Here is a 60,948-nt window from a genome sequence, read left to right on the forward strand (position 1 = left end):
TATAGAAAGAAGCAGTCAAACAAAACGAGGAGATAGAGAAATACGTTCCAAATGAAAAAAAAGATAAAATCTCAGAAAAAGGTGGACATAACACGGAGATAAGCCATCTACCTGATAACCAGTTCAAAGTAATGATCATCCACATGCTCACCAAACCCAAGAGAAGGGTAGATGAACACAGTGAGAACTTTAACAAAAAATGGAAAATTGAACCAAAGAAACAATCAGACCTGAAGAATACAATGATGAAAATTAAAGACTACATTAGAATGAATCAATAACAGATTAGGTGATGCAGAAGGATCATCTACTTGGAAGACAATGTAGTAGAAATCAAACCAGCAGAACAACAGCAAGAAATCATTTGTTTTATTTTATTTTATTGTTATTTATTTTTATCTTGGTGAGAGAGAGAGAGCATTTGAAAAGGGAGAGGGACAGGAGAGATTCAGAAAGAGGATCTCAAGCAGGTTCCACACTCAGTGCAGAGCCGGACGTGGGGCTCCTACCCTTGATCCTGGGATCATGACCTGAGCTGAAATCACGAGTTAGAGTCTCAACTGACAGAGCTACCCAGGTGTCCTAATTCTACAAAATTTTTCAAGGGAGTTGACACCTCTGCATCTTAAATTACTCTCAAACCTGAAGACAATGGAAAGTTTCAAAATTCATTCCATATGGACAGCGTTACCCGAAACCAAATCCAAACAAGGAAATCAAACACACCCAGGCTCGCACACACACACACACACACACACACACACCCCACAGTATACGCCAATATCCCTGATCACATGCAACAATCCTCACTCAAGTATTAGCAAACTGAATTCCACAATACAAGAAAAGGATCTTACACCATGATTACATCGGTTTATTCCACTTATGCAAGGATGCTTCAAGACCTGCAACTCCATCAACCTGTCACACCACATTAACTGACTGAAACATCAAAATCATGTGGTCGCCTCAATAGATGCAGAGAAAGCACTTGACACAATTAAAAATCCATTTATAGTAAAAACTTCCCAGAGTGTGTAGAGAAGGAATTTCCCTCCATATAATAAAGTTCATATACTGCAAGCCCACAACTAACGTCATTCACAACAGTGAAAAGCCAAAAGCATTCCTTTCAGATCAGGATCAAGACCAGGAAATCCACACTTACCACTTTATTCAACACAGTACTGGAGGTCCTAGACACAGAGATCTGAAAAGAAAAATCAATCAAAGACATCCATGCTGATAAAGAAAATGCAAAACAGTCACTATTGGCAGATGACTTAATTTTCTAGAAAAAAAATGAGACACTACACCAAAGTAACCTGTTAGAATTAATAGGTGACATCAGTCAAGTTGCAGGAAACAAAATTAATATATAGAAGTCTTTTGGACGTTATACAGTAGTATTAATCTGTGAGAAAGAGAAATCAAAAAAATCCCATTGATAATTGCAATTATAAGCATCAATTATCAAAGAATATTTTAAACAAGGAGGGGAAATTCTTACATGCTGAAAATTTAAGCTAATGTTAGAAGAAATATGAGGATGACACAAATAAATAAATAGGAAGATATATACTGTGCCTATGGAATGGAAGATATAATATTGTGATATATCCCAGTTATGCAAACTGACCTATATATTCAATATAATCCTTAAGAAAATACCGATAGCATTTTCACAGAACTAGAATAAATTACCTGAAAATTTGTATGGTACCACAAGAAACTCTGCATATCCAAAGCAGTCATTTGAAAGAGGAACAAAACTGGAAGAAACATGCTCTTACGTTTCAAAGTCTACTACAAAGCTTTAGCAATCCAAGCGGTATAGAACAGTAGACACATAGATCAAAGGAATGGAGGAAAAAGCCCAGAAATAAATGTGTGTCTGAGTGATCAATTAAATGTGACAAGAAGGCAAGATGGGACACAAGGGAACATAGAGTCTTCAGTAAATGGTGTTTATAAAACTGGAAAACTATGTGTTAAAGAATCAAACTGGACTACTTGTTTATCTTGTTTATATCAAACCCCAAAGAAACCTAAAATGAATTAAAGCAGTAGGGGTAAGGCCAGCAACAATAACTCCTAAAGAAAGTGTAGGCAATAAACTCATGGAGATCGTTCTCATCGGTATTCTTTTGGATCTGTTTTCATAGAGAATGGCAGCAAAATGAAAAATAAACAATATGACAAACCACAAGGCATTTCCCCAGCCAAGGAAACCGTCAACAAAAGAAACAGGCTACAGACTGAATGGGAGATGATATTTGCAAATGATATATCTGACAAGGGGTTAATATCCAAAATATACGAAAAATTCCTCCATCTTAACACAAAAGGAATGCAAACACATGATTCAAAAATGGAGCAAGGACCTGAATAGATATTTCCTGAACGAAGATATGCAGATCGCCAACAGACATGTGAAAAGATGCTCAGTACCACTAATCATCAGGAAAACTAAATCAAAACCACAATGAGATATCACCTCCCACATGTCTGAATCCAAAAAACATGAAATAACAAATATTGGTGTGCATGTGGAGAAAAGGAAATCTTATGCACCGTTGGTGACAATTTAAACTGGTGTTGTCACAATGGGCAACAGGATGGAGGTTTCTCCAAACATTTTCCTCATTTTTGACACAGTTGATGGATCTAGAGGGTTTTATGCTAAATGAAATGAGTCAGACAGAGGAAGGCAAATACCATATGTTTACCTTAAGATGTCAAAACAAAAAGAAACAAACAAATAAACAATAAACTCACATACAGAGAGACCAACTTTGTGATTTCTGTAGGGGAGTGGGGATGAGGGATGGCTGAAAGAAATGAAAGAAAGTAGGTGGAACAAACTTTCCGTTATAAATAATTCACAGGGATGTAAAATACAGCATGGAGAATAGAGTCCATATCATTTTTTAATTTTGTATGGTGATGGGTGATCACGATGATTTCTCATGATGATCATAGCATAATGTGTATAAATGATGAATCATTATGTCTACGCAGCTATACATCTGGGAAAATAAATACATGAAAATGAAAATAGTATTGTGAACCCATTTTGCCAAAACACAAAACGAAACAGAACTACAGACCAAAGGAAACATGCACGTGAATATGCCCAAAATTACCAATTCAAATCCAACAATGAAAACAAAGGAAAAGAATTCCATTGATGCAAAGTAGGTAATTTAGATATAAAGTTTTATTGGTTGGATGTTCATGTTATTTAATTGTCTTTTAAAAGTAGTTTCTCTGCCCTACACCAATATTCTGAGTTAAGTGAAATTGTTAAACACTCATTGATTTTCTCCTACAGAGTTAGACTTAGGCTTTTGGTTTGTTTGTTTGTTTGTTGATCACAAATATTCCTATTTAAATACAGACACCTAGTTACCATTGGAGAATGAATAAGTAAATGGCATGAATAATTATTTAACATTCAAATCTCTGCAATGGTGCTATTGCTCAATATTATTCAATGTTTTATCCTTCCCACAGGCATTTATTTTTTCCAGCAGAAACTTTAATAACCTATTTACAAATAATACAAATGGAATGTAGGTATGTTAAAAATGAAGGTAGAATTTGAGAAGATCCATTCAGAAATTGATGTCTTTATGGTAGTCGCAAAAAAATTGAAAACGTAGTCATTTTTCACTCTTAGTGTCAAATATAATTAAACACCCGTCTACGGGTTGATGATTTTAGAATATTTTCAGGAAATAGAAATGACATATCAAGGGCATAAGAAAAAGAAACACATAATATCTAGATGTAGCAAATTTGCCTAAAAGTAAAACATCAACTTCTAAGATATTTTACACAAGGCCTAAGTCCTCAGTGTTTGTCATTCAGATGGAAGCAAGTGACCAGCCTGGGTGGTTAAGTCTCTGACCCCAGCATCTCATGGAACATAAAATTTGTCAGAGGCATTTGCTGAGGCACAAACGAAATGCCACACTGCAAGCTCAAAGCCTCTACATTCTGGAGGTGTGTGAGGAGATAAAGTATCTTCAAAATAGCCCAAGGGCAAGAATTTCCTGTTCAAATTTGAAGTGACACAATGATGAGAAATCTACTTTTTCCACTATTGCATCACTCTCAGCGCTCACAGGGCCGGCAGGCTGTGAAGACCACAGATACTGTCTGGTTACGAGAGGAACCTGGTTCCCTCTGGACAATGCACGACTGTCTGGCCAACAGAAGGTATGTGTCACCACAGTCCTGCCTTTCTAGTAGTCACCCCAGTGAGTAGGAGATTATAAATGCTGGTGGGATGCACCTGAGGCACAGTTAATATACAATGAAATCACAGAGAACATTAGTATCTGTATTCCAACAATTCAGGGTAACAAGAATGACTATGAGATACATTAGAGATCTTAAAATATTCAAATTCTTGCCTGTGGAGGAGTCATTAAGAACATATGCATATACTTATGGGTTTGTAAATCAATATAATTTAAGGTGAGATCACAGAAGCATCAGGACAAAGGACACATGATTTGGATTTGTCATCAGTTGTCATCAAGAATATATTATATATATTCGACATTGGTCCAGTCTTTAAAAATAAATCCCTAAAATGAATCCATTATACCATAAAGGTGAAATGGAATTCCTGATACAGTTATTTCAATAAATGAAAGCACTTTGATTCTTCATAATGTGCAACATGAGGTACCTTGTGTAAAAATGGTAATTTAAACTTAACTATATATAATCCAAAGACTTTTTATAAAATTGAACAAAACTGGGCCAAGAAAGATATTCAATACTGAAAGACGCTCTTGTGTAATGAATTGTTACATGGTGAAAATGCTATGAATCAGTAATGATAAATGGTTACTGTGTTAAAAATAATTAAAATTGGGGCTCCTGGGTGGCTCAGTCGGTTGGGCGTCCAAAGTGTGCGGGGGTCATGATCTCACAGTCTGTGAGTTCGAGCCCTACCTCAGACTCCGTGCTGACAGCACGCAGCCTGGAGCCTGCTTCAGAATGTGTGTCTTACCCTCTCTAACCCTCCCCCACTCACAGTCTGTCTTCCTCTCTGTCTCTCTCTCTGAAAAAGAAACAAATTGTTTTAATAAAAATTATTAAAATCACTAACACATTATTGAGAACTTAGACCACTCAGATTGAGTTTAAGTGCTTTATATGCGTTATAGTGTACGTCTTTTAATTCCTATTTTAGATCACTAAACTAGATAGCGAGACATGAAATAAATCTTTTTAATTTTAAAATTTTTTAATTTTTCATGTTTATTTAATTTGGAGAGACAGAGAGAGACACAGAATGAGCAGGAGAGGGACAGAGTGAGGGAGACACAGAATCTGAAGCATGCTCCAGACTATGAGCTGTCAGCACAGAGCCCCGCGTGGGGCTCCAACCCACGAACCATGAGATCATGACGTGAGTGAAATTTGGTCGCTCGACCAACTGCTCAGTAGACTGAGCCACCCAGGTGCCCCACGAAATAATTTTTGAAGCTGATACTTTGTACTTGGAGAGACAGGAGTAATTCCAGAGTTCACTGACTGCACAGTTCCTTGACTGAGGTCTGAAATTACATTTATGTGAGTTTTAGTATAACTAAACAACTGGAGTTACCCTAACTGCCTTTGAAATCGTAGATCTTTCTAGACGTTTGTAACAACTGTGTTCTTCCATAAATGATCTGCCCTTTTATTTCTCATTTTATGCTTTCATATCTTTGCCATTAAATCAGTTGTCACTCTGATGTTAAGTCCTCTTGTAAAAAATGCTTTGTTTCTTTTTGTTTTCACTATTGTTCGTGCTCTGGGCAATTTTAGTGTGTCATGTAACATTTTGCAGCATACGAAATATTTCTTCTTAAATTTAACAATTCTCAGAACTCCGCAGATGTTCAAAATAAAATATCACTTTGATAGCACTGCATTACTTTTTAGAAACACAATTTCAAACCACGAATAAAAGTCGTTTGCAACAGGAAATTCCTATATGTGCTAAAAACAATATTCTTCAATCTTAGAGCACCTAATTTTTAACCAGTAATGGGTTTTAACATTGTCAAAATTGATACAACACTTTTTTTCTAATACAGCACTTTAATTAATCTGGTTATTCTAATAGTGTTGAAATATGTCTGTGGAATCTGACCTTACGTTAATGAGGACACTATTATTCATGCATTCCTTTCTTCTTCACTAATTTAGTGCTTTACATGTTTTGCAACCAATACTATTTTGCTATTATTGTAAAAATCCACTTATTCTATCATGAAACACTTATTTCAATCTCTACACAAGTTAGTAGTGACTTTATATTGTTCAACTGCAAATGAGGAGCCTCCCTCAGCCTGCACCCCACCCGGTGTCACTGTACTAGCAATGTCGTCAGCACATGACACACACTCTTGATCAAGACCTTCAGGGCAGTTTCATCCACATTGTAGCTGACACTACTCAGCTGCAGACATGAGCAACCAAGGCGTGACTTATGCGGAACTCCATCATGCTAAGGGCTCAAAAAGACAGCAAGTGCAACCTAAGGGCACGAAAAGTTCCATTTCAGTAACTGAGGAGGAGATAACCTATGCAGAATTGAATCTTCAAAATGCTTCTCGGGACCTTCAAGGGAATGGCAAGAACTCTCCCCGCAAAGGTAAAAAACATTTAATGCAGACAAGTATGTCTGTTTTAGGATTTGAAGTTGGGGTGTAGGGGTGTAGGGAAAGAGTAGGAAGTGATCTCACATAGTTTTCATTTGTGAGGACCAGAGCTGGAGGTTGGAATATGGTATTGTAATTGAATGCATTGGTATATTCTGAGAGAAGATTCCAGTGAGAGTGATGGGTTTGAGGTGCAGGTTATTGTATGTGATTCCCTGTGCATTGTGGGTTCTCTTGTTTGTAAATCTCCTAAATGATTGTTTGCGGGCATCCTTTCTCAGTGTTTGCCTTTCTCTTCCTACTACTCACCTTCATGTCCAGAGAAGCTCATTGCCGGTATCTTGGGAATCCTCTGCCTCGTCTTGATGTCCACTGTGGTAACAATAGCTGTTATCCCCTGTAAGTACATGTTTGAATGACTAAAAGGGAATTTTCACCTTACTGATCATTAGTTCCTCGACATAGTGTGTAACACTTTGAATTTATTGTCTCATTTTAATGCATGTGTGCTCTAAGTGTGGAATGATTATTTAGAGGTTATCTAAAGTAGAAATAACAGAATACATTTAGGGAGAATTAAACACATATTTGGATTTAATAACTCAAAGGCAAGTCATACAAGAGACTTTATGGTGAAATACACATTAATTCTTGAGATTGCTTAAAGGAAATATGGTAAGAGATGGTGAGGTTTGGTTCTTTAAGCTTTTGAAATGTTTACCCCCTCATGTTCATTACTTTATTAAATTTGTCTGGTAAAAGAGCACACTCAATTTTAAACTAGGAAACTCAAATTGTTATGATTTATTTCATTGAATATTATGTTTTTTGAGAATTGCTTTAATGTTCTAGCTACTGAAGGATCAGCGCGGAACAAAACGTCCCTGGAAACAAGGATCCGGAAAGGTACAACATCCCTTGCAAAATTCTGTTATTAGTTTCGTGTCTCTTTGAGCTCTATCTTCAAGTAGGCAAAGATGATAACAGATTCTTTGGGAAAAAGTGAATTCAGAAATCGCTTAATGAACTTTCAGCAATGATGGAGAAATACTCATTCAAAACCACCGTACCTGCTGTTAACAATTGCCTCACATTTCCTCCTTCTACAACATGATAAATGGTAAATCATTCCATAAAGATGGTTGTGTTCACTGTCTCTCAGGCCATGTATACATGGACATTTTTGTGGTTGCTTTATATGGGCACATAAATTAGGGGACGAAAGCCTGACTCTTCTCTGAGGGTGTGTGTGTGTGTTTGTGTGTATGTTTGTTTTGTTTTAATTTTACCAGCTTGTGAGGATCTACGAATGTTATGTACACATATTGCATCCATATACACTATGTAAAGTTTCATTTTGTAATATTCAAAGCGCTTTGGATAATATCTCATAATCTCTCTCCAGCGTGTCTCTGTTGTCATTGTCTGAAAGAGTGGTTTACGTATTCCAACAATTGCTATTACATTAGCACTGAGGGAAAATCATGGAACGAGAGTTTGACGTCCTGTGCTTCTAAGAACTCTAACCTGCTCTACTATGATGATGAAGAGGACAAGGTAAGTTTTCAGATGTTTCCAGATTCTATTAAAAGCTTGTCGTTAAATGGGGCTCCTGAGTGCCTCAGTGGATTAAGCCTCCGACTTTGGCTCAGGTCATGATCTCAAGTTTCATGAGTTTGAGCCCCACAGCGGGTACTGTGCTGACAGCCCAGAGCCTGGAGTCTGCTTCAGATTCTGTGTCTCCCTCTCTATCCGCTTCTCCCTTGCTCGTGTTCTCTCTCTGTGTCTCAAAAATAAATAAATGTTAAAAAAAGAAAAAGAAAAAGCTTGCAATTAATATTATGCTTGTAGAATTCATCCATAGTTTTATATTTATTTGTAGTTAATTTGTTTTAAAGTCTTTAATATTCCATGGTTTGACTCTATGACACATTATTTATAGTTTTATACCTTGAATGTACATTTGATAATTTCCAGTTTGCTTTTCATAGGATCCTGAGCTTCTAGAAATGCTTTTTTGTCTGAAATTAACTTTACTATTGAATTTTACAACACATCAAGGAAACTAGACATACGATCGTGCACATTGATTACAATAGACTTAGAATCACACAATTCTAAATTACATCATGAGACAGAAGTTTTGAGCCTTTATGAGGCCTGCCCATTTTCATTTTATGAAATATCTCTGCTCTTTTGGGGCCGTGTATCAATGGAATCATTCAGGGTGCATTTTTATGTGTCTCCCTTCTCTCCCAGGTGCTACTTATAATCCATCTATATTAACACACTTGTCTACAGTTTGTGAATATTCACTGCTCTCATATGAATATGACATTTTAAAATCCATTCTCAGAAATTTAGTTCCTTTTTCGTAAGTGGGTATTATGAATAATATGTTAGGAAGAGTCTTTTCTATGTCTTCCTCCACATGTCATATTTATAATCATTTATTACACATAGTGACATATAATATACTTATGTAAAATAAATGTATGGTTTTCATAATAAAATAATAATGTGTAAATGTAATATAATTGTATTCATGTATAATTATGCTACATTTCTCTGTAAGCATTGGTATGGAATTGCACAGTCATAGATATGTCTATATTTCAATATAAAAAGTTATGCCTACTTTTTTTATTTTATTGTGTTAAATACATTGTACCAAATAGTCCTTGTCTAAAACTTAGTAGTCTCAGAATAATTAATTAATAAGTTCTGATGGTTAGAAACAGTACCATTTTCCTGGGTTGTAAATTCTCTTTTGTGAGAATGAGAAGTGCTGGGTTGTGTCTCTTGCCCATTTCTCCCGGACTGTGTCTTCTTTTCACTTCTCAGAAGTCTTTGTCATATTATAGATCTGAGCTCTTTTTTGAGCTTTTAAGGTGCAAATACTCACATCTGCATTTTCACTCTCCTATTGGAGTCTTTTAATGATCAGAATTTTAATGTTACCATGGTCCTACTTAGCGTTTTGTACATTACAATGAGTATTATGGACCTATTTCAGAAGTTAGCTAAAATCATGAATAGAATTTCCTGTATTATTTTCCTGCATTTACCTTTTTCTTTATTTCTTTATGTTTTAACTTTCCATGATGATTTATGATCCAACTAGAATTCATCTTTTGTGATGCTTTATGTCTGAGGCTGTGAGATAAGAGTGAAAGTTGTATATTTCTACATCATTTCCTCGACAGAGCATCATTTATATCAAAGTAGGTCTTTTCTTCATCAGTAACTTTATATACATAAAGTTTTATATATATATATATATATATATATATGTGTATATATATATATATACACACATGTGTTCTAATCTCCTTGATATAAGTAATATAGATATTATATATGTTCATATAGATGATTGTATATTCATAGAGCATGGTCTACACAGTCTATCACAACCCACAGCAGTTCGAGTAAAATGTAGAGACTTACTTCCCTTTATGGTCCATTACCATGTCCCATTTATACTATAAGTGTCCTAAATATTTCTCTGCTTACATGGAGAATCACATGCATGTTATAACTTTGCTTCAACTGATACTTTTGCTTCAAATATCAAACAATTTCTAAAACACAGGAGGTGAAGGAAAGTCTATTAGACCTGGTAATAATTTTATTCTTACGTTTGTCCTCTCTTTCTTCCTTATGATCCAAAATGCCTTCTTTTACCATGTATTCTCTCTAGCAGTTCTTTCAGAATGGGTCTCGTGGTCATACATTTTCTTAGTGTTCCTTGATCGGAGAATGTCTTGATTTCTTTTGCATGCCTGTTGATTCTTTTGGTGGGTTCTCCGTGGTTTTTTATTAGAATCACCGAGTTAGCGTCTAAAACTTTTCTGTCTTCCTAGCATGCCTTTGGTTCCGTTTTTTTGACTGGAGAGAAGAAACAATGTGGAGACTTGGGTGTGTACCTGTTGATGTCTGTGGTTTGCTAGGCTCTCTGACACCAGTCTATGTGAGGTAGAGGGAAATTCTGGGGAGTTCACCACCATGCATTCCTCGGGTCTCCAGGGTTGGGATCTGTCAGCTTTCTCATTAGCTTTCTGAATCTTATGTCATCTTATGTACAATGTTCAGGGATAGTAGCTGTGTTGGTGGAAGGAGTAGGGAAAAGTCTATCCATTCTATCTTTCCAGAACAGAAAGTCTGGTGTGGGGTGGCTTTCATTGGAATGCTCCTAAAATTAACAGTGTTGGACCTATTTTTCTGTACTCACTTGCCATCTATATATGGTGTTTGGTGACGTATCTCTTGAAATATTTTGCTGATAGTTTTACTTTTTTTTTCATTGTATTTTGAGAATTCTTTATGTACCTAGTGGCAAGGTTTTTTTATTAGATGTTTGATCTATAAATGTTTCTTCACAAGTTTATGACTTTCTTTTCTTTTCAAAGAGCAGATATTATCTTGATGAACTACACTTCATCAATTTCTTTTTCTATGGATCGTGTTTTTGGTACTCTATCAAATCTCTAGCCAACTGGAGGTCATGCGTTTTTTAGAAAATATTTGAACTTTTTTATGTGTGATCAATTTTGAGCACTTTAATGTAGTATAAAGCATATAATCATTAATCATACTTGATAGTCCATTGTTTCCAGAACATTTGTTGGAAAGACTCTACTTTCTCCACCGAATGACTTTGCATTTTTGTGCAATTGCGCATTTCATATTGTGTGGGTACAGATTTTGCCCTTTCTCATCTGTTTAATTAATGTCCTTATGTATTTTTATGTCTGTTTTGTACTTGAAAGATCAGCTTTTTTATTTTAAGTGTTTATTAATTTATTTTGAGAGAGTGAGAATGCCAGCAGAGGGTGGGGCAGAGAGAGAGAGTGGCAGAGAATCCCAAGCAGGGTCCATGGTGTCAGCACAGAGCCTGACCTTGGGCTCCATGTCAGGAACCATGAGCAGTAATCAAGAGACAGAAGGATAAATGACTGATCTACCCTGGTGCCCACAAAATTGTCTTTTTTTAAACTGTGAATTTATTCAAGTTCATTTTCAGAGTTATGCTACCTATTCAGGATCTTTGCATGGATGTTTCTTATTCATTTCTATCTTTCTAAAGGTTTCATTCAATGTTTATTATTTATTTATTTATTTATTTATTTATTTATTTATTTATTTTGTGTGAGAGAGAAAGTGCATGGGAGAGGGACAGAGAGAGAAAGAGACAGAGAGATGTAGATAGAAAATCTTCCAAGCAGGTTCCTCCCTGTCAGGGCAGAACCCAATGCGGAGCTCAAACTCACAAACCCTGACATCATGACCTAAGCCCAAATCAAGGGTTGGCCACTCAACCAATGGAACCTCCCAGGCACCCCTTTATAAAGGTTTTTTAAAAATAAAAATAAATATTAGTTTTATCATTTACCTTCTGTGTCACGGAAATCACATCAATTGATCTTCTTTGCTAATGTGATAAATGTGATAATGTGAGAATGTGATAAATCCCTCAGTGGGTGGTTCACTTGCTACAATTGATAAACCTGCACTGACACCTCTTTATCACCCAAAGTCCATTGTTTACTCTCAGATTTACTCTTGATGTTGTGCATTGTAAAAGTTTGCAAAAATATATAAGGACACGTATGGAGTTATACAGAATAGTTTCCCGTCCTTCAAGATCCTCTGTCCTTCACCTATCCATGCTTCTTTCCCCCTAAACCCTGTCAACCACTGATCTATTTACTGTCTCCATAATTTTGTTTTTTCCAGATGGTCATATGGTGGGAATCATACAGTCTCACATCTTACATTGCATTTCGCTAGATCATGCATCTTGACCAACGTAAGCACACATGTCAGGAGTGTTAACTATCACATTGTTGCCCAAAAGATATCTAGAAATTTCACCTTGTAAAACGGGAACTCAACTCACTGAACAATAATTCCCGTTTTCCTCTTTCCCCTCAACCCTGAGCAATCACTCTTCTACTTGCTCTGTCTATCACTTGTACTACTTTGGATACTTCATATAAGTGGAATCATAGAGTTTTATTTTTTTATTTCCTATGTATGACTGGCTTATTTCACTTAGCATAATGTCCTGGAGCTTCATCCATATTGTACTAGGTGACAGGATTTCCTTCCTTTTTACAGCTGAACAATATTACCGTGTTATGTGTATATTACACTTTCTTTTCCATTCATCCATCAGTGGACATTTGGTCTGCTTCTATCATGTGGCTTTTATGAAAAATGTATATATATATTTTATGAAAAAATATATATATATCTTTGAGATCTTGCTTTCAATTCTTTTAGATAGTTTCCTACATGTGGGATTGCTGATTCATGTGGTAATTGTATTTTTAATTTCTTGAGGAAACTCCATACATGTCTTCATAATGGCTGACCGATTTACATTCCCAACAACCGTGTGTGGGTCTCCTCCTTTTCGACCTCCTCACTGACACATTTTTAAGAAATGTTTATTTACTTATTTTGAGAGAGAGAGAGAGAGAGAGCAAGCAGGGGAGGTGTCGAAGGAGGTAGAGAGAGAGCATCTGAAACCAGATCTACGCCATCAACACAAAACCCGATGCGGGGCTAAACCCACAAACTGTGACATCATGACCTGAACCAAAACCAAGATTCGGGTGTTAACCAACTGAGCCACCCAGGCGCCCGGACACATTTGTGTGTGTGTGTGTGGGGGGGGGGGGCACGCGCGTGTGTGTGTTGCATCCATCGTAATGAGTATAAGGTGATAACTCATAGTGAATTTGATTTGCATTTCTCTGCGCATTAGCGATATTGAGCATCTTTTCATATGATTTTTCACTATTTGTATATATTCTTTGCAATTTTGTGTATTTCATTTCTTTGCCTATTTTTTCGTTGTGATTTTTGGTGTTTGCTGTAGTCATTACTGATTGTAGATTCCTTGTGTATTTTAATAAGATTCCCTTGTTTGAGATATGATTTGCAAGTGTTTTTCTCCACTCTGTATTTTCATTGCTGATCATGCCGTTTAATGCACAGTAATGTTTCAGGTTGATATTGCCCAGTTGTCTACAATGGACCTTTCCTTTGGGTTCTGTGGTTTTGGTGGCCTAGCCAAGAAATCATTCCCAATTACAATGCTGTTTATTATCCCCCCCCTTTTTTCTCTTTGAGGAACTTTATAGTTTTACATCTTCCATTTATGTGTTTAGTTCATTTCAAGTTAATTTTAGTATACAGTGTAAATGTAAACATCCAACTTCATTCTTCTGCGTGTGGGAAGACAGTTTCCAAACACCCTTCAGAAAAGATCCATTGTTTCCCTATTGAATCATTCTGGCATCCTTATCAAACCTGATTAGACCGATTATATGTAGGTTTGTGTCTGGATATTTTTAAGGTATTGTTTCCATGGGGGATTTAGGGTCTGTGTCTTTCTGTTCCTTCATCTTGCTGCTTGTGTCCCGTTCCAGTCAGAACTAGTGTGCAGGGTAAGGATACGGATTCTGTCCTAGATAATGTGGCGTAAGGCTAATGGAGGTGGAAGACATGTCACCATCCCTGATTTTCACACTGACGTAAGTCACTTCACAATCCACTCTCTTCCCTCAAGTTTGTATTTCTTTCTATGTATTTGCCAGTGTTCTTTGGGCATTTCATTATGATGTCATGAGACGTGGATTTGTACGTGCTCATTCTGTTAGCAGTTTGCTAAGTCTCTGGTGCCGATAAATATTTTAAATGATATTAGTAAGCTGTTCATTCGTCATGCCTTAAGACATTCGTCATGCCTTAAGATTATTGTCCTGTTTTTTTTCTGCCTCTGTTGTTCTTCTCATATTCTACTTAGGCCGAAACTGGCTTTCCTGACAATGTTTTGAAAGTCTCTGAATTCTGTAAATTCTTCTCTTTTTTCTGTCTCATCTTAAAGTATAAATAAATTTTGTTACTCCTCCAAATTCATCAGTTCTTTCTACCACATCCCAAATTTCTGTAGAGAAAATTTAGTGAATTTTCCATTTCAGGTATGTATTTGTTCACTCAGATTCTCTGTGGTTTCTTCATATATTTTTATTTCTCTATTGATATTTCCTACTTGCTAAATTACTGCCATCACATGTTCATGTATTTATTTCAACTAAGTTTTCTGTAGAGTGTCCATATCTTTCTAAATAGGACTTTTCAATGCATTTTCTAATCTGTGCAACAATTACCCCATTAGAAGTTTCTATTGACCTATGCTTTCCCTTCATTGGAAGACATTTCCCAATTTCTCTTCACATCTTTTAATTTTTTATGTAGACACTTTTAAAAATACACTTTAGTAACTATGCATTGTTTCATTTTTCCTAGATTTAGTATATTGTTTTGTTGTAAAAACTTTATGGCAGCATCTTCTCCACTAAAGTCTGTTTGCTGATAGTTTTCTTCAATTTTCCCATGTTGTTATTGCTTTCGTTTATGACCTTGTGACTTTGAAGCCTTGATGTTAATTATTAGTTTTTTTGTTTTTGTTTTTGTTTTTAAGAAAGGATATGTTCAAACACTGCAGGTCACTACAGCGTCCACCTTCTGCAGTGTGACCTCAGTGCCTGTGTGTGAATGCGGGAGGGGACTGTTCAGACCTTTACTCTCAGTTCCCAAGTCTCCTTGTGCTCTTACTTTCTCCTGGGTTCCTCTTGGTCTCTTCTCCATGTGTGTCTATTTTGTCCATACACTAAGAGTATTAGAGAGCCAATGTCAACTCTTCCGTTATATACTCACATCCAGTGTCTTTCCATTATATTTACGGGGGTCACAGTGCTTGACACAAACCCCACAATCTCCAACCAAGACAAGTATGGGTTTTCTTCAGCATTACCAAGCGAAACCAGCACTTGGAGCTGAAACATGAATGGGTGCCCGTCCCCATCCCCAGTGCTGATCAGGTGTCCCCCTGTGGCGCCAGCACCATTGCTCTTTGCAGCTTCTCCCAGTTGTAACAGCTGCACTCTTCTTGATCACTGAGCCTGGGGTGGGCTGGAGGAGAAGCATCCTGGGTGAGAAAATGACAAATGTGCTTCTGACTGGAATCTCCACTGTACATATTTCATAACTTACTAACCTTTGATCCATTTTCTAAACTCTGAAATTGTTTTCACAGTCAGTTTGTCCTCTTCACTTAGTCCTACTAAGACAATTTTATAGTTTCGTGTCCAGTGCATAACATTATATTATAATTTGAAAGTTTCTATAAAGGAAGAAAGGATGAACTTTTATTTGTTATTATGGAATTCAAATTAGTATAAAAGCTTGTATTTGACTCCCAATAAAATGTATTTTCTCATAGTTTTTGTTGAATTTACTCCGTGCTACTACATGGATTAGAGGCTCCCAGAAAAGCAATCATAGATCATCTGTGCAACTAGAAGCCTTACCATTTTCTTCCGAAGTGTAAGTCTCCTGACAACTTTTTATTTTATGCCTCACAAGAATTGTTCTTAGAAACAAAAACAGCAATGTGTGAACAGTCGCATAAACACAGTAGTTGAAGTGTTTCCAGAGAAAAATGGTATGGGAAACCTTGAGATTGAGATATATAAGTGTGAGTCAAAATGGATGGTTCATTCCTCAAAATACTATGGTCCCTAGTCAGAGATATAAGCAATCTTATGGCAACATTAATGAGGTATAATTCTCTGTATTTCAGGTTGTCAGCATCTTCAGAGAGTGACAACGGTTGCCCATATTTCAATTTTGATACAAACAAAATTTATTTTGTACCCTGCTCAGTAATGAGACCATATGTGTGTAAGCACCAGGCATTTTAGTTACCTCATTTTGGTAGAATGCTCTTTCACCTTCTATAAGAAATCCATCACTCATTACTTCAACAGCCATACAATTGTTTTCATTGCACATTTTGAAGATAATGTTTTTAAGTGTAATTTTAGATTCACAATAAAACTAAGAGGAAGATCCAGAGAATCCTCTATTGCCCCTGTCTGCAAACATGCATGTCCCTCCCATTATCACCATCACTCCCTAGAATGTTTCATTTGTTATCAAGAATGAATCTGAATCAATGCATATATATCACCCAAAGTCCAACGTGTACCTGAGGCTTCATTCTTTGTGTTATAGAACTGTTTCTCAAATTTAATTATATTAATGTAAAAAAAATATATACTCAGGTATATATGATTTGTTTCTTAAGCTTTTGCTATTTAATCAAATTATATATATGTGTATATATATATATATATATTACAAATCATAATATTATTGTAAAAATTCTCAACAAAATGAATAATTCCATTTGTATTTCCAAATTAATTAATTTGTCTTAGCCCTTAAAGGACCTCAAATGAGGATTGAACCACCCAGGGTGACAAGGTTATTAGTCAGAATTGAGTCCGGAGACAGAAACAAGGGGACACTTGAAGTAAACATTTATCTACTTATAAGGGAAAGCTTACTAAGAGGAAAGGATACTGGTTAAAGAAAATTACAAAGATTATCCTAGAATTAAAGCACGGATCACTGAAGCCAGGTCTACTCCCTGATGATGGGATTCAGATGTCATTGCAGACGATGTGGCTACACACAGCTTCGCGGCTGATGCTCACTTAAATGGCATGGGACAGAGCAGCTCCACACTCCACGGGCTGAACTTGGTGAGGAAGGATCTCAGGCTGTGACTGGCAAACAGGAAGAGCTCCCTGTCACAGCGTCAGGAGGAAAGACCAGAAGACAGGAAACTGACACATTGCCTACAAGAACTTGCTGGAGGACGAAAACACGTGACTTCCTGCAAGACTGCAACTGGCAACCAAGCCATGGCCGCCAAAGGAGAGAAAACACCATGAAGCCAGGAAGAAGAGCCCTTTCTGCTGCAATGGCTCTCCATTGTCTTTTACTGACAAAAGTCAACTTCATGTGAGATGACCAGAGAGAAAATGGATAGGATCTTCCACTGTTATCTGAGAACAGGGCACTGAGGGTGGATTTGGAGCTGAGAGTACTAAATGAATGGACCCCCAGGATTATCAATGAACAACCACAGGGTTTCTGTGTAAGAGCCATTCAGATCGGCCCACTTCTTCTGAGAATGGAACCAAAGTGCACTCTCCGACTCTCTTGGTGCCACACTATCAAAGGTTACACTCATTTCGAGGTAGAGATTGGTTTCTAATTGGATACTAACCACTGTCTTATTTGCTGTTATCCTCATATGGATTCAGACATTTTGGAAAAGATTTATTTTTTTAATGTTTTTATGCACACACCTCTGTCAGTCTTTACAACCGTGCTAAAAAATACTTTGAGGCAAAAAACTAAAATGTTCAATGATAGAGAAAACAAAAAATTAAAATGTACAGAAATCAGTGTCAGTCAAGTGTTTAGTTGTTGCCAGAATTCAAGACAAACTTGAGTAATTTGATAATGATTCAGAGATATTTCTACCCTAATTTAAATATAAGAGGGAGAGAGAGTAAACTCGATTATTACTTGAAAACCAAATTCATATTTCACATATAGTTATATCTGTGATTATAGATATATTCTTTATTTCTTTATATTATATTTAAATTATGAAAGAAATAGTGTCTTATTCAAAGTTACTTGAAGAGTATTTGAACAGTACCTCTTGGCCCATGAGTGTTCACTAGATCTGAGTCGTTTTGGCTTAAGAGCTTGATGCTTTTGTGCCATCACCTGTGACATGATGACCTTAATTGTAACAACTTATGTAGGAATAAATAAAAATAAACAATATGATGCCTATTGATCCTTGAAATAAAACCTAAGTACATTAAGTTCTTCCTGTCTGTGATCTCTTTGTACTTTGCTTTTCCCAATATTCAATAAAGGCCATTTTCCAATAAAACTGATGCTCTGTCTTCTTCCTTCCACCCAGTGAAATACCAGGATATCAGAAATGTAATCTGACACCAATTTGACCATATACACCAAAGAAATCTGCACTCAAAAAGGTGAGAAATTCAATACACATCATGTATGGACACTAGAGTAATTTCTTCCCTATACGTGTTTCATAGTTTGAAATCAAGTCGCAATTACTGTTCTTTCCCTTATAGGCCAAGAACCCCAGTCTACTCACAAAGTCTGTTATTTGGACATATGTAAAGACTGTCTCTTTTGGATTTGAAGAATTTGAAGGGGATTTTCAAGCTGTGACACGATAGCCTGTTTGATTAGTAGATTTGGAGATCCTACAGGGTCCAAGGTGAAGAAGGGATTGAAATGTCCTTTCCCTTCCAATGTTGGAGTGTCCCATCCACACGTATGCATCTGTTACCATAAAGAATGGAGACAAATAAGAGACGCTGCTAAATACATTCTGATGTAGAACCCCTCCCAGTTTTCTCCCAAAGCATTTTTTACATTCCTACATACACGCATAAAACAGTGCATAAATTATTACCTATACCCATAAGAAGCCATGGAAATTATTTAGGAGCTTGGGTTAGGGGATCCATCAACACCACTGGAAATATATAAATATGGAACATTATTAGGGAGATGATCATTAAGCATAAATTGAGAATAGAAAGAATCACACAGAAGTCAGGGATATCAAGATCAAATTGGTTTTTTTCTCTGTGTCTACCTTGTGACAATATGCATAGGTATTGTACATATTGGGCTCATTACTTTCGCTCCCATAATGCAGAAAGGACTGAGCTGTGTATCCAGAATCTCTTGTCCCAAATTTACTAATATCAAAATTTTGTGTTCTGGTAACTAATGGGTGTAAAGTTGGAGATAAATCTCTAGGGGCACCTGGGTGGCTCAGTCGGTTTAGTGTCTGACTCCTGATTTTGGCTCAGTTCATTATCTCCTGGTTCATGACACTGAGCCCATATCACATCAGGCTCTGCACTGCCAGCATGGAGCCTGCTTGGGATTCTGTCTCTCCCTCTCTCTGCCTCTCCGTCTTTTCTCTCTCTCCCTCTCTCACCCTCAAAATAAATGAAGTTATTTTAAAAAGAGTCCTTGAAAACTAATTCACCTTGCCATCATATTCCAAAGATATTTTCATATCTAGATCATCCGTCTTACCTAGGTCACCTGGTTTGCCATTATTAGAAATAGATACTTGATATCATAAAAAGTAAACTCTAATTACCCAGATTATTTTGAGTAATTTTGAGTGTGGTGTTTTTTATACTGCTAGGCATAGATTTCATTAAAGTTAAACACCAAAAATGGGAACCCATGTGTCTACGTGTAACAAAGGACAGTATAAATTGTTTAATTTAAAACTTAAATTTGTATCAATACAGGAATAATAGATGTAAGTACCTCCAACTTCACAAGACATTAATGAATTTTACATGATTTGGCATCATTGCTGAATGCTTTGGATTAATCCTACCTATATATAGAAAGAAGCAGTCAAACAAAACGAGGAGATAGAGAAATATGTTCCAAATGAAAGAAAAGATAAAATCTCAGAAGAAGATGACATAACATGGGGATAAGCCATCTACCTGATAACCAGTTGAAAGTAATGGTCATCAACATGCTCACCAAACCCAAAAGAAGGGTAGATGAACACAGTGAGAACCTCAGCAAAGAAATGCAAAATTAAAAAAAAAAAAATCTGACCTGAAGAGTACAATGATGGAAATTTAAACGACATTAGAATGAACCAATAACAGATTGGGTGATGCAGAAGGATCAACTACCTACAAGACAAGGTAGTAGAAATCATGCAAGCAGAACAACAAGAAAGCTTTAGTTTTATTTTATTTCATTTTTATTCATTTTTACCTTGGGGAGAGAAAGCATTTGAAAAGGGAGAGGGACAGGAGACAGAGAGAAAGAGGATCTCAAGCAGGTTCCACACTCAGTGCAGAGCCGGACATGGGGCTCCTACCCTTGATCCTGGGATCATGACCTGAGCTGAAATCACGAGTTAGTGTCTCAACTGACTGAGCTACTCAGGCATCCCAATTCTACAAAACTTTTAAAGGGAGTTGACACCTCTTCATCTTAAATTAGTCTCAAAACTGAAGACATTGGAAAGTTTCCAAATTCATTCCATGTGGACAGTGTTACCCTGAAACCAAAACCAAACAAGGAAATCAAACACACCCAGACACACACACACACACACACACACACACACACACCCCACAGTATACGCCAATATCCCTGATCAACATGCAACAATCCTCACTCAAATATTAGCAAACTGAATTCCACAATACAAGAAAAGGTTCAAACACCATGATTGCATGGGTTTATTCCACTTATCAAGGATGCTTCAAGACCTGCAAATCCATCAACTTCTCACACCACATTAACTGACTGAAACATCAAAATCATGTGGTCGTCTCAATGGATGCACAGAAAGCACTTCACAGAATTAAACATCCATTTAAAGAAAAAAACTTCCCAGAGTGTGTAGAGAAGGAATTTCCCTCCATATAATAAAGTTCATATATTGCAAGCCCACAACTAACGTCATTCTCAACAGGGAAAAGCCAAAAGCTTTTCCTTTCAGATCAGGATCAAGACCAGGAAATTCACACTTACCACTTTATTCAACACAGTACTGGAGGTCCTAGACACAGAAATCTGAAAAGAAAAATCAGTCAAAAACATCCATGCTAATAAAGAAAATGCAAAACACTCACTATTGGCAGATGACTTAATTTCTAGGAAAAAAAAATGAGACACTACACCAAAGTAACATATTAGAACGAATACGTGAAATCAGTCAAGTTGCAGGAAACAAAATTAATATATAGAAATCTTTTGGGCTTTATACAGTAGTAATAGTCTGTGAGAAAAGAAATTAAACAATCCCATTTATAATTGCATTTATAAGAATCAATTACCAAAGAATATTTTCACCAAGGAGGTGAAATTCTTACACGCTGAAAATTTAAGCTATTGTTAGAAGAAATTTGAGGATGACACAAGTAAATACATAGGAAGATATATACTGTGCTTATGGAATGGAAGATATAATATTGTGAAAGTATCCCAATTATGCAAAATGACCTATAGATTCAATGTAATCATTATAAAATACTAATAGCATTTTCACAGAACTAGAATAAATTACCTGAAACTTTGTATGGAACTACAAGAAACTCTGAATACCCAAAGCAATCATTAGAAAGAGGAACAAAACTGGAAGAAACATTCTCTTGCATTTCAAAGTCTACTACAAAGGTTTAGCAATCCAAGCAGTATAGAACAATAGACACATAGATCAAAGGAATGGAGGAAAAAGCCCAGAAATAAATCTGTGTCTATGTGATCAACTAAATGTGACAAGAAGGCAAGAAGGGACACAAGGGAACAGAGAGTCTTCAGTAAATGGTGTTTATAAAACTGGAAAACTATGTGCTAAAGAATAATACTGGACTACATGTTTACGCCAAACCGAAAAGAAACCTAAAATGAATTAAAGAGGTAGAGGTAAGGCCAGAAACAATAACTCCTAAAGAAAGCATAGTCAATAAACTCATGGAGATAGTTCTTATCATTATTCTTTTGGATCTATTTTCATAGAGAATGGCACCAAAATGAAAGATAAACAATATGACAAACCACAAGGCATTTGCCCAGCCAAGGAAACCGTCAACAAAACAAAAAGGCTACCTACTGAATGGGAGATGATATTTGCAAATGATATATCCAGCAAGGGGTTACTATCCAAAATATATGAAGAATTCCTCCATCTTAACACAAAAAGAATGCAAACACATGATTAAAAAATGGACGTAAGACCTGAATAGGTATTTCCTGACACAAGATATGCAGATCGCCAACAGACATGTGAAAAGATGCTCAGTATCACTAATCATCAGGAAAACAAAAATCAAAAGCACAATGAGATAGCACCTTCCACATGTCTGAATCCAAAAAAACATGAAATAACAAATATTGGTGTGCATGTGGAGAAAAGGAAATCTTAGGCACCGTTGGTGAGAATTTCAATTGGTGTTGTCTCAATGGGCAACAGGATGGAGGTTTCTCCAAACATTTTTCTCATTTTTGACACAGTTGATGGATCTAGAGGGTTTGACGCTAAATGAGATGAGTCAGACAGAGAAAGGTAAATATCATATGATTTACCTAATGATGTCAAAACAAAAACAAACCAACAAGTGAACAAAACATAGACTAACATGCAGAGAGACCAACTTTGTGATTTCTGTAGGGGAGTGGGGACGAGGGATGGCTGAAAGAAGCGAAAGAAAGTAGGTGGTACAAACTTTCTGTTATAAAATAAATGATTCACAGGGATGTAAATTACAGCATGGAGAATAGAGTCCATACCATTGTATTAATTTTGTATGGTGATGGGTGATCACGATGATTTATCATGATGATCATAGGATAATGTGTATAAATGATGAATCATTATGTCTACACCTGAACTTAATGAGATGTCATATGGCAGCTATACATCTGGGAAAATAAATACATGAAAATGAAAATAGTATTGTCAACCCATTTTGCCAAACACAAAACAAAACAGAACTACATACCAAAGGAAACATGCACGTGAATATGCCCAAAATTATTACCAAATCAAATCCAACAATGAAAACAAATGAAAAGAATTCCATTGATGCAAAGTAGGTAATTTAGATATAAAGTTTTATTGGTTGGATGTTCGTGTTATTTAATTGTCTTTTAAAAGTAGTTTCTCTGCCCTACACCAATATTTTGAGTTAAGTGAAATTGTTAAACACTCATTAATATTCCCCTACAGAGTTAGACTTAGGCTTTTGGTTTGCTTGTTTGTTTATAACAAATATTCCTATTTAAACACAGACACCTAGTTACCATTGGAGAATGAATAAATAAATAGCATGAATAATTATTTAACATTCAAATCTCTGGAATGGTGCTATTGCTCAATATTATTCAATGTTTTATCCTTCCCACAGGCATTTATTTTTTCCAGCAGAAACTTTAATAACCTATTTACAAATAATACAAATGGATGTAGGTATATTAAAAATGAAGGTAGAATTTGAGAAGATCCATTCAGAAATTGATGTCTTTATGGCAGTCGCAAAAAAAATTGAAAACGTAGTCATTTTTCACTCTTAGTGTCAAAGATAATTAAACACCCATCTACGGGTTGATGATTTTAGAAAATTTTCAGTGAAATAGAAATGACGTATCAAGGGCATAAGAAAAAGAAATACATAATATGTAGATGTAGCAAATTTGCCTAAAAGTAAAACATAAACCTTTAAGATATTTTACACAAGGCCTAAGTCTTCAGTGTTTGTCATTCAGATGGAAGTAAGTGAACAGCCTGGGTGGTTAAGTCTCTGACCCCAGCATCTCGTGGAACATAAAATTTGTCAGAGGCATTTGCTGAGGCACAAACTAAATGTCACACTGCAAGCTCAAAGCCTCTACATTCTGGAGGTGTGTGAGGAGATAAAGTGTCTTCAAAATAGCCCAAGGGCAAGAATTTCCCGTTCAAATTTGAAGTGACACAATGATGAGAAATCTACTTTTTCCACTATTGCTTCACTCTCAGCGCTCACAGGGCCGGCAGGCTGTGAAGACCACAGATACTATCTGGTTACGAGAGGAACCTGGTTCCCTCTGGACGATGCATGACTGTCTGGTCAACAGACGATGCATGACTGTCTGGATGATGCATGACTGTCTAGTAGTCACCCCAGTGAGTGGGAGATTATCAATGCTGGTGGGATGCACCCGAGGCACAGTTACTATACAATGAAATGACAGAGAACATTGGTATCTGCATTCCAACAATTTAGGGTAACAAACAAGAATGAGTATGAGATACATTAGAGATCTTACAATATTCAAATTCTTGCCTGTGGAGAAGTCATTAAGAACATATGCATATACCTATTGGTTTGCAAATCAATATAATTTAAGGTGAGATCACAGAAGCATCAGGACAAAGAACACATGATTTGGATTTGTCATCAGTTGTCATCAAGAATATATTATATATATTCGACATTGGTCCAGTCTTTAAAAATAAATCCCGAAAATGAGTCCATTATAGCATAAAGGTCAAATGGAATTCCTCATATATTCATTTCAATAAATGAAAGCAGTTTGATTCTTCATAATGTGCAACATGAGGTACCTTGTGTAAAAATGTTAATTTAAACTTAACTATAAACAATCCAAAGACTTTTTATAAAATTGAACAAAACTTGGCCAAGAAAGATATTCAATACTGAAAGATGCTCTTGTGCAATGAATTGTTACATGGTCTCAATGATATGAATCAGTAGTGATAAATGGGTACTGTGTTACAAATAATTAAAATCGGGGCTCCTGGGTGGCTCAGTCGGTTGGGCGTCCAAATTCGGTGGGGGTCATGATCTCACAGTCTGTGAGTTCGAGCCCTACATCTGACTCTGTGTTGACAGCACAGAGCCTGGAGCCTGCTTCAGATTCTGTGTCTTACTCTCTCTAACCCTCCCCCACTCACAGCCTGTCTTAATCTGTCCCTCTCTCTCAAAAGGAAACAAAAAAATTGTTTTAATAAAAATAATTAAAATCACTAATACATTATTGAGAACTTAGACCACTCAGATTGAGTTTAAGTGCTTTATATGCGTTATATAAGCTTTATATGCTTTATATGCTTTATATGCGTTATAGTGTACGTCTTTTAATTCCTATTTTAGATTACTCAACTAGATAGTTAGACACGAAATAATTCTTTCTAATTTTTCTTTTTAGTTTTGTAATGTTTACTTATTTTTGAGAGACAGAGAAAGACACAGAATGAGCAGAGAGGGACAGAGAGATGGAGACACAGAATCTGAAGCAGGCTCCAGACTATGAGCTGTCAGCACAGAGCCCCGTGTGCGGTTCGAACCCACGAACCATGAGATAATGACCTGAGCGAAAGTTGGTTGCTCAACCAAATGCTCAGTTGACTGAGCCACCCAGGTGCCCCACGAAATAATTTTTGAAGCTGATACTTCGTACTTGGAGAGCCGGGTGTAATTCCAGAGTTCACTGACTGCACAGCTCCTTGACTGAAGTCTGAAATTACATTTATGTGATTTTTAGTATAACTATACAACTAGAGTTACCCTAACTGCCTTTGAAATCATAGATCTTTCTAGAAGTTTGTAACAACTATGATCTTCCATAAATGATCTACCCTTTTATTTATCATTCTATGGTTTCATATCTTTGCCATTAAATCAGTTGTCATTTTCTGATGTTAAGTCCTCTTTTAAAAAATACTTTGTTTCTTTCTGTTTTCACTATTGTTCCTGCTTTGGATAATTTAGTGTGTCTTGTAACATTTTGCAACATACGAAATATTTCCTCTTAAATTTAACAATTCTCAGAACTCCGGGATGTTCAAAATAAAATATCACTGTGATAGCACTGCATTACTTTTTAGAAACACAATTTCAAACCACAGATAAAAGTCATTTTCAACAGGAAATTCCTACATGTGCTAAAAATTATATTCTCCCATCTTAGAGGACTTAATTTTTAACCAAGAATGGGTTTTAACATTGTCAAAATTGATACAACACTTTTTTTCTAATAAAATATTTTAATTAATCTGGTTATTCTAATATGTTGAAATATGTCTGTTGAATCTGACCTTACATTAATGAGGACACTATTATTCATGAATTCCTTTCTTCTTCACTAATTTAGTGCTTTACATGTTTTCCAATCAGTATTATTATGCTATTATTGTAAATAAAAAACATTTATTCTATCATGAAACACTTATTTCAAGCTCTGTGGAAGTTAGTACCAGATTTTACATTATTCAACTGCAAATGAGGAGTCTCCCTCACCCTGCACCCCACACGGTGTCACTGTACTAGCAATGTCGTCAGCACATGACACACACTCTTGATCAAGACCTTCAGGGCAGTTTCATCCACATTGTAGCTGACACTACTCAGCTGCAGACATGAACAACCAAGGCGTGACTTATGCGGAACTCCATCATGCTAAGGGCTCAAAAAGACAGCAAGTGCAACCTAAGGGCACGAAAAGTTCCATTTCAGTAACTGAGGAGGAGATAACCTATGCAGAATTGAATCTTCAAAATGCTTCTCGGGACCTTCAAGGGAATGGCAAGAACTCTCCCCGCAAAGGTAAAAAACATTTAATGCAGACAAGTATGTCTGTTTTAGGATTTGAAGTTGGGGTGTAGGGGTGTAGGGAAAGAGTAGGAAGTGATCTCACAGAGTTTTCATTTGTGAGGACCAGAGCTGGAGGTTGGAATATGGTATTGTAATTGAACGCATTGGTATATTCTGAGAGAAGATTCCAATGAGAGTGATGGGTTTGAGGTGCAGGTTATTGTATGTGATTCCCTGTGCATTGTCAGTTCTCTTGCTTGTATATCTCGTAAATGATTGTTTCCAGGCATCCTTTCTCAGTGTTTGCATTTCTCTTCCTACTACTCACCGTCATGTCCAGTGAAGCTCATTGCCGGTTTCTTGGGAATCCTCTGCCTCATCTTGATGTCCACTGTGGTAACAATAGCTGTTATTCCCTGTAAGTACGTGTTTGAATGACTAAAAGGGAATTTTCACCTTACTGATCATTAGTTCCTCGACATAGTGTGTAACACTTTGAATGCATTATCTCATTTTAATGCATGTGTGCTCTAAGTGTGGAATGATCATTTAGAGGTTATCTAAAGTAGAAATAACAGAATAAATTTAGGGAGAATTAAACATATATTTGGATTTAATAACTCAAAGACAAGTCATAGAAGAAACTTTATGGTGAAATACACATTAATATTTGAGATTGCTTAAACCAAATATTGTAAGAGATGGTGAGGTTTGGTTTTGCAAGCTTTTGAATTAGTTTCTCTCTCATGTTCCTTACTGTATTAATTTTTCTGGTAAAATAGCACACCCAATTTTAAACTAAGAAAGTCAACTTATTATGATTCATTTCATTTAATATTATGTTTTTTGAGATTTGCTTTAATGTTCTAGCTACTGAAGGACCAGAGCGGAACAAAACATCCCTGGAAACGACAATCCTGAAAGGTACAACATCCCTTGCAAAATTCTGTTATTAGTTTAGTGTCTATTTTAGCTCTGTCTTCAAGTAGGTAAAGATGATAACAGATTCTTTTGGAAAAAGTGAATTCAAAAACCTCTTAATGAACTTTCAGAACTGATGGGGAAATACTCATTCAAATCATCATACCTGCTGTTAACAATTGCCTCACATTTCCTCCTTCCATAACATGATAAAAGATAAATCATTGCATGAAGATAGTTTTGTTCACTGGCTCTCAGGACATGTAAATGTGGACATTTTTGTGCTCATTTTATTTGGGCACATAAATTAGGTGATGAAAGGCTAACTCTTCTCTGAGTGTGTGTGTGTTTTGTTTTAACTTTATCAGCTTGTGAGGGTATATGAATACGGTAGGTACACATATGTGTATCCATATACAGTATGTAAATTTTCATTTTGTAATATTCAAAGCTTTTTGGATAATATCTCATATTATCTCTCTCCAGCATGTCTCTGTTGTCATTGTCTGAAAGAGTGGTTTACGTATTCCAACAATTGCTATTACATTAGCACTGAGAGAAAATCATGGCTGGAGAGTTTGACGTCCTGTACTTCTAAGAACTCTAACCTGCTCTACTATGATGATGAAGAGGACAAGGTAAGTTTTCAAATGTTTCCTGATTCTATTGAAAGCTTGTCATTAAATGGGGCTCCTGAGTGGCTCAGTGGATTAAGCCTCCGACTTTGGCTCAGGTCATGATCTCAAGGTTCCTGTGTATGCGCCCCACATCGGGCTCTAGGCTGATAGCACAGAGCCTGGAGTCTGCTTCAGGTTCTGTGTCTCCCTCTCTCTCTAATTCTCCCCTGCTCATGCTCTCTCTCTGTGTCTCAAAAATAAATAAATGTTAAAAAAATTAAAAAGGAAAGCTTGCAATTAATATTATGCTTGTAGGGTTTATCCATGGTTTTATATGTATTTTTAGTTTATTTCTTTTAGTCTTTAATATTCCAAGTTTGACTCTCTGACACATTATTTATAGTTTTATACCTCGAATGTACATTTGATAATTTCCAGTTCTTGCTTTTCATAGAATCCTGTGCTTCTAGAAATGCTCTTTTGTCTGAAATTAACTTTACTATTGAATTTTACAACACATCAAGGAAACTAGGCATACGATTGTGCACATTGATTACAATAGACTTAGAATCAAACAATTCTAAATTACATCATGAGACTGAAGTTTTGAGCCTTTATGAGGCCTGCCCATTTTCATTTTATGAAATATCTCTGCTTCTTTTGGGGCCGTGTATCAATGGAATCATTCAGGGTGCACTTTTATGTGGGTCTCCCTTCTCTCCCAGGTGCTACTTGCAATCCATCTATATTAACACACTTGTCTACAGTTTGTGAATATTCACTGCTCTCATATGAATATGAGATTTTAAAAACCATTCTCAGAAATTTTGTTCCTTTTTCGTACGTAGGTATTATGCATAATTCTGTTAGGAAAAGTCTTCTCTATGTCTTCCTCCACATATCATATTGATAATCATTTATTGCACATAGCGACCTATTGTATATTTATGTAAAATAAATGTATGGTTTTTGTAATAAAATAATAATGTGTAAGTGTAACATAATCATATTCATGTATAATTATACTACACTCCCCTGTAAGCATTAGTAGGAAATTGCACAGACATAGATATGTGTATATTTCACTATACTAAATTATCCCTACATTTTTCTATTTTGTTGTGTAAAGTACATTGTACCAAATAGGCCTTTGATCCGAAACTCAGCAGTCTCAGGAAAATTAATTAAAGGGTCTGATGGTTAGAAACCGTAGCTTTTTCCTGGGTTGTAAATCTCAAGACTCTTCTCTTTTGTGAGAATGTGAAGTGCTGGGTTGTGTCTCTTGCCCATTTCTCCAGGACGGTGTCTTCTTTTCACTTCTCAGAAGTCTTTGTCATATTTTAGACCTGAACTCTTTTTTGAACTTTTAGGATGCAAATACCTGCATCTGCATTTTCACTCTCCTATTGGAGTCTTTTAATGATCAGAATTTTAATGTTACCATGGCCCTACTTAGCGTTTTGTACATTACAATGAGTATTATTGGACCTATTTCAGAAGTTAGCCAAAGTTCATGAATAGAATTTCCTGTATTATTTTCCTGCATTTACCTTTTTCTTTATTTCTTTATGTTTTAACTTTCCATGATGATTTATGATCCAACTAGAATTTATTTTTTGTGATGCTTTATGTCTGAGGCTGTGAGATAAGAGTGAAAGTGGTATTTTTCTACATCATTACCTCATTGACAGAGCATCATTTATAGCAAAGTAGGTCTTTTCTTCATCAGTAACTTTATAGACATAGAGTTATATATATATGTACACATGTGCTCTAATCTCCTTGATATAAGTAATATAGATATTATATATCTTTATATAGATGATTGTATAATCATAGACACAGTCTACACAGTCTATCACAACCCACAGCAGTTCGAGTAAAATGTAGAGACTTACTTGCCTTTATGGTCCATTACCGTGTCCCATTTATACACTAAGTGTCTTAAATATTTCTCTGCTTACATGGAGAATCACATGCATGTTATAACTTTGCTTCAACTGATACTTTTGCTTCAAATATCAAACAATTTCAAAAACACGGGAGGTGAAGGAAAGTCCATTATACCTTATAAGAATTTTATTCTTACGTTTGTCCTCTTTCCTCCTTATGATCCAAAATGTCTTCTTTTACCATGTATTCTCCATAGCAATCCTTTCATTGTGTTCAGGGCTAGGTTTACTGTTAGAGAAGCATTCACAGCCCGAGGAGCAAGACTGTTCCTGTCAAGTTCATTTCTCAAAAAACAATACACTCTGTATATCAGTATCAGGCGTAGGTTTGAACTGTATTTTTGAGTGTCTGTGCTTCATCTCAATTTATTTTCTGTACCTCTCCATTTACAAGGCTTGTCTTGAGGTATCAGAAAAGCCTAAGGGAGGTTATTTTTTGTGTTTTGTGTTTTGGGGGTGGTGGTGAATGTTTGGAACAGGGATGCTCAGCAATTTTTCCGTGTAAATTAATGCTATTTGCTTCCTCAATTTACACTATTTCAGCTTAGGAAAGTTTTCATAGGAACAACCTACCGTCAGAGAGAGGGGAAATCTGTACTTCTGACAGTGCTGTACTGAAGCCAGCTCGCACTGGTTTCTGAACACAAACTATGCATCTCTTTACCTTCTCTGCTTTCGTGCTTTCACGTTGGAAACCTGAAGGGAAGCATTCGTGGAGACTTTGTACCACACACATTAACAAATGCTAAAAGTATAAGGTTTGTAGTATAGATCCCACCATACGGTGTTATAATTATGGCTGCAAATATCTTATCCTTTCAAGAAATTCAGAGAGGAAAATTCATACGCAGATCTAAACATTTACCAACCTATTTATCATTTCTGGTGATCTCTAATCCTTCTTGCGGATATGCGTTACCATCTAGTGTCACTTTACTTGTAGCTTGAAGAACATTGTTGAAAGGCAGGTGTAGTAAGAAAAAATTGTTTGTTTTTGTGTCTGATGTGGGGTTTTTATGCATCTTGTTTTCTGAAAAACTATTTTCTGAATGTATAATTCCTGTTTGACGGTATTTTTGCTTTGTTTTGGTTGTTTGTGTGTGTGTGTGTGTGTGTGTGTGTGTGTGTGTGTGTGAGCGTGCACAGGTAGTGGGTTTCTTTCTTTCTTTTTTTTTCCCACTATTTTTCTGGTGAGAACTCATCTTTTAATCATACTGTTATTTAGCTAAAGATACTGAGTTGTTTTTCTCCTGCCCTTGTCAAGATCACCTCTTTTTGTGGGTTTGACTTTGATTTTATTTTTTAAGCTGTTGCAGAAAATACCATGACCCCATAACATAGAATTTAACACATTACCCATGTTAAAAAAATAGCCTAGTGTCTTAGAGCAGTTTTAGGTTCGTAGCAAAACTCAGACATAGCACCGGTATATGCTGTATTCCCCTCCTATGTGTCAATGCAGGAGCAGTTCATGGACTTTCTCATTTTCAAAGCCCTCAGTGGGGTGACCCACTTGCCACAACTGATACACCTGTAGTGACACATCATTATCAGCCAAAGACCATAGTTTACTTCAAAGCTTACTCCTGAGGTTGGGTATTTTATGCGTTTGGAAAAGTATATAGTGACATGTATCAAACATTATGGAGTTCTACAGAACAGTTTCCCGTCCTTCAAAATCCCCTGTGCTCCCCCTTCCTTCCCCATCCTTCTTTCCCCCTAAACCCTGTCAACCACTGATCAATTTACTGTCTCCAGAATTTTGTTTTTTCCAGAGTGTCATATAGCGGGAATCCTATACTCTCACACATCTTACGTTGCGTTTCACTAGATCATCCATCGTAACCAGTTGAAGCACCCAGTTTAAGTTAGGAGTGCTATCACATTGTTGCAAAGGATATCTAGAGCTCTCCCCTTGTAAAGCTGGAACTCAACTCACTGCACAATAATTCGCCTTCAACACTTTCCCCTCAACCTGAGCATCCACTATTCCACTTGTTTCTATCACTTTTAGTACTTTGGATACTTTCTATAAGTGGAATCAAACAGGTTTTTTTTTTTTTTTTTTTTCATCTGTATGACTGGCTTATTTCACTTAGCATAATGTCCTGGAATTTCATGCATATTGTGGCAGGTGATAGGATTTCCTTCCATTTACAACTGAATAATATTACAGTGTTAAGTGTATACCACGCTTTCTTTCTCCATTCATCCATCAGTGGACATTTGGGTGGCTTTTGCCCCGTGGCTCCAATGAATAATGGTGCATGGGTGTATATAGATCTTTGAGATCTTGCTTTCAATACTTTTAGATAGTTTCTTACATGTGGGATTGCTGACTCATGTGGTAATTGTATTTTCAATTTCTTGAAGAAGCTCCATTCCCTTCTTCATAACGGTGACCGATTTACATGCCCAACAACAGTGTGTAGTCTCCTCCTGGTCGACCTCCTCACTGACCCTTTTTTAAAAAATGTTATTTATTTTTTGAGAGAGAGAGAAAGAGAGAGAGCAAGCAGGGGAGGTGGAGAGGGAGGGAAAGGGAGAGCGTCTGAAGCTGGCTCTGCATTGTCAACACAGAGTCTGATGCGGGGCTCAAACCCACAAATGTGGAACATGACCTGAGTCAACACCAAGAGTTGGAAACTTAACCAACTAAGCCACCCAGGCACCTGAGCTTTTTTTTTTATACCGTCCATCCTAATGAGTATGAGATGATAACTCATCGTGATTTTAATTTGAATTTCTCTGATCATTAGCATCTTTCCATATGATATTTCACAATTTATATTGTCTTTGGAAATATGCCTTTTTAATTTCTTTGCCCTATTTTTTAATTGTATTTTGGTGTTTGTTGTTGTTAGTACTAACTTGTAGATTAATTTTATATTTTAGATGTGATTCCCTGTTTGATGTATGATTTGCAAGTGTTTTTTCCACTCTGTCTTTTCATCGTTCATCATGCCCTTTGTTGCACAGAAATGTTTAGGTTGATATCACACATTTGTCTACAATGGACTTTTCTTTGTGGTCTGGTTTTGGTGGCAGAACCAAGAAATCATTGCCAAATACAGTGTTGTTTATTTTCCCCCCAATTTTTCTCTGAGGAACTTCTACACCTTACATTTATGTCTTTAGTCCACTTTGAGTTAATTTTAGTATACGGTGTAAATGGAAACATCCATCTTCAATCTTCTGCATGTGGGAGGGAAGTCAGTTTCCCAACACCCTTTGTGAAAGATGCTCTCTTTCCCTACTGAATGGTCCTGGCACCTTTATCAAAGCTGGTTAGACCAATTATACCTCGGTTTGTGTCTGGATATTTTTAAGGTATTGTTTCCATGGGGGATTTAGAGTCTGTGTCTTTCTGTTCCTTCAATTTGCTGCTTGTATCCCGTTCCATTCGGAACTAGTGTGCAGGGCAGGGATATGGATTCTGTCCTAGATAATGTGGCGTAAGGCTGATGGAGGTGGAAGACGTGTCACCCATCCCTGATTTTCACACTGACTTAAGTCACTTCACAATCCACTGTGTTCCCTCAAGACTATTTCTTTGTCTGTATTTGCCAGTGTTCTTTGGTCATTTCATTATGATGTCATGAGACGTGGATTTGTACGTGCTCATTGTGTTAGCAGTTTACTAAGTCTCTGGTGTCTATAAATATTTTAGATGATATTAGTAAGCTGTTCCTTCATTGTGCCTTAAGATTGTTGTCCTCTTTTTTTTTTTTTTTTTTTTTCTGCCTCTGTTGTTCTTCTCATATTCTACTTAGAACTAAGCTGGCTTTCCTGATACTCTTTTGAAAGTCTCTGAATTCTATAAATTGTTCTCTTTCTTCTCTCTCATCCTAAGGTATAAATAAATTTTGTTACTCCTTCAAAATCATCAGTTTTTTTCTACTTGAGTGGATTTTCCATTTCCGGTATGGATTTATGCACTGAGATTCTCTGTGGTTTCTTCATATAGTTTTATTTCTCTATTGATATTTCCTACTTGCTAAATTGCTGCCATCACATGTTCATGCAATTATTTCAACTAAGTTTTCTTTATAGTTTTCATATATTTATAAATATGACTTCTAAATACTTTTGTTCTAATATGTGCATCAACTTATCCCTGCACACGTTTCTATTGACCTATGCTTTCTTTTCGTTGGAAGACATTTTTAAATTTCTCTTCATATTTTTTTACTTTTTAGGTAGACACTTTTTGAAAATATAATTCAGAAACATGCATTGTATGTCATTTTTTCCTAGATTTACTATGTTTTTTGGCCAAACATTTATGGCAGAATCTTCTCCACTAAATCTGCCTGCTGATAGTTTTGTTCAATTGTTTCCAAATTCTTATTGTTTATTTTTATGACCTTGTGACTTTTACCTTTGATGTTAATTACTATTTTTTTTTAGAAAGAATATGTTCAAATATTGCAAGTCAGTATGGACTCCATTTCTGCAGTGTGACATCTGTGCCTGTGTCTGTGATTGTGAGAGGGACTGTTCATAATGTTGCTAAGAGTTCTCAGGTCTCCTGTATTCTCACTTTCTCCTGGGTTCCTCTTGGTCTCCTCTCCATGTGTGTCTATTTTTCCATAAGCTAAGAGTGTTGAGAGCTAATGTCAATTCTTCCGTTATCTTCTCACATCCAGTATCTTTCCATTATATTTATGGGGGTCACAGTGCTTGACACAAACACCACAAGCTCTGACCAGATCAGGTATGGGTTTTCTTCATCATTACTGAGCAAAATCAGCACTTGGAGCTGAAACATCAATGGGTACCCATCCCTATCCCCAGTGCTGATCAGGTCTTCCCCTGTAGCGCCAACACCGTTGCTCTTTGCAGCTTCTCCCAAATGTAAAAGCTACAATCTTCTGGATCACTGAGCCAGTGGTGGGCAGGTGGGGAGGCACAGGAACATCTAAGGTGATAAGATTACACATGTGTTTCTGACTTGAACTTCCACGGACCATATTTCATAAGTTATTAAGCTTTGATCCACTTTGTAAACTCTGAAATTGTTTTTGCGTTCAGTTTGTCCTTTTCACTTAGTCCTACTAAGATAACTTTATATTTATGTGTCCAGTGTGTAACATTATATTATAATTTGAAAGTTTCTATAAAGTTAGAAGGAAAGAACTCTGATTTGTTACTACAGAATTCAAAGGAGTGTAAGAGCTTGTATTTGACTTCCAATAAAATTTATTTTCTCGTAGTTTTTGTTGAATTTACTCTCTGATACTACATGGATTAGAGGCTCCAATAGAAGCCATCATAGTTCATCTGTGCAGCCAAAAGCCTTACCATTTTCTTCCGAAGTGTAAGTTTCCTGCCAACTTTTTATTTTATGTCTCACAAGAATTGTTCTTAGAAACAAAACAGCAATGTGTGAACAATCGGATAAACATAATAGTTGAAGTTTTTCGAGAGAAAAACGGTATGGGAAATCTTGGGATTGAGATATATAAGTATGAGTCAAACTGGATGGTTTATTCATCAAAATACTATGGTACATAGTAAGAGATGTAAGTAATCTTAAGGTAAGATTAATGAGGTATAATTCTCTGTATTTCAGGTTGTCGGCATCTTCAGAGAGTGACAAGAAGTGTCCATATTTCAATTTTCAAGTAGAAAAAACTTATCTTGCACCCTGCTCAGTAAGAAGACCACATATTTGTAAGCACCAGGCATTGTAGTTATCTCATTTTGGTATAATGTTATTTCACCCTTTATAAAGAACACATCTCTCATTATTTCAAAACCCCTATGATTATTTATTCTGCATATTTTTAAGATAAAATATTATTACATTTTTTACTGTAATTTTAGTTCCCAACAAAAGTAAGAAGCTCCTGAGATTTCCTGTATTGTTCCTGTCTGCACATGTGCATGGCCTCTCCCATTATCAACATCACTCACTAGAATGTTTCATTTCTTACCAAGGATGAATCCACATCAACGCATATATATCACCCAAAGTCCAAAGAGTACTTGAGGCTTCATTCTTGGTGATATGGAACTGTTCTCAAATTTAATTATATTAGTGTAAAAAAATATGCCCAGTATATATTATTTATTTCTTATATTGTGCTATTTAGTAAAATAATTATATATAAATTTCAAATCATAATATGTGTGTAATATTTTCAATACAGTGAATAATTCCATTTCGATTTCCAAATTAGCTGATTTGTTCTAGTACTTTAAGGGCCTCAGATGAGGATTGAACACCCCAGGGTGACAAGGGTATGAGTCAGAATTGAGTCAGGAGACAGAACAAGGAAGGAGGTTGAAGTAAACAGTATCTACTTGTAAGGGAAAGCTTACTAAGAGGGAGGCTACTAAGTTAAATAAAATTACAAAGAATATCTCAGAATTAAAGGAGGGATCACTGGGAAGCCAGGTCTGCTCTCTGAAGATGGGATTTAGATGTCATCGAGGACGATGTGGGTGCACACAGCTTCATGGCAGACATGCTCACTGGATTGGCCTGGGGCAGGGCAGCTCCACACTCCATGGGCTGAACGTGGTGAGGAAGGATCTCAGGCTTTGCCTGGCACACAGGAACAACTCCCTGTCAGAGCATCAGGAGGAAAGACCAGAAGACACGAAACTGACAGATTGCCTACAGCAACTTGCCGGAGGACGAATACACGTGACTTCCTGCAAGACTGCAACTGGCAACCAAGCCATGGCGGCCACAGGAGAGAAAACACCATGAAGCCAGGAAGAAGAGCCCTTTCTGCTGCAATGGCTCTCCGTTGTCTTTTACTGACAAAAGTCAACTTCATGGGAGATGACCAGAGGGAAAATGGATAGGATCTTCCACTGTTATCTGAGAACAGGGCACTGAGGTTGGATTTGGAGCTGAGAGTACTAAATGAACGGCCCCTCGGGGTTATCATGGAACAACCACAGGGTCGCTGTATAAAGCCATTCAGATCGGCCCCACTTCCTCCGAAAATGGAACCAGTGTACTCTCTGAATCTGTCTTAGTGCAGCACTATCAAAGATTAGATTTATTTCAAGGTAGAGATTGGTTTCTAATTGCTAATAACCAGTGTCCTTTGATACCTTTACTTATATGTTGTTTTCCTCAACTGGGTTCATATATTTTGGATGACATTTAGTTTTTTTTCAATTTTTTATGTACCTTCTTCTGTCAGTCTTTACACCATGCTAAAAAACACTGTGTTGTCTTTCCCTGTGTGACTTATTTCACCTAGCTTCCCATTTGACAATAAATTTCATATTAAAATAATAAAAATAAATTAAAATAAAAAAAACACTTTGATGCAAAAGATACAATGTTACATAAGAAAACCAAAAATTAAAATGTACAGAAATTTGTGGAGGTCAAATGGCTACTTATTGCCAGAATTCAAGACAAACGTGAGTAATCAGATAATGATTCACAGATATTCCTACCCTAATTCAATGATAAGAGGGAAAGAAATTAAACTCGGTTATTACTTGCAAAATAAATTCATATTTCATATGCATTTATATCTGTGAAGATAGACATATTCTTTGTATTCTCTCTACATATTCCCTACACTCTTCTAGAAAAATTATGTGAATATTCAGAAGGAATTGAATATAATTGTTTATGGTAGCTGTGGGTAATCGCTAAAGTTGTGTTTCATACAACCCAAGATTGCAATGACATTGAAAATTAAGCATCTAATTTTCATTCACTTGTTTGTGGTTAGGCTCTGTTAGGGTTGATCAATTCTGGGCCTTTATGGACTTGACTCCAGACTACATACAGATGCAGCTCAGATCCTGGTATATGATCTTGCATAGCAGAGATAGCAATTGGCAGAAATGTGTTTCTTAGTGCCTGGTGTCTGACTCATAACCTATCACATTCCCACACATGTGATAGTGTGAAAACAAGTCACGTGGGCAAACTTATCATTTGTTCTCTGTAGACTATACCCTTTTCACAGTGGTCAGAGGGAAGAAACGTAGATTCACTGAAAATAACTTAATCTACCATTATAGCCATAGGAATTTTTTTCTAATAATACTTTATGAGATAGATAAGTTTGTAAAGGAAACTGTTTGGAAATAGATTAAAAATTTTGTACTCTCTTAACTTCCCATGTGGTTTTTTTTGTCTTCTGTGCCAAATATCCTTGTAAATCAATTTTATACAGTGACAGACATGATAGTATATATGTTTTCAACATGGTCTTTGATGAAATAAGTTTTAAGCAGAAAATTATAAAGTGAAAGGACATTGGCCTTGAAAGTGGTCACTTCATGTAATTTCTAAGTGTACACTCCTAGCCCTGGGACTCAGTTACATACATGCTCTGGCTGTTTTCTCTGCTGGAATATATGATAAAAATAGTATCTTATTCATATTTACTTGAAGAGTATTTGAACAGTACCTCTCCACACAAGTAGTCACAAATTTCAGTGCTTTTGGCTTGAGAAAATGATGCTTTTGTGTCATCACCTGTGACATGATGGTCTTAATTGTAGCAACTTCATAGGGCTGTTCTGAGGAATAAATAATATTAAATGATATAATGCCTACAGATCCTTAAAATAAAGCCCAAGCACAGGAAGTTCTTGCTCTCTGTGATCTCTTCATATTTTGCTTTTCCCAATGTCCAATAAAGGCCATTTTCCATAAAACCAAAGCCCTATAACTGTCTTCTTCCTTTCACCCAGTGAAACAGCCAGGCATCAGAATCAGAAATGCTATCTGGCAACCATTTTGATCATATACATCAAAGAAATTTGCATTTAAAAAAGGGGAGAAATTCAACGTGCATCATGTGTGGACACTAGAGTAATTTATTCTGTGTCTGTGTTTCGTGTTTTGAATTCAAGGTGCAATTATTGTGCCTCCCCTTAATACTCAAGAAACCCAGTCTCCTCACAAAGTGTGTTATTTGGGCATCTGTATAGGTTCTGTCTTTTGGAATTGAAGAATACACAGGGGATTGTCGAGCTGTGACCAGATAGCCTGTTTGAATTCTAGATTTGGGGATCCTACAGGGTCCAGGGTGAAGAAGGGACTGAAATGCCCTATCCCTTCCAACGTTGGAATATCCCATCTACACATATGCGTCTGTTACCATAAAGAATGGAGAAAAATGAGAGATGCTGCTCAATGCATTCTGATGTAGAACACCTACCATTTTCTCCCCAAGTATATTTTTCGTTTCTAAATACATACAAAAACAGTGCAAAAATCATTACCTATACCCATAAGAAGGCATGTGTCACCACTGTCCTGTCTCTCTAGTGAGTGGGAGATTACAAATGCTGGTGGGATGCACCTGAGGCACAACTAATCAGCAATCCCATCACAGAGACATTGGTATCTTTATTCCAACAACTCAAGGTAACAAAGCAGAATGAATATGCAATATAGTAGAGATCCATTGATTTGATATCCTGCCACTTTGCTGAATTCATGTAGGAGTTCTAGCAGTTTTTGGGTGGGATGTTTTGGATTTCTCACAGAAAGTATCATGTCAGCTGAGAAGAGTGAAAGTCTAACTTCCTCTTTGCCTAGTTTGATGATTTTGCTTCTTTTTGCTGTCTGATTGCTGAAGCTAGGACTTCCAACACTATATTGAATGACAGTGGTGACCGTGGACATCGTTGTCGTCTCCCTGACCTTAGGGGAAAAGCTCTCAGTTTTTCCCACATTGACAACAATATTAGCTGTGGGTCTTTCGAATATGGCCTTTACAATTTTCAGGTATGTTCCTTCTATCCCTATATTTTTGAGGGCTTATATCAAGAATGGGAGCTGCATTTTGTGAAAGGTTTTTTTCTGCATCTATGGGAGGATCTTGCAGTTCTTATCCTTTCTTTATTAATGTGATGTAAAATATCGATTGACTTGCGGTATTGATCTAGACCTGCATCCAGGAATCAATCCCAGCTGATCAGGGTGAATAATTCCTTTAATGTATTGTTGGATCCAATTTGCTAGCATTTCGTTGAGAGCTTTTGCATCCATGTTCACAAAGGAAATTGGTTGGGATTTCTTCATTTTAGAGGGGTCTTTGGTTTTGGAATCAAAGTAATGTTGGCCTTGTAGAGTGAGTTTGGAAGTTTCCCTTCCATTTCTACTTTTTGGAACAGATTCAAAAGAATAAGGGTTAACTCTTCTTTAATGTGTTGCAGAATTCCCCTGGACAAGCAGCCAGTCCTGGGAATCTTGTTTGTGGGAGATTATTGATTACTGAATCAATTTCTTTCCTGCTAATGGGTCTGTTTAAAATTTTCATTTCTTCCTCTTTCAGTTTTGGTAGCTTAAATATTTCTAGGTGTTTGTCCATTTCTTCTAGATTGTCCAATTTATTTGCATATAATTGCTCATAATATTCTCTTATTATTGTTTGTATTTCTGTGGTGTTGGTGGTGATATCTCCTCTTCCATTTGTGATTTTATTTGGGTTCTTTCCGTGTTTCTTTTTGACCAGTCTGGCTACGGGGTTATCAATTTTGTTAATCCTTCAAAGAACAATTTCCTGCTTTCCTTGATCTGTTCTTTTTTTTTTTTTTTTTATGTCAATATCACGGATTTCTGCTCTAATCTTTTTTATTTCCCCTCTCCCACTGGTTTTGGAGTTTATTTGCTGCTCTTTATCCAGCCTTTTTAGGTATAACTTTAGGTTGTATATTTAAGATCTTTCTTCCTCCTTCAGGAAGGCCTGGGTTGTTATGTACTTCTTTCTTATAACCATTGCTGCCTCGTAGAGGTTTTGGAATATCTTCTTTTCATTTTCATTGTCTTCCATGTACTTTTTAGTTTTCTCTTTAATTTTGTATAACCCATCCATATTTTAGTAGGATGTTCTTTAATCTCCAAGTATGTATGGTCTTGTCAAAGTTTTTCTTATGATCACTTTCAAGTTTCCTAGTGTTGTGGTCTGAAAATATGCACAGTATGGTCTCAATGTTTTTGTACATGTTGAGGGCTGACTTGTGACCCGGGCTCAGATGTATTCTGGAGAATGTTCCATGTGTACTCGAGAAGAATGTGTGTTCTGCTACTTTAGGATGAAATGTTCTGAATGTATCTGTTAAGTCCATCCGGTCCAGCATGTCATTCAAAGCCAGTGTTTCCTTGTTGATTTTCTGCTTACGTGATTTGTTTATCACTGGAAGATGTGGGTGTTGAAGTCCCCTACTCTTGTGGTATTATCGCCAATGAAATTTATGTTTGTAATTAATTGATTTCTATATTTGGGTGCTCCCACATTATGGGAATATGCATTCACAATTGTTCGATCTTCTTGGTGGATGGACCCCTTAATAACGGTTTAATGCCCTTCAACTCTTGTTACAGTCTTTATTTTTGAATCTAGTTTGTCTGATGTAAGTCGGCTACTCCAGGCTTCTTTTGATGACCATTAATTAGCATGATAGATGGTTCTCCATCCCTTTATTTTAATCTGTAGATGACTTTAGGTCTAAAATAAGTCTCTTGTAAGAAGCATATTCCTTGTTTTCTTATCCATTCTGATACCCTATGTCTTGTGATTGGAGCATTTAGTCCTTATCCACTTAGAATGAGTACTGAAAGATATGAATTTAGTACCATTGTGTTACTTCTAGAGTTGATGGTGCTGGTGATGTTCTCTGGTCCTTTCTAGGCTTTGTTGCTTTTGGTCTTTATTGTTTTGTTTTGTCTTTTCTCCACTCAAAGAGTCCCGCTTAAAATTTCATGCAGGGCTGGTTTAGTTGTCATGAGCTCTTATTTTTTGTGTCTCTGGGAAACTCTTTATCACTCCTTCTATTTTGAATGACAGTCCTGCTGGATAAAGAAGTCTTGACTGCATATTTTTCTGATGCACCACATTAAATACATCCCATCAGTCCTTCTGGGTCTGCAGACTTTATGTGGATACGTCAGCTGCAAACTTGATGTGTCTTCCCTGATAGGGTAAGGACTTTTTTCCCTTGCTGCTTTCACAATTCTTTCCTTGTCAGTGTATTACGTGAATTTTACTAAGATATGCTTTGGTGATGGTCAGTTTTTGTGGAATCTAATGGGAGGTCTCTGTGCTTCCTGGATTTTGACATCTGTGTCCTTCCCAGATTAGCAAAGTGTTCTGGTACTTTGCTCATCTAAACTTTCTGCCCCTTTCTCTCTCTCTTTATGTTTTGGGACTCTTCTGTTTTGGATGTTGTTACTTTCTACTAAGTCACTGAGCTCTCCAAGTCTTGTATCCTGCTCATTGCCTTGGTTCTCTCTTTCTTCTGCTTCATTATCCTCCACAATTCTAACATCTATGTCACTGATTCGCTTCACTGCCTTACGCAGCCTTGCCATCGTGCATGCATTCATTTTGAATCGCGGTTGTAGCATTTTTACTATCAGCCTGACTAGGATTTATTTCTATCCCTGCAGAAAGGATTCTCAGATGTCTTCTATGCTTTTTCAACCCCAGCTAGTATTCACATTATCGTGGTTCTTAATTCTAGTACAGACATCTTACTTTTGTGTGTGTTGGCTAAGTCTGTGGCTGCCATATCTTCCTGTTCTCTCTTTTGGGGTTAAGTCCTTTGTTTTGTCACGTTGAAGGAAGAAAAAAATTAAGAAAATAAAAAATTAAAGTTAAAATTTGAAAAGAAAACAAAAAGCCAAAAAAGGAAGCTAGATCCTAGGTGTGTTTTGATCTGCGTGTTGAAAAAAATCTCGGTAGAATAGAGAAGAAAGGGAAAGGAAAGGAGAAAAAGTAAGAAAAAAAATTAGAAATTAAAAAAATATATCATAAAGTAGAAAAAAATAAAATACAAAAACGATATAAAATAGGAACTTAAAAAATAAAAAAGAAACAAATTAAAAATAGAAGTGTTTTTTTTCTGTATCCAAGAAAAAGAAAAAAATAAAGGGGAAACAAATTTAAGCTATAACAGAAGCAACGAAAATGAGCAAGTAAGTGAACCAGCAAACAGAATGAAACCCGAATGAAGTGACATCCAGTGTCCCCTAGAACTGAAACATGAAGCCTCCTCTATTTCATGCACTAAGCAGGTGGAGTGACTTGTGCTGGTCTTCTGGGGGGTGTGCTTGGAGGGCACAGTTGGGCAGGGCTTGGTGTAATGGCTCCATTCTCCACTAGGTGGCAGTGCTTAGGTTACGGTGGTGGATCAAGGTAGCACATATGTGCATGTGTGGGAGAGGTGGAAATGGGTTCACCCAGTGTCTTAGTCTTTGGCACAGGGACTTTTCTCTCACTGCCCCACTAGCAAGCACCCGTCCTTGGCTGCAGACCTCTGCCCACTCTACACCCCTACCCTGTCCATGTCTAAGCTGTCCACCTTCCAGGTGAAACCTCTCCCCAGAGTTTTATCCCAGACAGGGTTGTGTGTCAGAACCCCACGTTTCAGAGACCCCTTGCTTCGATCTGCACTGAGTCTCTGGAAGAGTGTGTTGCTGAGCAATGGCCGGGTGCCGGCTTGCCTCAGAAAATGTTCATGTGATTGCACAGCGGCAGAGGTTCAAAGATTATGGGAAATCATAAGACACAGCTAGCACCAGATTTTTGTTGCACTCTGGCATCTTTGTCCCATTACTAGCAAATGTAGCTCTTCTCTGAGGTCCACTGGGACCTTTGCCCACTGTGAAGCGATATGGCCACTACCAACTACACCCCAAGCAGGGGAACAGCTTCTCTCTCTACAGCACATAGACCGTTCAGACAGCACTGCCTGCTCCTGGGGATTCGCCCCACTTCCTCACCAGAGCACCACCAGGCTCTGAGCTCTGAAAGGACAGACTACGCTCTACTGTTTATAGAAACCTGGCAGTACTGACTACCTCTCCTTTCCCCGTCACTGGCTTTGGGGGACAGATTTCTTGTTCAGTCCCCTACGAGTATCGTCACTCTTTCTGTCTCTTTTTTCCAGCTACTTTCGGGGGGCAGTGCTTTTCTTGCAGGATCCCAATGCACCACATTCTCCCCCTTTCTTTCTGTCTGTCTTCTCTCCATGAAAATGGCTCCCTACTCTCTTCATCTTTTCTCCCCTCAGTTCACCTCTCTGCCCTGCATAACCGCCGATTCTGTGTCTCAGGTTATGCAGATTGTTGCATTAAGATCCATTTCCTAGGTGTTCTAAAAGGTCTGGTGCTTCTCTAGCTGCATTTCAGGGATGAGACAAACTCAGAGTCTCCATGCCATTCCAACACCTCAACTCCTCCCACCCATGAAGTAACTTTTAAAAGGTGATACTTTGTAAGTTTGAGAGCCAGGAGTAATTACAGAGTTGATGGACTGCAGACCTCATTGACTGAAGTATGAAAATACATTTATGTGATTCGTTACCATTCCTCTAGAACTAAAGCTACTCTCGCTGCCTTTGATATCATAGATCTTTCTAGAAGTTTGCACCAAGTGTGTTCTTCCATAAATGATTTACACTTTTTTTTTATCATTTTATACTTTCATATTTTTGCCATGAAATCAACATCCTTTTTCACATGTTAAATAAGTGCTTTTTAAAAATACCGGTTTTGTTCTTGTTGTTGTTGTTGTTGTTTTGTTTGTTTGTTTTCACCATTGTTCATGCTTTGGATAAGTTAATGTGTCACATTATGTTTTGCAACATATGAAATAGTCCTTTTACAATTCAACAAATCTCAGAATTCCACAATTTTCAACATAAAATATCACTTGATAGCATTATATTACCCTTTAGTAAAGAAAATTAAATCCCCAAAGAAAAGTCACTTGTTACAGGAAATTCCTATATGTGCTAAAACTCGTATTTCCTAGTCTTACAGCACTCTAGTATTAACCAATAATGGATTTTCAATGGTCACAAAAAGTGGTGCAACAGTATTTCTCTAATACAGCCTTTAATTTTAATTTGGCTATTCTAATAGTGTTGCACGGTGTCCCTGGAATCTGACCTTACAGTAATGAGGTCAGTATTATTCTTGAATTCTTTTCTTCTTCACTTATGTATTGTTTACACTTTCCCAACCATCACTACAGTGTCAAACATTGTGTCACTGTAAAACCCTGTTATTCTGTCACGAAATACTTATTTAAGCTCTAAGGGAAGTGGAGAGAGATTTTACATTGTTCCACTTCAAATGAGCAGTATCCCTCACCCTGCACCCCACACGGTGTCACTGTACTAGCAATGTCATCAGCACGTGACACACACTCTTGATCAAGTCCTTCAGGGCAGTTCCATTCAGCACTGTGCCTCACACTACTCAGCTGCAGAGAGGAACAACCCAAGACTAACCTGGGCAGAACTCAGTCAGGTTAAGGATTCACAAAGACGGCGAGTGAAACCTGAGAGCTTTAATACATCCATTTCAGTAACTGAGCAGGAAATGGCCCATGCGGAATTCAGTCTTCAAGTTGCTTCTCAGGAGCTTCAAGGGACTGACAAGAACTACCGCTGCAAAGGTAAAACATTAAATGCAGACAGGTATATCTGTTCCGGGATGTGAAGTTGGGGTGCAGGGGTGTAGGGAAACAGTAGGAAATGATCTCACGTAGTTTTCATTTTTGAGGATCAGAACTGGAAGTTGGAATATGGTAGTGTCCTTGAAGTCTGGGGACTCACTTTGTTCCGGTGTTACAATCCATAGTGTTTGCCAACCTGTCATGGAGTAGTATGTTGTCTGCCAATGCAGTGGTATATTCTAAGAGAAGATTACAATGGTAGATATGGGTTTGGGGGTCCAAGGGTTTACATTTGATTCCCTGCAGGTTGTTGCTTCTCTTGTTTGTAAATTTCCTAAATGATTATTTCCATGCATCTTTTGTCAGTGTTTTCATTTCTCTTGTGTCCAGGGAGGTACATTGCTGAGATTCTGGGAATCATCTGCCTTGTCTTGATGTCCACTGTGGTAAAAATAAACGTTATTCCCTGTAAGTCAGTGTTTGAATGACTAATAGGGAGTTTTTCACGTTAATATCATCAGTTCTTTGAAATATTATATAACATATGGAATTGTATTGTCCAGTTTCAATGGACGCATGCTCTAAATGTGGAATAGTTATTCTGAATTTATCTAAAGTAAAAATACCACATGATGTTTAAGGGAGTATTAAACACTTTTCAGAATTTTTGTAACTTAACGGCAAGTTATTTGAGAGACTTTATTGATAGGTACAAATGAATTCTTGAGATTGGTTACACCAAATACTGTAAGAGATGGTGAAGTTGGGTTCATTGAGCTTTTGAATTATTTTCCCCCCTCATGTTCATTATTTTATTAATTTTTTACTGGTAAAATCAATTTTATTGCAGCGTTTTCCAATTCTAAATAATATACCAAAGTTCAAACTAAGAAACTCAACTTCTTGTGATCACTTAATTTAATGTTATGTTTCTTGAAGATTACTTTAATATTCAAGCTACTGAAGGACCAGAGCAGAACAAAACCTCCCTGGAAACAAAGATCCAGAAAGGTACAACATCCCTTGAAAATTCTGCTCTTCGTTTAATGTCTATTCTAGCTCTATCTCCAAGTAGGCAAAGATGATAACAGATTCTTTTGGAAAAAGTGAATTAGAAAATCGCTTAATGAACTTTCAGAATTAAGGATTCTAGGAGAGTATAACTTCTTAGGCAACAATGTGAAGAAATACTCATTTAAAATCACCGCACCCGTTGTTAACAATTGCCTCACATGTTCTCCTCCTATAACATGATAAAAGATAAATCATTCCATAAAGATGTTTGTGTTCAGTGATTCTCAGGACTTGTAAAGTTGGACATTGTTGTGGTTCCTTTATATGGGCATATAAATTAGGGGATGAAAGCCTGACTCTTCTCTCAGTGTGTGTGTGTGTGTGTGTGTGTGTGTGTGTGTGTGTGTGTTTTGCTTTAATTTTACCAGCTTGTGAGGGTTATGTACACATATGTGTATCCATATACAGTACGTAAATTTTCATTTTGTAATAGTCAAAGCTTTTTGGATAATATCTCATAATCTGTCTCCAGCGTGTCTCTGTTGTCATTGTCTGAAAGAGTGGTTTACGTATTCCAACAATTGCTATTACATTAGCACTGAGGAAAAATCGTGGAATGAGAGTTTGACGTCCTGTGCTTCTAAGAACTCTAACCTGCTCTACTATGATGATGAAGAGGACAAGGTAAGTTTTCAGATGTTTCCAGATTCTATTAAAAGCTTGTGTGTGACTATTATGCTTGGAGAGTTCATCCATAGTGACATATGTATTTGTAGTTTATTTATTTTAAAGTCTTTAATATTCCACATGTTGACTGTATGACACATTATTTATATTCTTATACCTTGAATGTACATTTGATAATTTCCAGTTCTGACTTTTCAAAGAACCCTGTGTCTCTAGAAATGCTCTTTTTCCTGAAACAAACTTTACATTTAATTTGACAACATATCAAGGAAATCAGGCATTTGTGCAAATTAATTACAAAATATGTAGAATTACACAAATACCAATCACATCATGGGACAGAAGTTTACAGCCTTTACCAGGCCTGCCCATTTTCATTTTATGAGATATTTCTGCCTATTTGGGAGCTTTATATCAATGGAATCATTCAGTGTGCATTTTTACATGTGTCTCCTTTCTCTGTCAGAGGGTATTTGTAATCCATGTATATTAACACATTTGTCTATAGTTTGTGAAATTTCACTATCCTCTTATATGAATATGACATTTTCAAAACCACTCTCAGTAATTTAGTTCCTTTTTATTATGTGGGTATTATGAATAATTGTGTTATGAAAAGTCTTTCCTGTATCTTCCTCTACATATCATATTTATAATCCTTTATTATATATAACTACATCTTACAGAGCATATTTATGTAATATAAATGCTATGGTTTTCATATTAAAATAATAACCTATAAATACAGCAAAATTATATTTATGTATAATTGTAATACACTTCCCTGTAAGCATTAGTCTGAAATTGCACAGCCATTGACATGTGGAAATTTCAATATATTAAATTTTCCCTACATGTTTTATTGTATATGTAAATATCCGTTGTACCAACTAGTCTTTTGATCCAAATCTCAGTAGTCTCAGTAAAATTAATTAATAGTTTCGGATGGTTATACACAGTACCATTTTTCTGGGTTGTAAATCTTAAGGCAATTCTCTTTTGTGAGAAAGAGAAGTACTGGGCTGTGTCTCTTGCCCGTTTCTCCAGGATGGTGCCTTTTTTTCACCTCTTAAAAGCCTTTGTCATATTTTAGATACGAGCTCTTTCTTGAGTTTTTAAGATGAAAATATTTGTGACATGCATTTTTTACTCTCATAATGGAGTCTTTTAATGATCAGGATTGTATTTATTTATTTTTTGATATAATTTATTGTCAAGTTGGCTAACATACATTGTATGGAGTGTGCCCTTGGTTTTGGGGGTAGATTCCCGTGATTGATTGCTTACATACAACCCCCCAGTGCTCATCCCAGCAAGTGACTTCCTCAATGCCCATCACCCATTTTCCTCTCTCCCCCACCCCACTACCCACCCCTAGTTTGATCTCTGGATTTAAGAGTCTCTTGTGGGTCGCCTCCCTCCCTCTCTGTTTGTAACTATTTTTTGCCCCTTCCCTTCCACCTTGGTCTTCTATTAAGTTTCTCAATATCCAAGTATGGGTGGAAACATATGATATCTGTCCTTCTCTGACTATTTCACTCAGCATAATACCTTAACCCGCATAGTTTCTTTGTCTGGTCAATCTTCTTTTCTTTTCTTTTTCCCCACCTCCTTCTTTATCTCCCTTTCTCTCCCTCTGGAATGATCAGAATTTTAATGTTACCACAGTCCTACTTAGCACTTGGTGTGTTACAATCATTACTATGGACCTATTTCAGAAGTTAGTGATAGTTCATGAGTATTATTTCCTATATTATTTTCCTGGACTCACCTTTTTCTTTATTTCTTTATCTTTTAACTTTTCATTATGTTTATGATCCAGTTAGGATTTATTTTTTGTGATGCTCTATTTCTGATGCTGTGAGATAAAAGTGAAGGTTATATTTTTCTACATCATTACCTCTGTGACGGAGCATCATTTAGAGCAGAGTAGGTCTCATCTTCATAAATAACTTTATATACATGAAGTTCTATATGTACACATATGCTCTAATCTCTTTTATATAAAAATATGGATATTATATATCTTCATATAGATAATTACATATTCACCGGTCACTGTGTATACAGTCTGTCACAACCCACAGCAGTTGGAGCAAAATGTAGAGCATTACTTGCCTTTATGGCCCCTTACCGCGTCCCAATTATACTGTGTCCTAATGTTTCTCTACATACTTTGAGAATCACATGGAATTTATAATTTTGCTCCAACTGATAATTTTGCTTCAAATATCAACCAATTTAGAGAACACAGTGAAGGAAAGTCCATTATACCTATGAGAGTTTTATTCTTTCTTTTGTTCTCTCTTTCTTCCTGATGATTCTAGATGCCTTCTTTTGCCGTTTCTTCTCTTTAGGAGTTCCTTCAGAGTGGGTCTGGTGGTGATACCTTTTCTCAGTTTTTCTTTATCAAGGAATGTCTTGATTTCCTCTCCATGCCTGTTGATTTTTTTGGTGGATAGTCAATGGGTTTTATTATTTTTTATCAAAAAACAATGTTTTGTTTTTTTGTTTTTGTTTTTGTTTTGTTTTGTTTTGTTTTGTTTTTAGAATCATGCAGTTAGTGTCTATCACTTTTCTGTCTTCCTAGCAGCCATTTTTGTGTTATTTTGACTGGAGAGAAAAAACATTGTGGAGACTTGAGTGTGTACCTGTTGGTGTCTGTGGTTTGCTAGGCTCTCTGACACCAGTCTATGTGAGGTAGAGGGAAATTCCGGGGAGCTCACCTCCATGTCATTCCTTGGGTCTCCAGGGCTCGGATCTGTCAGCTTTCTCATTATCTTTCTGAATCTTGTTTCATCTTCTGTATAATGGCCAGGGACTGTTGCTGCGTTGGTGGGAGGAATAGGGAAAAGTCTATCCACTCTTTCTTTCCAGAACAGGAATCTTGTCTGTGGTGGTTTTCTTTTGAATGCTCCTAAAGTTAGTAGTGTTCAGCATCGTTTCCTGTACTCACTTGCCATATATACATGGTGTTTGGTGAAGTATCTACTGAACATTTATGCTAATAATTTCACTTTTTTTCATTGTATTTTGAGCATTCTTTATGTACCCTGACGGCAAGTCTTTTATTAGATGTTTGCTTTGTAAATGTTTCTTCACAAGTTTATGACTTTCTTATCTCTTCAAAGAGCAGATATTATCTTGATGAACTACATTTCATCAATTCTTCTTTTCTGGATTATGCTTTTGACATTCTGTCTAAAAAATCGCTCACCAACTGTAGGTCATGCGTTTTTTATAAAACATTTGAACTTTTTTATGTGTGATCAATTTTGAGCACTTTAATGTAGTATAAAGCATAGAATCATTAATCATCTTTGATAGTCCATTGTTTCCAGAACATTTGTTGAAAAGACTCTACTTTCTCCACTGAATGACTTTGCATTTTGGTGGAATTGTGCATTTCGTATTGTGTGGGTCCAAATGTTGCCATTCTCATCTGTTTAATTAATGTCCTTATGTATTTGTATGTCTGTTTTCTACTTGAAAGATCATCTTTTTTACTTTAAATGTTTATTAATTTATTTTGAGAGAGTGAGAATGCAAGCAGAGGGAGGGGCAGAGAGAGAGAGAGAGAGAGAGAGAGAGAGGCAGAGAATCCCAGTAGGGTCCATGGTGTCAGCACAGAGCCTGACTTAGGGCTCCATCTCAGGAACCATGAGCAGTAATCAAGACTCAGAGGCATAAACGACTGATCTACCCAGGTGCCTGCAAAATTGTCCTTTTTAAACGGTGAATTTATTCGAGTTCATTTTCAGAGTCATGCTACCTATTCAGGATCATTGCATGGATGTTTCCTATTCATGTCTATCTTTCTAAACGTTTTATTTAATGTTTTTTATTTATTTATTTATTTTGTGTGAGAGAGAAAGTGCATGGGAGAGGGTCAGAGAGAGAGAGACAGAGAGAGAGAGAGAGATGGAGACAGAATAACTTCCCAGCAGGTTCTCCTCTGTCAGTGCAGAACCCAATGCGGAGCTCACACTCACAAACCCTGAATCATGACCTGAGCCCAAATCAAGAGTTGGACACTCAACCAATGAATTGCCCAGGCACCCCGTTAGAAAGGTTTTTCAAAAATAAAAATAAATATTACTTTTATCATTTGCCTTCTGTATCACGGAAATCACATGAATTGATCTTCTTTGCTAATGTGATAAATGAAGATTATTTATGGCATTTCAAATGTAATTACAAATGGCACTACTTCAATAAATCTACTTATCATTGTCCTGATATGTAATTTCCTTCTCTTTTTAGTATTCCCATCAAAATGTATATGACACATATTTTATTAGCCTCCATTTCTGACCCTACAATGATTTCTTTTTGTTTTTTAAACTGGCATTACATTTTTCATTATTCATAAACATCTAAATACTTTCTAAGTGAGTGTAAAAAGTTTTCTGAATTACAGACAAAATTGTATTAGAGATTTTATTAAAAAATTTTTTTTTAACATTTATTTATTTTTGAGACAGAGAGAGACAGAGCGTGAACAGGGGAGGGGCAGAGAGAGAGGGAGACACTGAACTGGAAGCAGGTTCCAGGCTCTGAGCTGTCAGCACAGAGCCCGACTGGGGGGGGGGGGGTTGGGGGGAACAGAGCGGGGGAGGGGGGAACGGGGCGGGGGAGGGGGGGGCGGGGCGGGAGTCTCGAACACACTCAACGCGAGATCGCGACCTGAGCCCAAGTTGAACGCTTAACAGACTGAGCCACCCAGGCGCCCCCTGTATTAGATATTTTAAGACACTTCTTATATTTTTTCTTTTCTAGTTCTTTTGGTTCACACGTTGTATTTGGTAGGACTTTTTCCAATGTTCCCTCTAGTTTTAAATATATTTGCATTTCTTCATAATATTCTCCTCTGATACTTTTACTGTGGTACAAGGCACATACAGATGGGTCACATGGTACACGTGCCAACAGATGGCCGAGTTTTCAGTGCCACCACTACATGGAATGAGAAAATGAATATTACCAGCACTGCGAAATGCCCCTATCAACTTCTTGTCTGCCTTTTAAAAACACTTTCTAGAAATGGAATCATAGAGTATGCATATTTTATGTTTAGCATTTTCAGGCGAAGCCACACTTGTGTGGTTCATCCATATGTAGCTGCATGAAGTTGTCGATGGTCCACATCTCTTTGCTGTTCTGTTGTCTGATTGTCCTAGTTGCATTCGCCCGTTCTATTGAGGATGCTCTTGGATATTTGGGTGTTGGTCATTTGGGGCTGTTTTGAGTTATTCTACTATACGTCCTTCACGATCAGCTTTTAGCTAAATGTATGTGTGTCATTTCTTCCTTCTATAACCTTACCTGCCTCCTCTCTTATTGCTGCTTGAGAGGGAAGCAATTGAGATCGTGCATTGATAACATTCTTCCTTTGTGCGTGACTGACAAAGGTACCCATTGTCTGTAAACACTACTTTAGCTTCATCCTAAAAGCTTTGATGTATTCTCCGTTTATTATCATCCAGTACAAGGTAATTTCTCTCATCCAGTACAAGATACTTTCCAAGATTTCATCTTTGAACTGTACATGTTTCAGAAGTCTGTCACTTTCCACATGGTAGGAAATTTCCCAGATTTCTTTCCATTGTTTCTTCTCATTTATTTCCTTGTGTTCAGAGGAAATACTTTGAATATTTCCATGCTTCCATCCTTAAGCTTTTTGATCCCTATGGATGACCTACAATACTTTCTATATATGTCAGTGAAGTCAGGCTGGTTCCACTGTTTTGACAGTCTTCCATAGTCCTCCTGCTTTTGTGACAAGCTGGTCTTACTTACTGAAGGAAGAGATTTCAGTCTTCAGCTATACTCATTGAATTGTTTACTTACCCTTCGAATTCTGTCAGTTTCTATTTCCTGTGTTTAAGGGTTCTGTTCTCAGGTAAATAATGTATGTTTTTAATTGTTTGAACTTCTTCTCATATTGACAGGCTTAACATTTGGAAATGTTTCTTGTACTTTCTATTAATATTTCTTGTTTTAACAGCTGCTTGGATATTAGAACAGCCATTTCTGCTCACATCTTTGCTTACTGGTAGTAGGGTCTACTTTTTGTTATCCCTTTATTTTCACCTCTTTGTGTGTGAATCTACAGTGTGTCTGTGACAGACAGTATATACATGGATATTATTCTCTTATTCAGGATGACACTTTCTATCTTATAATTTCAATATTTATTTAATTCACATGAGTATAATTACTGGGAAATTTGGATTTAGGTATCCCATTTGCTATTTATTCTATACTTATGTCTTGTTTTCCTCTTCCACTTTACCTCACATCTTTTGTATTGAACATATGCTACATTAGTGTTCCATTTTACTTCCTCTACTGTTGTCTTTAGTATATTCTTAAGTTATTTCCTTAGCAATAGTTGTAGGTATTACAAACCTATCTTTTGTTTGTTTTTGTGGAGATGATGTTGGCATCTCACACTGCATACATTTAATGCTGACAATCTATTCATTTGATAAATTTATGTATTGCCATATGATTACTATGGCCATGTTAGATAACACCGTTTCATGTCACCTATTTATCATTTTTGTATGTGTTGAGAGAAGCTAAGAATTAGTCTTAGCAACTTTGAAGTTTATAATACAGCAATGTTGTCTGTAATCATATGTTGTACATTACACCTCCAAAAATTATCTATTAGCTATAAATTTGTATTCCTTTTTTAAAAAAAATTCAATGTTTATTTATTTTTTGAGAAAGAGGGAGAGAGACAGACATGAGCGGTGGAAGTTCAGAGAGACAGGGAGACACAAAATCTGAAGCAGGCTCTAGGCTCTAAGCTGTCAGCACAGAACCTGACGTGGGGCTCAAACTCAGAAACCATGAGATCGTGACCTGAACCGAAGTCGGATGCTTAACCGACTAAACCACCCAGGAGTCCCGTAAATTTGTATTCTTAAACATCTTCACAAACCCCCAACCCACAGTCCCTGATAAACGCATTCTAATCTTTGTTTTTACCAGTTCAGTCTATCAGATTTCATGCGAAAGACAATGCAATATTTGTCTATTTCTGTGTGATTTTCGTCCCTTAGCAAAATGCCTCAAGGTCCATCCATTTGTTACAAATGGCAAGATTTCCTTCTTTCACCTGGCTAGATAATATTTCACTGTGAGTGTATGTGTGTGTCTGTGTGTTTGTACGTGTATATATATCACACTCTTTGACTTTATGACGGTTGCCAGATACTCAGGCTCCTTCCATTTCTTGGCTATTGCAAATAATGTTGCAATGAGCAAGGGTGGGCAGCTATACCTTTGAGATGCTGATCAGTTACTTTGCTTATTTTGAAAAAAAATTTAATATTTAATATTTTTGAGGGGAAGAGGGGAAGAGAGAGAGGGAGACACAGAATCTAAAGGAAGCTATAGGCTCTGAGATTTCAGCACAGAGCCCGATGTGGGGCTCATCCATATGAACAAGGAGATCATGACCTGAGCTGAAGTTGAACACTCTCCCGAGTAAGCCACCCAGGTGCCCCATTGATCACTTCCTGTAAACACATATGTAAGAGTGACGTACTATTTCCCATTGGGGCAGAACCAATTTACATTTCCTCCAAAGGACTGGAGGAATTGCAATCCCAAAGGATGGCATTTCCCTGATTCTTGATATTGAACAACTTTCATGTACTTATTGGCCATTTGTATGTCTTCAAAAACATGTATACTGAGGCACTTAGCCCATTTTTTACATTGGATTTCTCTCTTTGTTTTTATTCTGTTGTATGAGTTCTTTATATATATTGGATAGTAGTCCTTTATCTGATATTGGTTTACAGATATTTTCTTCTCTTCTCTCCATGATCTCTCAACTATTTGATTCTTTCCTTTGCTGGGCAGAAGGTCTCTAGTTTAATGCAGTCCCTCTTTTCTCTTTTAGATTTGCAGTGATTTTTCTGACTTATCCCTGAAATCATTACCTACACCAAAGTCAAGGGTCTTTTCCTTTTGCCTATACCAGTGATATTCTATTTGTTATATATTTTAATGTTACCAATTTTTGTCTTTTTGTTTCCATTGAATGAATTCCTTTCAGCATTTCTGTAGGGCACGTCTAATTTCTTCTGCCACATGGCTTTAAAAACCACCACTGGAGTCATGCTGCTGCTTTCCCCTGACTGCCATCTGTGGCAAGAGTTGAATCTTTGATACACCATCCTCTAGGATGCCGGGAAAGTCTTTATCTCTTCTTCATTTCTGAATGACAATTTGCTGAGTAAGGCATTCTTGGTTGATATTTTTTTTCCCCTTTGACCACTTTCAGAATGTCATCCCATTGTCTCCTGCTTTCTACAGGAAGAAGATCTTGTGAGATGATCCTTTTTGGGGTCTGGTACGGCAAGCTGACCGCAGAGCCTTCATAGCAGTATTGGATCTGTTGCCCAAGATCAGGCACAGTTGGAACTACCAAAGCAACTGGATTTTGGTGCATAGGTTCATTTGTTGAGGCTGTGGTGCTGGGGTCTCGGTTAGAGACATGTGTAGATATTCCATGCAAACTGTACCTGTGTCTCAGGGGCTCACCATTGCGACTCTGGCTAGCAGAGGATTGTAGCAGGTACAGAGGCCCTGGATGACAAGGTTCATTGGTGACTGGGGCCATGGGCAGTGTGTGGTAGTAGCATATGCTGGGGAAGGGGAGTCCAAGTTTCCACTCTTTCCCAAGTGGCAGTAGCATGATCCAGTGGTGGCTTGTGAAAGCCATGTGTCAGGACCCAGGAATCTGGACACAGACCTCTAGATTCTTGGTCTCCAATGACAGCTAAGGCTTTAGTGTGGAAGTTGAAAGTGTGTCGGGGGATGTAGCGGTATAGCAGCAGCAATGAGGATTCAGAGCCCTACAGTTGGACCGGAGAGAAGAGACTCAAGGCAGTGGTGACTTGGCCTACCAATGCAGGGTCAGAGCCTTGAGCTACCATAGGTGGAGAAAAGTCTTCAGGTGTTAGCCATGGTAGTTCAGAGTCTAGGCCTGGGAGGTTTTGGGGTTCTGAATAGTAAAAGCATCCTTTGCAATGAAGACACAGGGTCATTAAATGGAACATGGTGAGTGGAGCTCGAGGCAGCAAATATCTGCACCCATAGTGGCAGTTAATGCACACCTTAGGATCTGGGGTCAGGTCTCAGGAAACAGCCCCAGTAATGTGACACAATGCCCTAACCTGGGACCAAGTGTGGGCAAAAATGAGACGCAGTTCTAGTCTTGTATACATGCGTGCTATGGCCACCAATCCCTAAGAGCAGAATTGGAGCCCTTGAATGCAAGTCTCATCATAGCAACACCTCCAGCCTCTGGGAGGAGGTGTAGAGGGCAAGCTCTGGGCTGTTCCAACAACTGGGATTAGAATGGATGAGCCCCTTCTGTTGCAAAAGCTGCAGACATCCCCATAGTTGAAGCTTAGTGGGTTCTCCTGCTCCCTTTCTTTCCATGAGGTGACTCTCCATGAGGGGATTCCTCCAGGTGCCAAGTGGCTCTCAGCTGCAGGGTTGGGTGATGCAGGCCAAATGTTTACTTTTCTTTCCATGGACCATCCTGGATTTTTAATCGGCCCCAGATTTTTGGTGTTTCTTTGTTGTCTAGAGCTTTGCCTGAGCCGTTTTTAGTTTGAAGGTGTTTAGTTACTGTTCTGACTGATTTTGTGGGCAGGTGAGCACTGTGACCTGCTAGATCTCCACCTTGCTAAAGGCACTCTTCACACATATACAATTAACTGATTGTCATCTACGGCCCATGAATCCTGACAAATTTCCGATAAAATATATTAAATTAGCACTAACAAGCTCCTTTCCACCACCTATTATGGGTATGCCTCAACTTTCCAAAAATTTGGATTACCTCACTTTGCTTCTCTGAAAGCCCTACACCAATACCAGTTTTTGCTGAACAACAGAAATCTGAAAGGGGATTTTTGTGTTTAGGACAAAAGGCAAAAAGTGAAAATTGTGTTCAGGGCTAGTTTTACTGTTTAGTGTCAGCTCACACCCCAAGCAGCAAGATTCGTCCTGTCAAGTTCATTTCTCAGAAACTATATACTCTGTGTATCAGTATCAAGCATAGGTTTGAACTGTATTTTTGTGTGTCTGTGCTTCTTCTCAATTTATTTTGTGTATCCACTCACAAGGCGTGTCGTGAGGTGTCAGAAAAGCCTAAGGAGGTTATATGTGTTATGGGTTTTTTGGGGGTGGTTGTTTTTTATATCAGGAAATGCTCAATCATTTTTCTATCTAAATCAATGTTATTTGCTGTTTCACTTTACACCATTTCAGCTTCGGAAAGTTTTCATAGGAACAATCTGCTTTCAGAGGGAACGGGAAATCCGTCCTTCTACCCTCGTTGTCATGAGGCCAGCTAGCACTGGTTACTGAACACCAGTTACTCATCAACGTACCTTCTCTGCTTTCATGATTTCACATTAGAGACCTGAAATGAAGCATTCGTGGTGACTTTGCAACACAAATGTTAGTAACTGCTAAAAAATATAAGGCATATGGTATACATCCAACCATACGGTGTTACAATAATGGCCTTGATAATCTTCTTTCTCAACATAATTGAGAGAGAAAAATACACAGGTTTTGAAATTTACTGACACATCTGTCGTTTCTGCTGATCTCTATTCCTCCTTGTGCGTATGCATTACCATCTACATCAGTTACTTTTAGCTTGAAGAACATATCTGAAAGGCAGGTGTACTAAGAAAAATTGTTAAGTTTTGTGTTTGATGTGGGGTCTTTATGCATCTTTTCTTTCTGAAAGACAGCTTTGCTGAATTATAATTCTTGTTTCACAGGTCTTTTTCCTTTGTTTTCTTTTGCTTTGGGTTTTTATGTGTGTGTGCGGGGAGATGGGGTTTTGTTGTTGTTGTTGTTGTTTTGTTTTTTTAAGTATTTTCCTGGTGAAACTTATCTATTAATCATATTGTTATTTTCCTAAATATAATGAGTTGTTTTTCTCTTTCTCTTGCTATGATCACCTATTTTTGTTGGCTTGCCTTTCATTTTATTCTTAAGCTGTTGCAATCAAAACAAAACACAACAAAACAACATTTACCACATTACCCATGTTAAAAAAAATAGACTACTTTGTTAGAGAAGTTTTAGTTTCATAGCAAAACTCACACATAGCACAGAGGTTTTCTGTATTCCCCTACCGTCTGGGTGTCAAGGCACAAGCAGTTCGTAGACTCTCTCATTTTCAAAATCCCTCCGTGGGTGGTTCACTTGCTACAACTGATAAACCTGTACTGACACCTCTTTATCACCCAAAGTCCATAGTTTACTTTCAGGTACTCTTGATGTTGTGCATTTTAAAAGTTTGCAAAAAAATATAAGGACACGTGTGGAGTTAACAGAATAGTTTCCTGTCCTTCAAAATGCTCTGTGCTCCACTTATCCATCCTTCCTTCCCCCTAAACCCTGTCAACCACTGATCTATTTACTGTCTCCATAATTTTGTTTTTTCCAGATGGTGATACAGTGGGAATCATACAGTCTCACATCTTACATTGCATTTCGCTAGATCATGCATCTTAACCAACGTAAGCACACATGTCAGGAGTGTTAACTATCACATTGTTGCCCAAAAGATATCTAGAAATTTCACCTTGTAAAACTGGAACTCAACTCACTGAACAATAATTCCCGTTTTCCTCTTTCCCCTCAACCCTGAGCAATCACTCTTCTACTTGCTCTGTCTATCACTTTTACTACTTTGGATACTTCATATAAGTGGAATCATATAGTTTTATTTTTTACTTCGTATGTATGACTGGCTATTTTCACTTAGCATAATGTCCTGGAGTTTCATCCATACTGTAGTAGGTGATAGGATTTCCTTCCTTTTTACAGCTGAATAACATTACAGTGTTATGTGTATACCACGCTTTCTTTCTCCATTCATCCCTTAGTGGACATTTGGGTGGCTTCTACCCCGTGGCTCTAAGGAATAATGCTGCAGTGAACATGGTTGTATGTATATCTTTGAGATCTCGTTTTCAATTCTTTTAGATAGTTTCCTACATTTGGGATTGCTGATTCATGTGGTAATTGTATTTTTAATTTCTTGAAGAAGCTCCATACACGTCTTCATAATGGATGACAAATTTACATTCCCAACAACCGTGTGTGAGTCTCCTCCTTTTCGACCTCCTCACTGACACATTTTTATGAAATGTTTATTTATTTATTTTGAGAGAGAGAGAGAGAGAGAGAGAGCAAGCAGGGGAGGTGCCGAAGGAGGGAGAGAGAGAGCATCTGAAACCAGATCCACACCATCAACAAAAGCCCGATGCAGGGCTAAACCCACAAACTGTGAGATCATGACCTCAACCAAAGCCAAGATTCGGACTTTACCAACTGAGCCACCCAGGTGCCCCGACACATTTGTGTGTATGTGTGTGTGTGTGTGTGTGTGTGTGCATGTTGCATCCATCACAATGAGTGTAAGGTGATAACTCATCGTGAATTTGATTTGCATTTCTCTACTCATTAGCTATATTGAGCATCTTTTCATATGATTTTTACCATTTGTAGGTATTCTTTGGAACTTTGTGTATTTCATTTCTTTACCCATTTTTTAATTGTGTTTCTGGTGTTTGCTGTAGTCATTTCTGACTTGTAGATTCAATATGTATTTTAGATATGATTCCCTTGTTTGATATATGATTTGCAAGTGTTTTTTTTTCCACTCTGTATTTTCATTGCTGATCATGCCGTTTAATGCACAGAAATGTTTCAGGTTGATATTGCCCACTTATCTACAATGGACTTTTCCTCTTGGCTCTGTGGTTTTGGTGGCATAGCCAAGCAATCATTGCCAAATACAATGCTGTTTAATATCCCCCCTTCTTTCTTTGAGGAACTTGATAGTTTTACATCTAAATTTATGTCTTTAGTTCATTTGGAGTTAATTTTAATATACAGTGTAAATGTAAACATCCAACTTCATTCTTCTGCATGTGGGTAGTCAGTTTCCAAATACCCTTTGAAAAGGTCCATTGTTTCCCTATTGAATCGTTCTGGCATCCTTATGAAACCTTATAAGACCGATTATACATGGGTTTGTATCTGGATATTTTTAAGGGATTGTTTCCATGGGGATTTAAGATCTGTGTCTTTCTTTTCCTTCATCTTGCTGCTTGTATCCTGTTCCAGTCAGAACCATTGTGCAGGGCAGGTGTATGGATTCTGTGGTAGATAATGTGGCGTAAGGCTGATGGAGGTGGAAGACGTGTCACCCATCCCTGATTTTCACACTGACTTAAGTCACTTCACAATCCACTCTGTTCCCTCAAGACTATTTCTTTGTCTGTATTTGCCAGTGTTCTTTGGTCATTTCATTATGATGTCATGAGACGTGGATTTGTACGTGCTCATTCTGTTAGCAGTTGCTACGTCTCTGGTGTCTATAAATATTTTAAATGATATTAGTAAGCTGTTCATTCGTCGTACCTTAAGATTGCTGTCCTGTTTTTTTTTTCTGCCTCTTTTCTTCTCACATTCTACTTAGACTGAAACTGGCTTTCCTGACAGTTGTGAAAGTCTCTGAATTCTGTAAATTCTTC

General features: G+C 37.1%; 1 protein-coding gene and 1 long non-coding RNA gene across 2 annotated transcripts; both read left to right on the plus strand.

The window, feature by feature from the left end:
• The first annotated feature begins 6,440 nt into the window (after positions 1–6,440).
• LOC147579329 (NKG2-A/NKG2-B type II integral membrane protein-like) lies at positions 6,441–7,860 on the plus strand. The gene is made up of 3 exons (XM_086714090.1): positions 6,441–6,664; positions 6,993–7,070; positions 7,524–7,860. Exons 1-3 carry the CDS (start codon positions 6,478–6,480, stop codon positions 7,607–7,609), a joined length of 351 nt encoding a protein of 116 aa, XP_086570216.1. The 5' UTR covers positions 6,441–6,477; the 3' UTR covers positions 7,610–7,860.
• Positions 7,861–26,825: 18,965 nt separating this feature from the next.
• LOC147579330 (uncharacterized) lies at positions 26,826–47,523 on the plus strand. The gene is made up of 3 exons (XR_015253807.1): positions 26,826–27,167; positions 27,620–27,673; positions 47,193–47,523. It is a non-coding gene; the product is annotated as an uncharacterized LOC147579330 (long non-coding RNA).
• Positions 47,524–60,948: the final 13,425 nt, after the last annotated feature.

The sequence above is a fragment of the Puma concolor genome, chromosome B4 (assembly GCF_028749965.1).
Source record: "Puma concolor isolate L17-30 chromosome B4, mPumCon1.1.hap2, whole genome shotgun sequence".
Classification (NCBI taxonomy): domain Eukaryota; kingdom Metazoa; phylum Chordata; class Mammalia; order Carnivora; family Felidae; genus Puma; species Puma concolor.

Coding starts and splice junctions, on each gene's coding strand:
- LOC147579329 (XM_086714090.1), top strand. CDS start 6,478: ATGAGCAACCAAGGCGTGACTTATGCGGAACTCCATCATGCTAAGGGC. Junction 6,665..6,992: donor CAAGAACTCTCCCCGCAAAG/GTAAAAAACATT, acceptor CTTCATGTCCAG/AGAAGCTCATTGCCGGTATC. Junction 7,071..7,523: donor AACAATAGCTGTTATCCCCT/GTAAGTACATGT, acceptor TTAATGTTCTAG/CTACTGAAGGATCAGCGCGG.